Source organism: Quercus lobata, chromosome 9 (assembly GCF_001633185.2).
Source record: "Quercus lobata isolate SW786 chromosome 9, ValleyOak3.0 Primary Assembly, whole genome shotgun sequence".
Classification (NCBI taxonomy): Eukaryota; Viridiplantae; Streptophyta; class Magnoliopsida; order Fagales; family Fagaceae; genus Quercus; species Quercus lobata.
The window spans coordinates 9,063,929-9,136,017 of NC_044912.1; the positions used below are offsets into that span (position 1 = coordinate 9,063,929).

General features: G+C 34.1%; 2 protein-coding genes, 1 non-coding gene and 1 pseudogene across 6 annotated transcripts in view; 3 read left to right on the forward strand and 1 right to left on the reverse strand.

Moving 5' to 3' along the window:
• Positions 1-16,928: 16,928 nt before the first annotated feature.
• On the forward strand, positions 16,929-38,301 carry LOC115960026 (annotated as a pseudogene).
• A 7,635-nt stretch (positions 38,302-45,936) lies between these two features.
• Positions 45,937-49,778, forward strand: LOC115959314. Of its 2 annotated transcripts, none has more exons than XM_031077667.1 (2): positions 45,937-46,066; positions 49,068-49,778. In XM_031077667.1, exon 2 carries the CDS (start codon positions 49,089-49,091, stop codon positions 49,470-49,472), a length of 384 nt encoding a protein of 127 aa, XP_030933527.1. In that variant the 5' UTR covers positions 45,937-46,066; positions 49,068-49,088; the 3' UTR covers positions 49,473-49,778. The 2 variants fall into 2 exon arrangements, with proteins under 2 accessions (XP_030933527.1, XP_030933526.1); XM_031077666.1 differs by having other exon boundaries at positions 45,938-46,066; positions 49,071-49,778.
• Positions 49,779-62,097: 12,319 nt separating this feature from the next.
• TRNAQ-CUG lies at positions 62,098-62,169 on the reverse strand. The gene has a single exon. It is a non-coding gene; the product is annotated as a tRNA-Gln (tRNA).
• A 2,915-nt stretch (positions 62,170-65,084) lies between these two features.
• Positions 65,085-72,089, forward strand: part of LOC115959555 — a 12,759-nt gene continuing 5,754 nt past the window's right edge. For 2 of the 3 annotated variants that reach the window (XR_004084918.1, XM_031077995.1), the window contains exons 1-6: positions 65,085-68,153; positions 68,854-68,981; positions 69,191-69,290; positions 69,378-69,516; positions 69,607-69,670; positions 70,766-71,531. Coding sequence is in view for 1 of the 3 variants with exons in the window: in XM_031077995.1 (XP_030933855.1) it covers positions 65,334-68,153; positions 68,854-68,981; positions 69,191-69,290; positions 69,378-69,516; positions 69,607-69,670; positions 70,766-71,531 (4,017 nt within the window). In the remaining 2 variants the exon portion in view is untranslated. The remainder of the gene's footprint in view (positions 68,154-68,853; positions 68,982-69,190; positions 69,291-69,377; positions 69,517-69,606; positions 69,671-70,765; positions 71,532-72,089) is intronic. The other variant, XR_004084919.1, reaches the window with a different exon arrangement.

Here is a 72,089-nt window from a genome sequence, read left to right on the forward strand (position 1 = left end):
GTAAGACTCTTCCCAACTTCTGAATATCTTTACAATAGCCTTTTCTTTCGCACCCCATATCTTGTAGTAAGAAAGCTTATGTCCATAATACTTCGCTTTAATGAAGTCTCTGAGGTGATCAATTGTGGCCGTGTGATTTTCTTGCAACATTGGCACAAATTCTACTGCAAGAAAATTACAATCCATCATTCTACCATCAAGGGTCGTGCCAAGGGGCATACAACTGTGAGGACCCCCATAAGATATGACCATCCATAGTCCAAGTTTAGTCTTCACGACTACCCCAATGTACTACTTGCATGACTCATGCACGCATTTCACAGAGAGTCTATTTCTGGTCAACCTACTAGTCATACAGTTTCTGTTATGTTTTGCGGCGTAAATTGTTAGTGCACGTTTTACTGCCTCTTTATTCGTAAAAATCAACCATGTACTAAAAGACATGTCTTCTTTCCAAGGAGAAGCAAATGCTTGCTGAAAAACTTCAGGATCGACCATATTTTTCCAAGTATTTGCAGAAAATGATGAGGCAGGAAATTCATAAACAGGGGGAGTATTTGTAACATGTTGAACTCTAATAGTAGCATCCGCATCATCTTCATCACATTTAGCCACATCATCAACATGAGGATTGAGAGTAATTTCATGGTCATCAACACCCCTGTCAAAGTCGTCTTGCTCAATCCTTTCTTCATACTCATCTCTATGATCAAGATATTCACCATTAATGGTAGCATGATCGACATAGTTTTCATCTTAATCTTCAACTACTAGAAGTGTAAAGGATTCACCTCGATGTATACAAAATTGATCTTCATATTTATTACCAAGTTCGCTCTCAATTGTTGTTGGTGTCTCTTGAAAAGGGGGTGTATAGCCTCCCAATGTGGTGCATCGATCATCTAGGACTGCAAACTATAGAGATGTAGTTGTTTGTACAATTTCCTCTACGCCAACTTATACACGTGACTCCAAAGTGACATACAACTCAAAATCTGCTACTTGTTCCCATTTCTGCATCTTGCTAAACATAATCTTCACATGTTTGTCTTCTGTTATCACCATATATCTGTAATTAGTGCATTGATTGAGGATTTCGTGTGGAGAACAGAAAGTAATATGTATGTCATGCAAAGCAGGGTTCACTTGCAACTCTTCCGTAATTTTTACTTTCAAATCATTCAAAATCTTTAGCTTACGACGTATCATCATATAGTAGCACTGGATACCCGGACCTTGAAATGGGAATCCGTCATAAGGGTTGGCATTGCTAAGGGGTCAACCGTAGTATATATTTATATGAATCATTGTCAACCTATAAATCATCAAGTGTAATTGTGTTAGTGACAAATTTATAACTCTCAATCAACATCAATCACAAAACTTTGCGTATGAAATGCCAACATTACTAATTTCAACCAAATTTGCATATACTCACCTTAAGTCACATACAAAAATAGTCATTACCAATTTCATATTCTTTCAAAATTCCAAATCATTCTAGGGGCATGACTTTCAAAACCCATTCAAATAAGTTATGATGAACAAAAATATTATACCAACCAATTATCCGTTGAAGTCTCTGTTACAAATCTTAAACAAATATATCTTGAAATAATTTATACTAAAAAGACTACAAATACTATCTTAGGTATCAAACTCATAATCCATTTCATACCCATGATAAAGACCTAAAAGTACTAAATATTCCCAATAATTAATCACAATATTAATTTTTCTTTAAAAACCTAGCATATTATTAATCACAATATTTACACTAAAAAAAAAAAAAAAAAAGAGAATATTCCCAATATGTTGTAATAACATAATTAAAACTACATAAGTTATAGACAGGCTATATGGGCCATTTTAAAGATATATATTTTTTAAAACAAAAATAAAAGAAAAAGAAATTATAAGGACTCACAAAGCACAAAAAGGTGAGTATAATGGTAGACAACAGAAAAAGCATCAACTATCCTTTCTACTGATATGCTTGAGACTTATTATTTTTGGACAGTACAGATAAACTTGAGACCAGCATCTAATCTAAGTTCCTTAATATTTATACGTAATTACAAGCTCTAATTAAAGATACACAACTCATGTACATTATCTAAAGTGAGAACCTGGTTAGCAGTTACCAAAACAAAGAAATAAAATCCAAGCATCATAATATGGACGTTTAAGCTTAAAGCCATACTCTCTTTTTTTTTTTTTTTTAAATACACTTAAAAAATAAACTAATCACAATATACTAACAAATAAACTAATCACAATATATAAACAAATAAATTAATCACAATATTTATACTAAAACAAAAAAAAAACAAAACAAACAAAACAAAAAAAAACAAAAAAAAAAAAAATTCCTAATATGTTCTAATTTTTTCTTTAAAAAAATAAAAAATTTAAAAAAAAAAAAAAAAAAAACCTAGCACCACAATATTAATTAACAAAAAATATTACCAATATTGTAAAAACATTACCTGTGAGAGAGTGTTGTTAAGATTATTGTGTGAGAGTTGAGGAAGGTTGTGAGTGAGAGTGAAGAGAGGGTGTGAGCTGAAGAGAGGTTGTGAGAGCTAAGCTGAGACTGAGTAAGACGGGTAAGGGGAAAAAAAGGTCCCAACTGGGACCCACATGCGACACGTGGAGGGGTGGTGGCCATTAGTAGAAAATCGAGTCCAGAAAAGTCGATTTCCTTTAGTAGAAATCGAGTCTAACTTACTTGATTTACATCCACGTGCTGGTAGATTGTGGTGGAACCACAGGGGTAGCGTTATGTGTTGGCCAGGGGGTTCATTTGAACCCCCTAGCCTGGCAATTTTTTATTTTTTTATATATAAAATTTAAAAAGTAAAAATAAAAATTGTTTTGACTCCCCTAAAATAAACATTCGAACTCACCCTCACCTTAAATTTTTTTTAAATTCAGCTAAAATAAACTAGAATATAATCATTTTAATACTACTTTCACAATATTTTCATAATAATTAATTTCATAATGGAGGTTAAGCGACAAGTTGTAACTAGTTTTTACTTTGACCGACAATTGACATCACTTTTTTACCTTTCTTTTTTTGCTAATATATCACTTTTTTTTACCTACCTTTAACAACTTGTTACCTATATTTTGTTGTGAAATTTTGTGTAAGTGTCAACAACACTTTTCTTAAAATATTTAATTTTATAATAAAAAAATGTTTCAAATTTTTGTTCATTCGTTAAAAAATAAATAAACCTCCTATTTGGGACTTTGGCTTACTTTTCCATTGATAGCAAAATAAAGCTGTTTTTCCCTAAACTTTTCTTTCTCATCAGCAAAAAATTACACTATCGTTCCAACCATCATATCTATATTTATATCTGTGATTATTTCCTCATTTTCTCTATCTCTCTTTCTCCGTTCTATGTTTTCTTAGCTTTTATCTTTGTTTGATCATCTCTGTTTGCTCCAATTCCAAGAGAGTGACCACATATATGGTTAAAAAGTCATACACTTCAAAAGCAAAAATTTATATCAGTTTTTTTTTCTTAGTTTCACATACTCCTAGTCCTACTCCTAGGTTTGTTATTATTCTTCTTTATCCACACACATATACACTTACATTAAATTAAAGTATAATTTCTATTTTGTATTAAAAAAAAAAATATTCTTCTTTATCATATATTTTTATTTAATTAATATTACATATAAATTTAATAAGTTATTATGCATTTAATGGTTGTTGTCTTACTAATCTTTAAACTATTAATAAATTTTTTAGACTATTACACTATATAGTTGTATCGTATATTAAATTGTATTTATTTTATATTATTGTATGTAATATGGAAGTTGTATATATATATATAAAAAAAAATTAATCATTTTATTTTTTAATCGTCCTATGACAAATTCCTAACTCCACCACTACTGACTCCCCTAGAAAAAAATCCTGGAGATGCCATTGTGGAACCACACAGGAAATTGAGTCCAATGGACTTGATTTCCATACTAGAAAATCGAGTCCAGTAGACTCGATTTCCATACGAGTACTACGTGGACAGTCCACATCAGCTACAGAAAACAATAGATAAATAGCCCAAAATCGACCCTAACATGCTCGAATTGTTAGATAGCAAAATTGTATCAAAATTTTGCTAACTAACAAAATAGTTTGCCTCTCATGGTTATTTCTGAAAAAAAATTTCCAAAAAAAAAACATTGAAACACAAACGAAATCAAAACTGAGCACCTAAACAAAAACTTTGAAATATAGACATTGAAATTTAGAGGAACACAAAACAGAGCAAGGTGAGTTTACGGAGGGAGAGAGAGAAAATGTGGTCACCTAGGCAGAGGTCGAAGCTGATGAACTAACTGATGTTAGCGCAGGTGAGAGATGAGGGTGTCGATGGTGCTAGGTCTTTGCTTGGATGGGTTCTTCTCTCAACTGTGCCCCACGCGTGAGATTATGAGATGAATAACACCACTGGAGTTTGATATAAAGGTTGGGTCTCAAAAAAAGTCAAGGAAGTGATTTTATGTTGGTTCAGAGAGGTGGGTGAGATGAGTGAATAGGGAGGTTGGGTTATGAGTAATGTCATCTAAAGGAAAAGAGCAAAAAATGAGGGAAAAGGTAGTGTAAAACTCTTGCTTAAGCCAGAGAGAAGCCAAAAAAAAAAAAAAAAATAGAGAGAGTTGGGTTGGAAATTTGATGTGACTATACACTGGACCGGGTCCCACATAGTTGAATGTAATAACCAAAATGCCATCAAACTTTGTTTTTGAAAACTGAAAACACCAAGAAACCTGTTCTTAGTTTTCATTCCTATATATATCTCAAATTTTTGAGAAACAAGTTTTGGAAACAATCACTGAAAACAACACCAAACAAAATGCAACTCAGTGGGGCCCACAAAATTTGAGTTTTGAGTTATATAACTCAAAACAACCCAATCCAAACACCCTCCAAGGGCTGTTAATCCTGTATTAGGAGTATCCAATCCCTGTAATCGAATGGCATTTTTTTTTTTTTCTTTTTTCAATGTAATCATATGGTCTCAGTGGGCTTAGTTATTTCGCATAATATATATATATATATATATATATATTTATTTATTTAGAATCCCCTTATGTTTATATTAGTAGTGAAATATTCTAAATTTTTATAAGAATCACTTTATAAGTTTAACCATGGTTAGTAAAAAAATAACTAATTAATTTTTTTAAAATATATATAAAATATATCATGTACCAAAACACTTGCAATGACAAATCTCTTCATAACTTGTTGAAAAAAGAAAAAGGAAAGATTCAAACTAATATTTTAAAATACATTTTATTTAATAGTTTAAAACAATTAATTTTAATTATGAAATAATATAATTTTGGAAACCTGCACTTAAGCAAAAGGCAGGTTAGTACGCAACATTTTTAATATTAAATTCATAAAGTTTGGTCAAAAATGAGAAATTATTTTTTCTCTTTAAATTTGGAGTGGAGTGTCATTTCCTTAAACTTCAAGGGAGAGAAATGTAATTATCCCTAACAATATTATTAATTTTTGGATAAATTACGTATTTGGTCTCTATCCTTAACACAATATTTCAATTTGATCCATAACCTTTCAATTGTGTCAATTTGGTCTCTATCCTTTCAATGCTATGTCAATTTATCTCTGCCATCATTTCTTGGATGGAAATTGTTGATGTGGTAAACAACCAACATAAAAAATTAGCTTATTATTATATCAACGGAAACTAATTTTTTATTTTGGCTGTTAGCTACGTCAACAATTTTCATCTAAGAAATAATAGTAGGGACTAAATTTACACAACACTGAAAGGTTAGGGACTAAATTTACTCAACACTGAAAGGTTAGGGACCAAATTGACACAATTGAAAGGTTATGGATCAAATTGAAATATGATGTAAAAATATAGGGATCAAATACATAGCTTATCCTTAAATTTTATAATTCAAGAATTATATGATGAGGTCTCAACCATGATTTTGAAACCCGAACCATTCAAAGATCCGTAAAAGGGACACGTTCAAAATTTTTAAAGTCGGAACGAGGTTTAACCAATGTCAAACTATAATGTGTTATTTAATTTGTTAGTAAATTTAATTCATTAGTTGTGTGTATATATGATAATTATCCATATCTTAGCCTAATGGTTAACATGCATGGAAATTCATGTCAGCCTAGAGAAGCAAGGTTTGAATCCTGTCTGGTTTGGTCTGAGTCTAACAAACTGGTCTCAACTATAAACGTCACGAACTACAGGTTTTAACAAACTGGTCTTAACTATAAACATCATGAACTACAATTCTACAAATTATATATATGCTTTGTTTGATTTGATATTGACGTTCCATTTGTTTCAGTGAAAAACGTTATGTGAATCTAATTTTATGCATTTTCTTATATTTGGTACTTTCATAAAAAAATAAAAGTTAAAAGATAACTATTTCTTAACTTCCTTTATTTCTTAACTTTTACTAATTTTTTTTGGAAAAAGTCAATAGATAGTTTTTCAATTTATTTTAAGGTTTCTACCAAGCATATGAAAATGAAATATTTTTTTAGAAAATGCTTTTTGGAATATAATTCATTTTCTGTAAAATGTTAATCTCGAAACAAAGAGAAAATGAGTTATTTTCCAAAAAGTATTTTTTGAAAAACAATCTCCTTTTCTTATATTTGGTAATATTTTTTGGAAATTTATCTCATTCTCTTATGTTTAGTAGAATTCTTAAAAATAAGATAGGGTTGTTTTGTGAAAAATTTTAGTAGAAACTGTAGTTGCACGATTTTCCTGACCCAAATCCTATTGATCAGGTCTTGGCCCAAGGCGCAACCCACAATAAATATTTGTAGAGGATGGGTCAAAGAACTTAGCCTCAGTGAGCTTACTCGGTCTGATGCATGGACAATATTGTTGCAGGAACAAGAACACAAGGATGGATATCTAACAGAAGATTTTATTACTTCAGTTTTTCATACATTTCTCCGTCCCTCTCTTTGAGGGACTCCACTACATTATATAGCTCTCTCCTTCTTATTTGAACCTTACACTTGTTGATCATCTAAGCCTCCACTTGAGTATCTGTCCCATCAGACACCCCCATCACTTCCTTGTGAGTTGCAGTGGCCAAGGTAGTACTGTTCAGGGGTCTTTTCCTCATTAATGCGGCCAAGAGGGTGGTTGTGGCACATTTAATGTGGTGGTGGCAGCTTTCCATGAGATATTCTGGGTTTTATTCTTTTTATATGCTGGGAGGATGAACTGCAATGGTTGGGGCGAGGTCTTTGACCAGACTTCGTAATGTCCGAGGAGGAGTTACTCCTCGGACAAGTTTCTTTTATTGCAATTGGGCTTGAATAATGCTTTATCTGTGACTTCTCCTCGGACAGGATGCTCCTCGGACGGGCTTGAAGTTAGACTAGCCCATTATTTTAGGCCGGGTCCCACAGAAACCATTTCTGAAAAATAAGTTATATTTTAATAAAAAATTTCATTGACCATTTTTTTTGGGACATTTTTTTTCCCATTAGATATATATATATATATATAGAGAGAGAGAGAGAGAGAGAGAGAGAGAGAGAGAGAGAGAGAGAGAGAGAGAGAGAGAGAGAGAGAGAGAGAGATGAGTTCAAATTATACCTGATGTAATTCTATAAGAGTTACACATTTTTTGTACCGTAGATTTCTTATAGATCCAACGGTTGGAAAAATAGCATTAAATGATTATTTTGTTTTTTTCCTTATTTATGACAAATTAATTCTATCCTTTTTTCTCTCTCTTTCTCACCCAATATAAAATGAAATTCTCTTCTTCTTTCTCTCACCTATTTTCCCTCCCTTGCTTACCCAATAAAAAACAAAATTCTCTGCTTCTCTCAATGTGATCTAGGTAGAGGAAGAAAAGATAAAAACAAAATGATTTTTTTATGAATTATAAAAAAAAAAAATTACAGAATTAAGAAGCTTGACCAAAGCTTTGCAAGAAAATAAATCACATGAGGTTTTTTAATCTTTAATTTTGAGAATTTTTTTTCCCCGTTTAGGAGACTTGGTTAATTGGTTTTGAAGTAGAAATGTAAGTATGGTTTTTGAGTTATGTTTTGTACAAGGCTTTGCTTTGTCTCTGTGGCTGACACCTTTATCCATAAAGTTTTCTATTATTTTTTTTTGCTTGCGTAAATGCTCTTTTCATCCCTATATTTTGGGATCATTTCTATTTTAGTCCCTACATTTTCATTTTACCACTTTTAGTCTCTAAACCAATTAACACGTGTCATATCGGCCCTTGATTACTCACATTCAACAAGTTACTTGAGGTGTGGGTTGACTGATTTGAAAAAGTACCCCATTCTGTGTTTTTTTTTTTTTTAGTACTGCCATATTATGTTAAGTGTTTTTTCTTAGCATTGTGAGTTGTTTTTGCGTTGCTGGTTTGAGTGGGTGCAGCTTGCTGCCTTGTCCCGTGTTCTGTTTGCAGGTCTCGTCTGCTTTGAATAGAATTCTAATTCATTAAAAAAAAAAACAAAAAAAAACAAAACAAAACTTATTAGCCATCACAAAACTTATTAGCCATCAGTCAGTTTTTGTCCCCATCAACAATTATCTCTCTCTCTCTCTCTCTCTCACGAGAAAACATTACAAGATTTATGTGGCCTTAATGATGGTTAATCTTTGCAGAAACAGTGGCAAGGTTGTTCATACAAAATGAAGCCGAAAAATTCTAACAATAATAACTGTCATTCAGGAACTACTCCTTGCGATGCCAATGGGGATCGAGTCAAGTCAGCTTACGCGAGTAGACAAGGAGTGATGTTGGTTCTATATAGGCATCAAAAGCAAAAAGCTACCATCTTGGATGGGTTCAAGAAATGACTCAGGTTTTATGACTGATGTAACATGAATAATTTTGTTAATTCGTAAATTTTACTTTATATTTTCTATTTTCTAGGATGAATGTAGTTTCTATATAGAATGCATGTCCTTATTAAGATCTAAACATAAGTATAATTTGATATCTGAAGAACCACAAAAGCTGAGTCAATTTTAAATCAGTTGCTAATTTGATATCCAAATTTTTTGTTTGTCAACCACCTAAACAAGATTATTGTTTAGCCTAATTGCATATAAATCTAACAGTTCAAAGTTGAATTGATCAGTTTCAAACTGAACCAAATTCCTTATTTTCCAAACGTTAAACATCTAAATAGGTTTAAAACTGGTGAGATCTCATTCTTCATTGGTGTGGGGGGTTGAGGTGTTTGATAATTGAGTTTTAATTGGAGTAGTGAAATTATGTGGTACAATTTGTAATAGTTGTACTAAGTCACACAGTGCACTACGATTTACAATCAAACTTCTATTATTAAGAAAAAAGAATTATAGATTATTAAAATAACTTTAAAAAATTTTAATAGTAAAATTATAATTGGATTTTTTTTTTTTTTTTTTTTTTAAGTTTTGAAACCTTGGCAACAGTCAATTGTGTTACTTATTCTAATCAGGGGCATAGCCAGAAATTTTTGATTGGGGGGGCCGAGGTAATATTATCATATTGATTTGCAATTCAAGAAAAATACAAAATATAACATATATACATGTCTTCCTGCATTAGTTTTTAAAAAAAACATTAAATCTAACCAAAATTAGACTACATTTACAAGAAATAATATTTATAGAAATTAATTATAACAAAGTCACTATAAGCAACTATAAAATAAATAGCAGTTAAGTTCAACCAAATTAGACTACTATGGTCAAAAATAAATTCAAAATCAATTTCATTCATCTCAACTAAATTCAAAATCAATTTCATTGCTACTAATAGTCTAACACTGTACCCTCATAGTCTCTCTACTCTCTAATGATAATTCCCACACCAGTACAACATAGGTCTTTGAATAGCTATGGGATATGGCCTCACTCAAGAAAAAAAAATGTGGGATATGGCTGACATGTCTTAGAGAATGAAAGGAAAAGTCAAAAAGATGAAAAGTAAGAATTTGGGGTGGGGCATTTTTATGGCTACGTATTGGAGGAGAGGCCAAGTTTTTCTCATGGGGGGCCAGCTCTTAAATGAGAAAGTGTGAGACCTATTTCTTTCTACTATTATAGAGGTTTTAAAAAATTTTGGGGGGGGGGAACGGGGGGAACGTACCTCCGGCCCTGATTCTAATGTAGTTATGATACATCCATGGAGGGGTCTGAATTTTGATTTTTCTCATAAAGGAAAGCTAGTAATATTACTGGATTATGAGTTTGGATTTTGATTCTTCTCATAAGGGAAAGTTACCAATATTCTTGGATTATAAGGCTCATGATTGATGACACCCAATTTTTTAATTAAGGGTAACCAATTAAATTAATATGACCCTTAGTTATATTACACTTCGTTTTTTTTGAGAAGATTTTATTACACAATATTATTTAAGGAAAACATAAAGACTATTAACAATTTTACTTTAAAAAATTAATAAAAAAAAACTTAGAAAGTTATAAATTTTTTTTTTGAGGGGGACAAAGTTATAATCTAATACATTAAACTATTTAATTATTTTATTTGTTTCATGTTTGAATTTTTTTTTTTTTTTTTTTGAGAATGTCATGTTTGAAAATTAATAATAATCATGAAGGAACAAATTGATAATTAAGAATTAATAGATTCTCCCTTAAAAATGATAATTAACATAAGGATAAATTATGTATTTAGTCCATAATCTTGTGTATCAGTTTGATCCTTGACATTTTGAATGTGTCAAAATGGCGCTTAATCCATTTAGTACAGTATCAAAATGGTCCACATCGTTAAGTAATAAATAAAAAATGTTGATACAACAACTAACCATCTATGATTTGTTGTGAAAATGTTGTGGATGTAGCAGCTTTCAAAATGAGTTTCATAACTTTTATTATAACTCAGCATGAGGCGAGTTGTGGGTGATAAAGATATGGGCATAGATGGACCCACCACCACATATCGTGGTAAAAATTGAACATTTTTCAAAAAAATACCTATTGAGTTGACTTAGGATCATAAGAGCACATTAGCATTAGGGGTGTAAAACCCCCCAAGTGGCTATTTTACATCCTTTTTGCCTCAAAACATGCCATATCCGGGGTTGTATATCTAAAAAATATACAATCTAGCTACAGGTAGTTGCTTAATTTACAACCTACTATTCACTTGAATGTAAACTTAAAAGACATTATTTAATTCACTCAGCTCTCTGTCTTCTGGTTGCTAATAAAGCATTATTTTATAATATTTGATGGTGTAGTTATATTATTTCATTGTGTTGACTTATATTAATTTTTTGTGTTGTATGGAAAAAAAAAAAAAAAAAAAACTGGGATGTTGGGTGTATTGTAAAGTGGGATGGTATAATAGATAAAGTAACTTTTTAGGTTGTAAAATATCAACTTTTATACAACCCCGGATGCTAGTGCGGGTTTTTTTTCAAGATAACACTGACTTTCAAACAATTTTGTTAGTTAGCACGTTTTTAAAACTATTTAGGAAACAAATATCTCAAGTGCAATAAACTCGCTTGGAATGGAACTCGAGCCTATTGGACTTGAGTTCTGTCGTATAAAAATTAGGACTCAATTTTGTTTAAATTTCAGAATTCAACTTTAGTTCTTACCTTTAACAAACTCTAGCAAAACTCAACTCCAACAACTTAACTCCAGCAAAATCGGAACAGGTTCGATCCAATCTGAGCAACTCCAGCAAAACCCAGGTCCGAACCGAGCAACTTCAGCAAAACCTAGGTTCGATCCGATCTAAGCATAGCCCTAGGTGGGTCTTTGGGTTTGCTTAGGTTTGTTGATTTCGTTATTTCTCTCTGGTTGTTATGTTTGATTGTTGGAGAAGAAGAGTTTTTGGAAATGGGTTGTTGTGTTTGATTGTTGGAGAAAAAGAGTTTTTGGAAATGGGTTTGTTATAGCAACTCATTTGTCGTTATTTTTGGGTTCTCCAGGTTCGATGTTATTTTTGAGGATTTTTTTTTCAAAATAACACTAAAACTCAAACAATTTCGTTAGTTAGCACATTTTCAAAACTATTTAGCAATCTAACAACTTGAGAGTAAGAGACTCGATTTTGGAGTCATAAATCGAGTATAATTAACTTGATTTTCCCATCGTGGTAGTAGCTGAGGTGGACATTTCGTCCATGTAGGCATAGAACTCGAGTTCTTTGGACTCAATTTTGTTGAGATGAACTTGAGTCCTCTAGATTCTATTTAACGGTCTGTGTTGGATAAACTGTTTTAAAAAGTGCATTTTCTAAAAATAGTGTTTTTAAAACGCGCGTCTTGAAAACACTATTTATCAAATCACACTTAACTGTTTGGTAAAACCATGAAAAAGTGTGGTTTCTATAAACTGAACATTTGGATAAAATTGGTGTAAAATGTATGTGGTAGGTGTAATTCACCAAAATGGACATAACTATGTTGTTAAGGTTCCTTTCTCATCTTGTAACTTGTAAGACATATAATAATAGAATAAATTTTTTATAGGTTTTTTTTTTTTTTGGTTTCTCACAGTATTTTCTCAAGGCTTTCAACCAAAGACTAATCACTGTTCGTGCCAGGTGGGCCCACAAATAGGTAAGGCACTGGCACAGGAAATTCTTTTCAAAGTGCAGGTAGCAGGTTTTGAACTACGGAGTACACCTAGTCGAGCCCAGTACAAGCACTTTGAGACCAAGAGCCCAACCAACTTGACCAACCCCTGGGTTAATTTTTTATAGGTTAATGACTTGTTAAAAAATAAGAAAAAATTTTCTTAAAAATTAAAAAATTTATAATAAAAGAAGAAAGAAAAGAAAATGACACCCACTTTAATGTTTTATATTTAATTGTAATTTTTTTTTTGGCCAAAAGAATCAATTCCTTAGACTCCTACCACAATTTTTGCCTACTTGCTTGTCTTCCTTTTCTCATCCCTACAGTGCCGCTACCCATTAATCTTCTTTAGCTCCAATTTTTACCCTTGCCCTTAAGATTCTTGTCAAGTAAAACAGTGAGGACAACTAATCCTTGCAATGAAAACGAAGCAACAAGCTAAGAGAGACAAGGGATCAAAAAGTGAACAACTGAGGCAGACAGGAGATAGACACAAGCAACTGGGCAAAAGCACCGAGGAGATTGAGTGAGCATTTGGATTCAGTGTTTTCGCTGAATCCCGCGTCTCACGTTTTCCTTTTTTTGTTTTTTTGCTTTCACGCGTTTAAGGGAGCAAAAGTTACTGTTCATGAGACAAATTTTACTATTCACGCACTGTTTCGTCACTGGAGCAATACTGTTCATCAATGTAGCAGCACTGTTCATACATTAAAAAATATTAAAAATGGGTCCCACGACACTATTCACACATTTAAAAATTATTTTGCTACAGTGTTTTCAGTTTTTAGTTTCAGCAACAATAAGTTCAATCCAAACGGACCCTAATAGTGTGAAGGCGACAAATTTTTCTAAGTATTTTGGTCATTATGCAATGTTGTGAGGATATTTTAAGAATTTCACACTTAAAAAGAACATTGATGGTAAACCAATAATCGTGCTCATTGTGTTTTGAAAACTCTGGTTTTTGGCAATTCTGAAAACATTGATTTCTTTATAAACGCAATGCCAACTTCTAGCAATTTCATACGTAAACGCGCATTTTGATTATGATTATCAACAAAACGCTTATCCAAACGGCTCTAAAAGAGAATAGTAAATAACAAACTCATTGAGGGACATTTTCGTAAACTAACTAAAGAACTCCACACCGATCGTAGCTGTCCATCTCTAATTAGGCTGCGTTTGAATCGGCAAAAAACCAATTTCAGAAATCAATTTCCGAAAAATGCATGCGTTTGACTATCACGGAAAACATTATTTTCCGGAAAATGATTTCCAGTTGACCACAAATTTCCCCTTTGACCCGGAAATGAATTTCTCCCTTCATTTTCACTTCAATTCACTTCCGGGTCTTGCAAAACGCAAAGAGAGGGAGAGAAAAAACAGAAAACACAACACGAGAGCGAGAGAGAAAGAACAAAAAAAAAAACAATCGAATAACACAACAGCCAATGAGCGAGATCAAGTGCGGAATAGATCAAGCCAACGAACGAGATCAAGCTAACGAACGAGATCGAAGCCAACGAGCGAGATCAAGTACGAGAGCTCCGATCGATCCAGCCACCCAGAGCTCCGATCCGGCCAACGAGCGAGAGAAAGAATGAGAGCCAACGATCCACAAACCCCGATCGATCCAGCCACCCAGAGCTTCGATCCGGCCAACGAGCGAGAGAAAGAACGAGAGCCAACGATCCACAAACCCTGATCGATCTAGTCACCCAGAGCTCTGATCCGGCCAACCAAACACAGAAAGAACGAGAGCCAACGATCCACGAACCGACACCGATCTACCTCACACCGGTCACGCCGAGCTCTGCCAGACGACCACCGCGCCAAACGCCGCAGACCCACGGTAAGTGACAGCTCAAACTCACACCGATCCGCCACACACTCACCTCACCTCCGTGTAATGTGGGTCCCAGTTCCCCTAGTTCTCCGTCACTCTCCCTTTTCAAAAAAAAAAAAAAGTTCTCCGTCTCTTTCACTCAGTCTCACTCACTGACTCTCTCCGTCACTACGTCGCTTTCTCCCTCTTCAAATGCAGTTCTTAATGCCTCCATGTCTATCACAAGTATGGCTCTCTCCCTCTCTCTCTCTCTCTCTCTCCATAGTATTTGACTGATTTAGGGTTTTGATTGTGATTTGGTTTGTATCTGTGGGATAGGGTTTCATGTTGGATTTGATTTGTATCTGTCTATTTTATTATTATTATTATTTTTTTTTTTTTTGTGTTTGTGGGATAGGGTTTCATTTGTGATTTGATTTAGGGTGTCAAAATTTCTCAGTGTAGTTGTATTTGAGACAGTTGTCCTTGACTACATAAAATTATGATTAATCAAACATATATATGTTCTACACGACACTTTCAGGTCATGTTTGTTTTTTCTGGTATATGAAAAAAGTAATTTTATTATCATCAATGAAGATACATCTATAAGCACGGTTACACTTGATTTTGAGAAGTCTTGAGGATTATCACAAAGAAACTTAGGCTGGGTTTGGGAAGTGCATTTTGCGTTTCCCAGACTCAGCGTTTTTGTTTTTAATGGATCCGTGCATTGTTCACGGACCCACAAACTATTTTTTTTTTAAAAAAACAACTTTAAAACTGGGTTCCATGGGTAGGGGTGAGCAAAACGTTATCGTAGCCAACCCAACCGACTGGCACCGACGACACCGTCTCGACACCAGCACCAACCGACTGAGCCAAGGCCGGTGTTTGGAGGGCGATGCCCATTTCGTTGTCAGTGCGGTGCAATCACCAGATTGAGAAATCTGAAATCGCTAAGCCGAACTGAACCAAAATGAAGAAACCAAAACGATGCGTTTTAGGCTAGATTTTCAGATTCTCAGGGTATAAATTCAATATTTTCTCTCAGAAATCAGAATCGTTTAACTCTCTCTCTTGCTCTCACCTTTCGCCTGACATAGCAACACCTTGCCTGAGCTCTCGCCGTCTCTCACCAATCACGGCAAAACAACAATAAGCCTCTCGGGTTGGATAGGTATTTCATATTTGTCTTCGTGTTGGATAGGTGTTTGTCTTTGTGTTGGTCTTGTTGGATACTGGATAGGTGTTTGTCTTCATGTTGGATACTGGATAGGTGTTTGTAGTTGTGTTTTCACTTTTCAGTTTTGTTTTCCTTTTCATTTGTTTTTTGTTTGGGAAAGCATGAATGATTAAGTTTGGCTGTTTGGGAAAGCATGAATGTCTTCGTGTTTGATTAAGGTTGTGATTTTTATATAAAACTTTAAATTGAATACTCCAAAATTGTGTACGGTCATAATGAACGGGCCTTGTTATTATGCTGTTGTGAGCTCTTTCCCAAATGGGTGGGCTTTTCATCCATAAACTTCTTGAATCCATTAGAAGTTTATGGATGAAAAGCTCTGTCCCAACGATAAATTTCTAAAACTTTTTTTGTATTTATTTGTGATAAATCATAGAAACACAGACATGATTGAATTACTTTGAAACTTCCTTTCAACTTCCACTATATAATACACACATGCCCACTCATACCCACACCAGGAACTGTAAAACTTCAGCCTGCCCCCTTGAAACTTAAACTAAAGTTTGTTGCCACCTAAAATAAATTCAGTGTTGTCTTTTCTTTTGGTGGGCAAGGGATGGAGGGGCATACATTGAGTTTAAAAATAAGTACTCACTCTGTCAAAGAGAATGGTAGAAATGACCTGCAACAACTTCTATTCATAAAAAGTGCTCATTATATTCAGATGTCAATATCTTAACATGACCCTTGATGCCGAATTTTGTTGACTGTTCTCTGTTAGAAATTTGAAGGTCCATTAGGGTTCATATCATACATATAAAATAATTTCCTGAGTAATTCTTCTCATTTCCAAAATCTACCCTTTTACTTCCTTGGTGATAAATCCACATTTTTCATTCCAAGCTCTTGGTTCTGTTGGGAATAGAAATATTTTTAACCAAACAAGTTCTGTCTCTTTTTATAATTGTTAACATTCAATTTCTTAAACATCTGTGAGATGAAGGGACATCAACCACTCTGTACAAGAAGATCCATTTCCCTAGTAAACAAGTATAGGGGTGTGCAAAAAACCAACGAACCGGAAAAACCGCTTCAAACCAACCGAACCGTTGCAAAAATTTCATTTCGATTTCGGTTTTATTATATAAAAAACCGAAAATTTCGGTTCAGTTTTCACTGTTTACCTACAGTAAATTTTGGTGAGTCCCTCTATTTTGTCCGTTTGTGGAAGACTAAACGAGCGTTTGGCCATAGGGTGTAGAACTCTCTTTTCTTTCTGGAACTCTCCGTAGTCCGTGTATGTTCTCTCTCTGAAACTCTATGTGTCTCTTCTCTCTCTCTCTTATCTTCTTCTCCTTCTTTCTAATAAACGTATTTTTTTCTTTTTTCTTTTCCTCCCAAACCACCGATCTATACTATGATTCAACTCCTTCACAACCCAGCCTCAACACCGATCTCTCTCTACGAATCCAGATCAACAAAAAAATTTGAAACCCAAGAACATTTGCAGCCGATCTGCATGAGAGAAGAGCCAGAAAAAAAAAATGGAGCTCAAGTCCGTATATGTTCTTTCTCTCTGGAACTCTCTGTATCTCTTCTCTCTCTCTTTTCTCTCTATCATTTCAAGACGACAGGACCAGATCGGCTCAGGAAGAAAGAAAAAAAAAAACATGTGAAGAAACACCGACTAATTTTTACAGTGAGTATCTCTTTTTTATTTTATTTTCTCCGTTTCTTCAAAATCTCCTTTTTTTTTTTTTTTTGGGTTCTCAAGATCTATGTTTGTATTTATTTCCTTGTGGGTTTCAATCTTTGATTTTTTGCTAATACGAGTCTTTTAGGTTTTGATAAAGAAAGGAGATTTGCTTCTCCGTTTCTTCAATTTTTTTTTTTTGGGTTCTCAAGATCTGTGTTTGTATTTATTTCCTTGTGGGTTTCAATCTTTGATTGTTTGCTAATACGGGTCTTTTAGGTTTTGATAAAGAAAGGAGATTTGGTTCCATTTTGGGTATTTTCGGCTTACACAAGAAACAAAGATGGGAGTGGGTGAGAGCGGCAAACAGGGAGGGGTGAAATATGAGAGACCTCATTTTGGCACTAAAGAACTCTGAGTTTCTTCTTTTCAATGGAACCAAATCTCCTTTCTTTATCAAAGCCTAAAAGATCCGTATTAGCTAATATGGGTATTAACCATTCTTTATCAAAACTCTGAGTTACTCCCTCTTTTCTTCTTCTCTCTACACATGATTTTTTTTTTTCCTTCTCTCTTCTTCCTCCCAAATCACCTATCTGTCCTGTGATTTGAACTCCTTCACAGCCCAGCCTCAGTATTGATCAAAGAAAGATTTGGAACTCAAGAACATTTGCCGCCGATTTGCATGAGAGATAAAAAAATTAAAAAAAAAAAAATGGAGCTTAAGAGCTCAAATGCTATTTGTGATCTCTGTGGGTTGGTGGATGTGCTAGAGATAGACGGTTGCAGGTTTGAAACTGTGTTCTATTTACTTTTTTTGGTTTTTGGTACTACAAAATCATGGTTGCTGTGAAAATTGGGTTTTTTACTCAGATGGGTCAGAATATTTAGTGCCATATTTAGATTATATGAATGAAAGTTTGGATATTTTTAGTCTGATTGGTTGAATTTGTGTTGTGTTTGCTATCTGTAGGTGTTCTTCTTCGCAATTATCTTTGCATGTGAAATTGAAAGTTTGGATTTTTACTCAAATTAGATAATTTTTGTGTGTTAATATTTGCTATTAGGTATTCTTTTGTCATATCATGTATGTAATTATGTATGTATGTAGATGAATGAAAGTTTGGGTTTTTTTTTTTTTTTTTACTAATATCCTATGAATTTTGTGTATGCAGGTGTTCTTTCTGTGGAGTAGGATTAGAATGCCTTTTTGGTTGTTGGAGGTAAGGAGATTAGAGGCTCTATCTTTGATTTGAAGGGGCCCTGTGGTTTACCCCGAGCCTTGGTGAGTCGGGGTATTGGCTAAAAATCCACCGAGGTCCTTGAGATGGCACGAGGTAAAAAAGAATTTGTGACCTATTCTCTATATATTTTCATGGTTCTGTTGAATATTATAAGCTTTTGAGGATTTTAGATTTATAGGCTTTTGTTTTTGTTCACACTGACAGTCATCAAGTAGAGGTTTGTGATTCCAAGGCTGTAGAGCAAGAGTGAGTTGTATTTTTCATGTTTGCTTTGATTTCAGGTTTAAATGCTTAAAACTTTTAATATATGAAGAAGGGGCTTGGTTTTTTTGTGTATAACCAATGGATGAATTATTGTCTCTTTGGTTTATTTGAGAAAGTATTTTGTGAAAAAAAATTTATGAAAGAGGTTTTTTTGGTTAGAAATATTTTTAGTGTTTAATGATTTGGATGGATGTGATGCTATAATTTTTAGTTTTTTTTGGAAAATGGATTGTCATAAGGTGTTCCTCTTCCCAACTTTTATATATATATATATATATATATATTAAATATATGTTATGTGGTAATTGATTAAGAACAAGGTATTGAGCAATTTCTTCAATTTTTTAAAATATAAATAAAACCTTAGGAGCAGCGTGTGTTGTCTTTGATTGTTAATTTATTTTAATGTCTAAGTGAGTGTAGTAGATCTGAGTAGTTATTTGAGATTATGTTTGCAGTTTGCACAAATGTGGTGGTGAATTTGTTTTGTAATAGAACAGTTATGTATAGGGATTTTGTTGTGAGAGGTGTTAGTTAGATACTTAATATTTTTGTGATAATTTGTGGTTTTAAATGAGTACTTGGATTGAAAAGGCTTATCATTGAGATAATTTGATAATGTTACAAGCATTTTCACCTAATAGTTGTCAATTATATCATAGAAAATTTAATCTATAATAATTATGCTATAGAAAAAACAGCTTTTTTCATATATATATTTGACTTTATTAGATCCTTCAAATATTGTTGTTTTTATTCCTCTTTTTAACAAAATAAAAAAAATTGTGTGTACTTGATTAGTCAATAATAATATGCCTTCGTCATGATTTACTAAATTGTGAGAGTAATATGATTTTTTTTCTTTTCTTTTTAAGGATTGTTCTTGAGAAGTTCGATGTTTTAAGGGATTGAAGACCAACATTACCAAAGAGCTCAATGCCAGGCACAAAAGGTTTCTAATTTTTCTTTGATTTTTTTTTCCTTGTATTTAAAACTCAACAGACCCCCAAATTCAATGAAACCTAAATTTGCCACACTTCTTTTGCTTAAGCTTTGGATAATACCCTTATTTTGATTGATCAGAAACCTCTACCCTTAATTGTGGCCAAGCAATATGATAATTGTTTGATTGTTTATCTTTATAGCTTTGTTTGTAGTTGTATATTCTTGTTGTTTATACTTTTTACTCCCCATTGACTCAATTTTCTTTTTAATATATATTTTTGTTATATGAGTTAGCAGTTTTCTATGGCTCCCACTAAAGGATATGTCACTTTTGTTAGATAAAGGTAAAATAGCACTGTCATTACAATTTTAGGTTCCTTTAACAGAATATACTTTTCCAATGCAAAAAAATTATTTTGCCTACTTGTTCACTAAATGATATGTGTTATTTCTTATTTTATCAATTTTTGAATGGGTATCAAGTGTTTGCTTGACTTTTGAATTAATCAAACATGCTGTTACTCTTAACTTTTGAATTAATCAAACGTGTTGAATTATGCCATGTAATTGATATTTGACATTTACATGTTATTACCTTTTAACTTTTGCTATTCAGCTAGCGATTATGGACCGTGGCTATGATTTGTTGAGCTTCTTTGAGTTGTGAAACTGAAGCTCTCTCTCTTTCCAAAGAGTACCGATCACACATGCAGCAGGTAAATCTCTTTGTAACCTTTTTTTTCCCACTTTGATTCATTCATTCCTTCTATTTGACTGTGTTTTCTTGATAAACTCTATCCAATTTCCTGTTCTGTTTTTTCTTAATAGAACAACATCCTGATGAGGTCAGATTTTCAAGGTTCGAGGACATGAAAGCAAATGTCCATAAGGTTCTTTTCCTCTCTTTCTTCTTTTGATTTTATGATTTGAGAAGATAATATTGAATTGCATGTGATTGAGTTAGTAAATAGGATTTAGGATGGGCGAATTTTTTGCATTCAAAGTTTCATTTTTTTATAAGAGTGCTTATGCATATACATGTTTGTGAAAATGCCAAAAAGGGCTATTTTATATTTTTTGTTCTCTGTGCATAATTTTTCCTTTCCATACCTTAGTTATGTAATAGGTCATGGTAATGTTTTTGATGTGTTTGGATTTGGTTAGCTTCTTGTCATGGCAATAGCTATGCTTTGCCATGCTTGGCCGAGCTTTGCATTTTGAGGATAATGTCTTAATTCTTCGAGAAAAAAAAAAAGAAAAAAGAAAAAGAAGAAGAAGATAAATTGTTGATATTGGTCTATATGCGTGTTTGTCATGTTTGTGAAGCTTAGGCCGTGTCATTGAGTTCATGACAGCTTGCCCACAATGTGTTGATGGGTTGTTTGTCCAACAATTCTTTTAGTACTTTAGCCTTCTTGCTTAAGCTCCCTTTGTTAGATCATGTCTTCATCCATGATGAACAACATCTTGGCCACTAAAAGTCATAAAATTTTTGAACATATTGAATTGCTAAGTCTTATCAATTTTTTTTTTTCATAAATGATAGATACGTAAATTTTATCAATTTGAAAATAGAATTATTACACTTTAGAACACGCTGCATTTACAATAAAGAATAAACTAACTCTATGCCGCTTTACTAGACCAGAAACATAATGCTTATCAAGTATCAACCAAAAGAAACTTTTGGAGTTTCTATGACAAACCTGACAGAACAAAAGGGCCCAAGAATTATTAGTAAAAAAAAGAAATGCAATGAAATGTAGTGGAAAAGAGCAACAAACCCTTATTTTCCTTAAGCTTGCAAGATTTCGCGTGGTTAGAACATCTAGAGTTGTCCATGAGCGAAATTGAGAGTTACTCATACACAATGGTTAGAACAAGATACAACTAATTTACACTTCGGCAAATAATATAATACATAATAATACAGCTTGTAGAGTTGTCGTGCCTCCCAGTTGTTATGAAGAATCATTAGTTCAAGTTTGTTTTCTTGCTAATCTTCTAGAAAGACTTGTTATATGAATTGGCATTTGGTGGAGTGTTAAATGACAAAGGTGAGTGATTTCTCACTATCTCATGTAATCAGTATTCATGGTCACTACTAATACAGAATGTTCCCTTTTTATATTTTCTTTATCACCTTATTGATATTTTGATGTAATTTTAAGGAAAATTCAAAGCTGGTATTAGTTTTGAGAATATGGACTAATGCATACAACAGATACTCTAAGCCATTGGTAGACATCATAAAAGCAACCGTAGTGATTTCAAAAGTTTATTCTTTGTATTTGCTAACTTATTAAAATGTCCATACTCCTTATCTTCTCTTCTCAAAGGAATTGAGAAAAAGGTAAGAAAAAAGGATTAGGGATATGAATTTTGAAGTTCTTGGATATCTAATCTTTCTCAAATATAAAGAAATTATTCTAATTTGGTCTTTTGTATATATGGAAGCTATTTTGGACTTTGGTTGCTTCAATGATGGTATATATAAAATCTCTCAGTTTTGATTTTCAAAAATGCAAATATGCACAACTTCAAACTTTTTCCTCTAAATCTTCATGCAGGCTGTACTCCAAGTTATGGATTCTACTTCTTTTGCTTGATTGGATTTAATTTTATATGTTTTTTCAATTTAAGTATATCATATCTTTGCAAGTGTTATTTCAGGTTCACCATGTGATTGTGTCAGTTAATTTAGCTTCATTTTGTTATTTCAACATATCTAAACTGGGTGTTTGCTTTTTGTTTCAATTTTTATTTTTATTTAGAATTTTATTTGGTAGTCATGCTTGGAAAGTTGGAATGGTGATATAGGGTGCTTTATTTGCTACCTAACATTGATTTTTTTTTCTTGCTTAAAAGGGTGTTCGCTAAAACTAAGCTAGCTAAAATGTAAGATGATATAGAAGGTAGTATGAATAACAAAAATTTCGTTATGGATGGCTGCAGGCATTTGATAAAGAGCTTCTATTATAGCATATGACAACATTAAATATTGTTACAATGTTGTAGCAAAACTCGGTTGGTTATTGTTGAAGGATGATATTTGTAACTTGTAAGCATTCTTAGAAGTTTTTATTGAATGGATATTGCTTTTAACAAATATGTTCTAAAAGACTATCATAGTATAATAGATATTCTTATTTGAATATTTAATCTAAATTTGTGTAATTAAAATTCTTATATGAATGAGATTAGCATTATATGACATACATTTTTTTTTTTTTTGTACATAGTTTCATATTTCTTTAAATAAAAATTCTATATTGATTTTCTTACTCAAGTCAAGGGGCAAGGCAGCACGTGCCTTGCACGTGCCACCCAACCTAGTATAATATAAAGTTTGTAAAAGTGGGCTTGGCCTTGCCAAAATTACTCAAGCCCACTGCCCATTAGCCCACTGCCCACTGCCCATTAGATAAGTTAGATTAACTAACTAAAATTAAACTAATTAAGTTAAACAGAAACTAATTGAAAATAAAGAAAATAAAAACCCTACCCTTATCCTACCTACCCCACTTTCATTTACACGGCCTCATCTCCCTCACGCTTCACGCCTCCATCACTCTCTCTCATAGACTCACACAAAGCCTCCATCACTCCCTCTCACAAACACCAGCCATTTTTAACGTGAAGATCAATTTAGTAATTCAAATTGATTACAAATATCAAGTATAAGTGTTTTGCTAAACACTTCTTAATACAGAGTCCCTCATCAAATCCATGAATATGTATAAGAAATGCTAGTATTTATAACCTACAAGTATTTTTTATTTGTTATTGAAGTTGCTAATGTAATGCTACTGAATGCCAACAGGAAAAGTTATCATTTCACAGTTGATGAGAGATTTTCTGAGGATGTTTCTCAAGAAGACATTTACAAAGAAATATCCCCGCTGGTGCAGACTGCACATGATGGCTCCAAGGTAAATTTTGTTTTTAGTTGTTGACTTTTTAAACCTTTCATACTGTCGCCATTTATTTAGGTGTTTGTGTTGCTATTTTTTTTGGGCCAAGTATAAACTTTTTGTGTCACTTGGTTCATCCAATTACTACCTTTTATCAACAAATACTTTATATTGATATAGATTATGTTGTGCTTGGGTTTGTCTCAAGCTAAAGTTGCACTGGTCTTGGTGGTGGTTTCTTGTGATTTTTGGATAGGTAATTGCAACTTATTAAATCAAAAAGTGTATACAAGGGAGTATTCAAAACAAAGAAAAAACAGCAAAGCAAAAAAAGACTTGAAAATAAAATGCACGAAACCAGCTGTATATTCAACAGTACAAAAGTGGAGTATCTAGGAAATCCATTAGAGAAAACATGGAGAAAGTGGTGGACTTCCATTCCCATTCATAAAGAGCCTTTAGAAATAAAAACTTGAGGTTTGGTACAATGGATTTTGTGTCCTTGAAAATGTGGTAATTCCTTTCACCCCAAATGTACCACATCAAACATGCGCCCCCCACCCACTGGTCCCATATCTATGAGAACCCAACATACCATTCAAAGATACCAGCATTGAAACAACAGAGTTTGGCATAACCCAAGAAATCCCAACTAGGGAGAGGAAAAATACCACAGATCAGATGCGATTGGGCAAGGCAGCAACAAGTGACTTAACACTTTCTCCTGCTGATCTACACAAACAGCACCATCCCACTATAAGAATACCCTTCCCACACAGATTATCAGTTGTCAGATTTTTACTAGGGTTGCCTCCCACACAAAGAAAGAGACTCTTGGTAGAGAAGGACTTTTCCAAATGAATTTCCAAGGAAACTTGGGCGTATGATCACCTCTTTGTTGAAGCATTCTTTGAAATCCTTTCTTAGGAGAAGTCCAAACCAACTTATCACTAGAAATAGGATTAAGCTGCACTGCATACAAATTATCCAAAAATCGAGCCATAGACTCCAATTCCCAATCTTGTGCCTATTGAATAAAAACAGATTTTCAAATCACCTTACCGTGTTGGCTTGAAAAGTGTCACTACCATCCCAATGGTCTTTCCAAAACAACACTGAGTACCATTTCCCACCTCAAAACGGATATATGATGCAAAAGTATCTCATTCCTTTTGGATAAGTTTCCATAATCCCACTCCATAAGGCCCTCTAACCTCACTTGCGATTAAATCACAACTACTTGTTCCATGTCTGCTGCCAATGACCTTCCTCCATAAAGAATCTTGTTCTAAACCTTATCTTCACAACCACTTGCCCAATAAAACTTGATTGAAATTGGCCAATTTTCTAATACCCAATCCTCCTTGTCGATTCGAGTTGCAGACAGTGGACCAATTGACCAAATAAATCTTCTGTTCCCCCTGATTGCCACCCCATAGTAAATCTCTTTGAATCTACTCCAATTTATTGGCTACACTGGCTGGAATGGGGAAGGGAGACGTAAAATAAGTGGGAAGACTAGAAAGTGTACTCTTAATTAAAGTAGAAGACTCCTCTTTGAGAGATAGAGTTTCTTCCACCCTGCTAGCTGCTTCTCCATCTTTTCTATAATTCCATCCCAAATTGTGTAGGCTTTATATGGAGCCCCTAAAGTAAGATCTAGGTATTTCAGTCAGAGGGCAGAAATCTTACAGCCCAAAGTACCAGCCAGCATCCCCATATCATCCATCGCCCCTATGGGAACCATTTCAGATTTTGATGAATTGATCCGAAGACTTGAAACCACCTTAAAACACAACAAAATACACCTCAAATGGCAGATTTGGTTCACATCTGCACCACATAGGGCCTGTGTATCGTCTGTGAACAACAAGTGGGATATGACCATTAGATTTTCCACTGTGGGGGAAGCCAAGATTTTTGTATGCCAAGAATTTGGTTCACATCTGCACCACAAGAATTTTGTACGCAATCCTGATACTAATCGGCCTGAAATCTTTTAGCTCCACTGCCCCCACTATTTTAGGAATGGGTGAGATAAAAGTGGTATTAAGACTTTTCTCAAACATTCCTCTATTATGGAAGCTGTGAAAAAAATTCATAACATCTCCCTTCACCACTAGACCAACAATGCTAGAAGAAATCTATAGCAAAGCCTTCGGGGATCAGGATCATCCTTTCTTGCCACCTTTGCCAAATTCTGTTTGCATTAATTGTTGTCCCTTTGCATTGGACTCGTTGGCTTTACCAGATTTACGAAGCTGTGAGAGGGATTTTTTTAAAGACATTCAGGGAGGGGGAAACTGCTTTCATCCTACAACTAATGACCAATGCAAAGGGACAACAATTAATGCTAACAGAATTTGGCAAAGGTGGCAAGAAAGGATGATCCTGATCCTTGAAGGCTTTGCTATAGATTTCTTCTAGCATTGTTGGTCTAGTGGTGAAGGGAGATGTTATGAATTTTTTTCACAGCTTCCATAATAAAGGAATGTTTGAGAAAAGTCTTAATACCACTTTTATCTCACCCATTCCTAAAATAGTGGGGGCAGTGGAGCTAAAAGATTTCAGGCCAATTAGTATTAGGAATGTGTACAAAATTCTTGTGGTGCAGATGTGAACCAAATTCTTGGCGTACAAAAATCTTGGTGTCCCCCACAATGGAAAAACTAATGGTCATATCCCACTTGCTGTTCGCAGACGATACACAAGCCCTATGTGGTGCAGATGTGAACCAAATCTGCCAATTGAGGTGTATTTTGTTGTGTTTTGAGGTTGTTTCTGGTCTTCAGATCAATTCATCAAAATCTGAAATGGTTCCCATAGGGGTGGTGGATGATATGGGGGTGCTGGCTGGTACTTTGGACAGTAAGATTTCTGCTCTCCCACTGAAATATAGAAAAGATGGAGAAGCGGCTAGCAGGGTGGAAGAAACTCTATCTCTCAAAGAGGAGTCTTCTACTTCAAGTATAACATAGGATTGTGAATAGTGTGTGTGCAAGGATGATTATATTAAGCATAGCATAGGATTGTGAATAGTCATTAGTCACAATGTCCCTCACCAAAATATCCCATCCCCAGCCCAGTAAGTAAACAGGCCCACTCATTCATTTGAACCTCCTTATCAATGAGCCATTTTGGCAATATTTTATAGCACCTAAATTCATTCTAACCCATTCTAAAGTAGGCACACTAAACCCCAACAAAGAAGCTTTGATGATGAAGCTACTAAAATGTAATAGTCTATTTTTATCCAAAAGAGACCCATAAATGATCAAATGCAGTTGATGATAGATTGAAGATTTTAGACTACAAGTTGAAATAACCATAATTAAGTAGCAACATTAGAACGTACTTTTGGTTACAAAAAACAAAACAAAGCATCACAAACACATAAAAAAACAAAACAAAGTAATACTTTTGGTTACAAAAAATAAAACAAAGCATCACAAGATTAAAGTTCACCTTTTCCAAATACTTTTGGTTGATTTATAAGCAGACTCCAATGATTGAAAACTTGGTGAAATTAGAAAATTCGAAACTTTACAACCATCTCAAAGACATGATTTTTTTTTTTTTTTTTAAATTACCAACAAAATTACCTCCAATGTCTGCTTCATTTCAAGAGCTTGCCCCTCGAGCTTTGCTATCTGCATTGCGTGTGAAAAATGAACGTTAGTGTAAGATTAACATTATCATGTATGTGTGTGTGACATTTCAATATTACCTTTTTCTTCGCAAAATTAACTAGTTCCCGTGCCAAATTAGTTGCTTCTCACAGATTCTGCATGCGCACACACACATACACATATTTATCAAGATGAAAAATGAACAATTTTGACGCAACACACGCATATATAATACCAGACTATCAACCGAGTGTACCTGATTAGTGTTGGAGTCTGTGGCTGTTGAATGGATCTTACGAACTTGTTCAAACAGCGTTCAAAGAGGAAGGTGCTCCATTTTCGTTTGCATTCACTCACTGATAAGATTGGAGAAACCCTAGAAATAGAAAGAGATTGAGATTGAGATCGGCAACTTTTTCAAATTCTCATAATTTTTTTTAAAATTGATAATTAATATATGCTCTTAGAGTATAAATTAATTGGACTTTTAATTTAATTTCAATATGATTTACCTTAATACAAGATATTGCAGTCCGTAACACACCATTCCAATTCCTTTTTCGGGATAAGCACATTACTGATATAGAACTTGAAACTAGAATATAACTACAGTTCTTTTTTTTTTTTTTTGGCTGAATAACCACCATTCTTATTGAACAATATATATATATATATATATATATATATATTATCCATGCTTTTCAAATAAGTGTCAGCCCGGCCTACACGTGGGGTAAGGACTAAAAGAATACAAAGTCCAACATGAAGGCTACGTTTTTTAGAGTTGGTTCGGTAAGAGATTTTTAGTAACGTTGTTATTTTGTTGTTATTTTGTGAAAATACATGTGAAAAAATGTGTAGAAATACGTGTAATATTGTTTAAATACTAAAAATTGTTATTTAAACAACAATACCAAATACCCCCTTACTTTTTATAACTTTGCAAGCTATAAAGTTTCTTTCTTGAAGGCCTGTTTGGTAATGTTGTTAGAGTAACTTTGTTTGTATTTTTAAAAAATATGTGTGAATAAAAAAATGTGTAAAAGTACATATAACGTTGTTTAAAAACTAAAAATATGTGTTTAAACACATGTACCTAACGTCCCTAAAGCTTCGTTTGGGAATTTATAAGGGAATGAAAATGAATAAAATGTATTTAAGGGAAATGAATTGAATGGAATAGAATTAAGTAACCTTGATTGGATGTTTTAAAATAAATGAATGGATTATAAGTAATCTTGTTTGGGAGCAACATGGAGGGAATGAAATGAAATCATTTTATGACAACATTACTATTAGACTCCTATTTTAAAATAAAGGGTTGAATATATAGGGGTATTTTGGGAGTTTTAGTAAAAAACTTATTAAATCTAATTTCATTCCCTTCCATTCCTTCCAATTTCGAGGAGAATGAAAATTCGAGGTTTTAAGGGAACAAAGAGGAATGAGTGTTCCCTCTTACCCATTCCATTCCCTTCCACTTAAACTCTCAAATAAGTGAATGAGTTTTTCATTCCCTCCATTAAAACTCTCAAACAAATAAAGGAAATAATATTCTAAAATTATTATTTTTATTCATTTCCATTTCATTCCATTCCCTCCTCCCAAACAAAGAAACGAGCTTTTCATTTACTCCATTAAAACTCCCAAACAAGGAAAATGAAGAATATTTTAAAATTATTTTTTTTCATTCCATTCCCTCCTCTCAAACGAGGCCTAGCGTAAAATTAGCTTTAAATTTACGCACCAGAAGGAGAGAGGATAGAAAAATCCATTAACTAGAGTATTGCACGATGTGTAATAGCACAAATCTCAGCCTTTCATTTAATCCAATGACTCATTATTTTGACACCTCACTAATCCAACTGGCAATCCGTGTGCTCACTTCTATTTATATTTCAGCTTCCCAAATTTGAATTTCACTATCTCGCTCTCCACTCTCAACCTCGACTGTGCCTCCACCATTCTCTCAACCTCCACGCTTGTTCTCTGCCTCTCCCTCTCCCTCAGCCCTGTCATCATCGCTTCCCACATACCAAACTCAGACCCATAAGCAAAACAAAGTAAAAAACAGTAAACAGTAACTCACCATCTGAGATCCCAATCCCCAAACACTCGCACCCTTTTTAGACCTAGATCAGAGAGAACAAGGGTTGGGGTTTGGAGAGAATCGGGTGTTTTAAGTGAGAATTTGAAGCTTTTTAGACCCAGATCAGAGAAAGTAAGGGTTAGGGTTTGGAGAGAATCGGGTAAGAGAGAAGTTGATGGTTCCGGGTAACAGCTAGCAGCCACTGTGTTCTGCTCCACCAATTCTGGTGGTGGTTCCAGTAAAGTTTCTCTGTCTCTCTCTTTGATTTTTTGTTCTTTTAATATTCCCAACCAAAAAAAAAAAAAAAATTGTTCTTTAAAGCTCACACTTGGCCGAGCTTCTTGCATCCACACTACCGCCTGCTGCGGTGGATATAGACGATGTTTACTGCTGCGGTGGATATAGACGATGTTTAAATCATTGGTGGCTGCCGATACCCCTCTTTTTCTCTTTATTGTCTCTTCACTTTTTATTTGCTTTTTAGAAATGACCGAAACCCCAAATTTGTTTCAGTTTTTATTAGTGACTAGGTTTCCTTGCACATAAAACTTGATGATTTGTTTGGGTTTGAAAAAAGGGAGGTTTTTGGGTACAACCAAATGTGCTGCGATTGAAGGGAAAGTGGCCTACTTGTAGTTGTGTGTTGTTGTCTTTGACATCAGTAAAGTAATTTTGTTGCTTGGTCTATGCTAAAAAACTCATTATGAAATTTTACGTGTTATTTTCCTAAATTGCATATGGGTATTTTGCGTGTTGCAGTTCATTTTAAAGGTATAAACTATGGCTCTTGATAGGCTAACTTGAGGGGAAAATTTTTGCTTGCTTGAATTGTTACCAACCATACTTAACAAGTGTAGCCCAAAGTTTAAGTAGTCAATTTAGATTCTTATATGTTAAGGCATTCCTCAAATATTCACATCAGAAACTTTAGGAAAGAAACTAAATGGTCAAAACTAGCATTTGTAATAGGATTGAGAAGTTCAGTTACAGTGCCCATGGGGCTACCTTGGCCTTTGCAGCATGCATGCCTTGGCTGCGTGCCCATGAGGCTGCCTCGACCTTGGCAACATGCCCATGGCGTAGCCAAGGCCAAGGCAGCCCCCATGGGCATGCTGTTGGACCAAGGCAGCCCCCATGGGCACGCAGCCAAGGCAAGGGCAGCCCCATGGGCACGCAGCCAAGGCCAAGGTATGCAGCCCCCAAGGCCAAGGCACATCGCCATGGGCACGCTGGCAAGGCCAAGGCAGTACCATGGGCAGGCAGCCCCTATGGGCACGCTGCTAAGGCCAAGGCACGTTGCCATGGGCACACTTCCAAGGCCAGGGCACGTCGCCATGGGCACACTGCCAAGGCCAAGGTAACCCCATGGGCACGCAACCAAGTCCAAGGTATGCAGCTAAGGCCAAGGCATGTATGCTGCCAAGGCCAAGGCAGCCCCTATGGGCATGCTACCAAGGCCAAGGCATGCATGCTGCTAAGGCCAAGGCGGCAGCCCCATGGGCATGCAGCCAAGGCCAAGGCCAAAGCAGCCCCATGGGCATGCAACCCAGTCCAAGGCAACCCCCATGGGCATGTTGCCAAGGCCAAGGCAAAGGCAACCCCATGGGCACGCAACCAAGGCCAAGGCATGTAGCAACCAAGGAGTTCAGTTACAGTGCGAGCATATAGAAACCTTACAAAACATATTTATAAAGGCAAAAACTGCCAAACAGTTAAAAGTTATACAAGCTAGCTTTTCAAAATTAAGTCAAAGAAATACAAACTAAGAAGAGTTTATTCCTCGAATTGAAAATTATCTAACATACTGCGAATTAGTGACCAGTTATTTCTAATTTTCTCTTCAGTAAAAACTAATTCAAGAGTCCGGTTATTCATTTCTAGAAAGAGACTCAAACTGTCTTCACACTTCTTCATTCTGTTGGAGTAGTCCATCCACAAAAGCCTTAGCCTCATTCTTTTTATGAACACATCTATTGACTTTGGCTTGAGCCTCACAAAGTTCTTGTTCTGCTTGCATCAATTCATTTGATGCAGTGGTCAAATCTTGCATAGCATCAGCTACTTGAATTTTGAATGCTGCTCTAGGATCTGGAGTGTGAGAGATGATATGATTAAGAGCTTCAATTCTATCTCTTTTATCTCTGATCTAAGAAAGGTCTTTGATAGAGTTCTCATATTGGTCCATGAACATAGAAAGAATTGGATCTTCAATCCTATCTTCTTTATGCATGTAGGGGAGTATGGATTGACAGAGTTCATAGAAACGACCTTGAGCAACATCATCTAGGAGAACTTCATCTACAAAATTGACCAAATAAGAGCGAATGCACAGTAAGGTCTCACTCAGCTTGATGAAATCCATATTTGATGATGCTGAAGGTATGCTTATTTCAAGATTATCAAGTACAGCATGTGCCTTGGCAAATATGTCTTCATCATCCCCTTGTTCTTCAGTTTCTTGCACTCTTTTTCCTTCATCTTTTTCTATCAAATTCATTGAGAGCAAATTTGTAGCTGTTTAGGAGGTTATTGGGTTTGGGCATTAGTGCTTGTGAACTATGAGAATGCCAATTCTCAATCTTTTTGTTTCTTTGTGTCACTTGCTCCTTGTAAGTTGTATCTGTAAGGGTTAGGATTTGGAGAGGCGCATACACTTCTACAAATTACAAGGAGCAAGTGACACAAAGAAACAAAGAGATTGAGAATTGCCATTCTCATAGTTCACAAGCACTAATAGTCTAATATCCAAATACCCGAACCCAATAACCTCCTAAACAGCTACAAATTTGCTCTCAATGAATCTAACGAAAAAAGAGGAAGGAAAAAGAGTGCAAGAAACTGAAGAACAAGGGGATGATGAAGACATATTTGCCAAGGCTCATGCTGTACTTGATAATCTTGACATAAGCATACCTTCAGCATCATCAAATATGGATTTCATCAAGCTGAGTGAGACCTTACTGTGCATTCGCTCTTATTTGGTCAATTTTGTAGATGAAGTTCTCCTAGATGATGTTGCTCAAGGTCGTTTCTATGAACTCTGTCAATCCATACTCCCCTACATGCATAAAGAAGATAGGATTGAAGATGCAATTCTTTCTATGTTCATGGACCAATATGAGAACTCTATCAAAGACCTTTCTTAGATCAGGGATAAAAGAGACAGAATTGAAGCTATTAATCATATCATCTCTCACACTCCAGATCCTAGAGTCGCATTCAAAATTCAAGTAGCTGATGCTATGCAAGATTTGACCACTGCATCAAATGAATTGATGCAAGCAGAACAAGAACTTTGTGAGGCTCAAGCCAAAGTCAATAGATGTGTTCATAAAAAGAATGAGGCTAAGGATTTTGTGGATGGACTACTCCAACAGAATGAAGAAGTGTGAAGACAGTTTGAGTCTCTTTCTAGAAATGAATTACCTGACTATTGAATTAGTTTTTACTGAAGAGAAAATTAGAAATAACTGGTCACTAATTCGCAGTATGTTAGATAATTTTCAATTCAAGGAATAAACTCTTCTTAGTTTGTATTTTTTTGACTTAATTTTGAAAAGCTAGCTTGTATAACTGTTTGGCAGTTTTTGCCTTTATAAATATGTTTTGTAAGGTTTCTATATGCTCACACTATAACTGAACTCCTTGGCTGCTACATGCCTTGGCCTTGGCTATGGGACTGCCTTGGCCTTGGCGGCGTGCCCATGGGGCTGCCGCCTTAGCCTTAGCCTTAGCAGCATGCATGCCTTGGCCTTGGCAGCATGCCCATAGGGCTGCCTTGGCCTTGGCCTTAGCAGCATGCATGCCTTGGCCTTGGCAGCGTGCCCATGGCGATGTGCCTTGGCCTTGGCTGCATGCCTAGGGGCTGCCTTCGCCTTGGCTGCATACCTTGGACTTGGTTGCGTGCGCATGGGGCTGCCTTGCCCTTGGCAGCATGCCCATGGCGACGTGCCTTGGCCTTGGTTGCTGCATGCCTTGGCCTTGGCTGCTACATGCCTTGGCCTTGGTTGCGTGCCCATGGGGTTGCCTTGGCCTTGGCAAATGCTAGTTTTGACCATTTAGTTTCTCTCCTAAAGTTTCTGATGTGAATATTTGAGGAATTCCTTAACATATAAAAATCTAAATTGACTACTTAAAATTTGGGCTAAACTTGTTAAGTATGGTTGGTAACAATTCAAGCAAGCAAAAATTTTCCCCTCAAGTTAGCCTATCAAGAGCCACAGTTTATACCTTTAAAATGAACTACAACACGCAAAATACCCATCTGCAATTTAGGAAAATAACATGTAAAATTTCATAATGAGTTTTTTAGCATAGACCAAGCAACAGAATTACTTTACTGATATCAAAGACAACACACAACTACAAGCAGGCCACTTTCCCTTCAATCGCAGCACATTCAGCTGTACCCAAAACCCTCCATTTTTTCAAATTCAAACAAATCATCAAGTTTTATGCACAAGGAAACCTAGTCACTAATAAAAACTGAAACAAATTGGGGGTTTCGATCATTTCTAAAAAGCAAATAAAAAGTGAAGAGACAATAAAGAGAAAGAGAGGGGTACCGGAAGCCACCAATGGTTTAAACATTGTCTATATGCACAACAGCAGGCAGTAGTGTGGATGCAAGAAACTCGGCCAAGTGTGAGCTTTAAAGAACAAGTTTTTTTTTTTTTTTTGGTTGGGAATATTAAAAGAACAAAAAATCAAAGAGAGAGACAGAGGAACTTTATCGGAACCACCATCGGAATTGGTGGAGCGGAACACGGTGGCTACTAGCTGTTACTCGGAACCATCAACTTCTCTCTTTCCCGATTCTCTCCAAACCCTAACCCTTACTTTCTCTGATCTGGGTCTGAAAAGCTTCAAATTCTCACTTAAACACCCGATTCTCTCCAAACTCCAACCCTTGTTCTCTTTGATCTGGGTCTAAAAAGGGTGCGAGTGTTTGGGGATTGGGATCTCAGATGGTGAGTTACTGTTTACTGTTTTTGCTTATGGGTCTGTGTTTGGTATGCGGGAAGCAATGACGACGGGGTTGAGGGAGAGGCAGAGAACAAGCATGGATGTTGAGAGAATGGTGGAGGCGTAGTCGAGGTTGAGAGTGGAGAGCGAGATAGTGAAATTCAAATTTGGGAAGCTGAAATAAAAATAGAAGTGAGCACATGGATTGCCAGTTGGATTAGTGAGGTGTCAAAATAATGAGTCATTGGATTAAATGAAAGGCTTAGATTTGTGCTATTACACATTGTGCAATACCCTAATTAATGGATTATTCTATCCTCTCTCCTTCTGGTGCGTAAATTTAAAGCTAATTTTACACTAGGCCTCGTTTGAGAGGAGGGAATGGAATGAAAAAAATAATTTTAGAATATTCTTCACTTTTCTTGTTTGGGAGTTTTAATGGAGTGAATGGAAAGCTCATTTTCTTGTTTGGGAGGAGGGAATGGAATGAAAAAAATAATTTTAGAATATTCTTTCCTTTCTTTGTTTGGGAGTTTTAATGGAGGGAATGAAAAACTCATTCTCTTATTTGAGAGTTTAAGTGGAAGGGAATGAAATGAGTAAGAGGGAACACTCATTCCTCTCTATTCCCTTAAAACCTCAAATTTTCATTCTCCCTGAAATTAAGAGGAATGGAAGGGAATGAAATTAGATTTAATAAGTTTTTTACTAAAACTCCCAAAATATCCATATATATTCAACCCTTTATTTTAAAATAGGAGTCTAATAGTAATGTTGTCATAAAATGATTCAATTTCATTCCCTCCATGTTGCTCCCAAATACTATTACTTACAATCCATTCATATATTTTAAAACATCCAATCAAGGTTACTTAATTCTATTCCATTCCTTTCCCTTAAATACATTCTATTCCTTATCATTCCCTTAAACATCAATTCAGTTGTACGCCAAGAATTTGGTTCACATCTGCACCACAAGAATTTTGTACACATTCCTGATACTAATTGGCCTGATCCTAATTTGGTTCAAATGTCAAAGACTTTGACTCTTTGATTCCATATTTGTGTTAACTTACAAGTTTCATCTCTGTTACCTTGGGCAAGCATCATGGTTTGAGCACTCCAAAGATTGAAATTGAGAACCATACCCAACTTCAGACTGAGGACCAAACAACTGAATTGATTCTACAGCATGAAAAATCTACTGCTGGTATTTTGTGTCAATTGAAAGCTCGACATGGTCCTCACTCCTCAGGCTTTCCATCTTCAATTGATCAAGGGTGTGCTGGGTATTGTTGCTACACTTGGTAAAGTGGATGATGACAATCTTAGCAGGTTTGATTGACTTTGCACTTTATTTGCTCTCAATTTATGGTATTCTGTTTAAGTTATGGTCTTGTCATCAACTATATTTGATCATTTATGGTTCTCTTTTGGATAAAAATAGACTACCGCATTTTAGTAGCTTCATCATCAAAGCTTCTTTGTTGGGGTTTAGTGTGTGCGCTTTAGAATGGATTAGAATGAATTCAGGTGCTATAAAATATTGCCAAAATGGCTCATTGATTAGGAGGTTCAAATGAATGAGTGGAATGAGTGGGCCTGTTTGCTTGCTAGGCTGGGGATGGGATATTTTGGCTGAGGGACATTGTGACTAATGACTATTAAATATCCTATGCTATGCTTAATATAATCGTCCTTTTATTTATTTGTAATGAGGGCTTTTTTCAGAGTACTTAGGGTTGGAGACTATGCTGGCCATTGTCTGTAAGACTTATGAAGGTGTTAAAGCCCTAGAAACATATGACAAGCAAGGCTGCATAAATAAAAGTTCTGGTCTTCACACACTTGGTACTACTATTGGAAGGAATATGGCTGGCAGATTTCTCGTCATTTGTCTTGAAAATATAATGCATGAGTCTCATATGCTGTCTTTGTTTGACAACTTGGACTTGTAGTTTGTAAACCTTCTAAAAGAATTCTTTTCCCCCTTTCACAGACCATATGCAGGTGAGTTTGTAGCAGATGACCCACAAAGGAGGCTTGATCTTGCAAAGCCAAAATTACCTAATGGGGAGTGTCCTCCTGGCTTTCTTGGGTTTGCTGTGAAAATGATCAATGTGGACATGGCCTCTTATTTTGTGCCACAGCTAGTGGACATGGCCTCAGGGAGACTCTATTTTATAATCTCTTCTCTCATCTTCAAGAATATAGAACAAGGCAAGACATGGTAACTGCTCTTCCTTGTATAAGTGATGGAGCCGTTTCTTTGAATGGAGGGATGATTAGGAGTACCAGTGTGTTTTCCCTAGGGGATCGGTAAGAAGCTCTGCTATCACAAATGAATTTCACATTATCTCCATATACATATTTTGTTAACTTCTTTTCTCTTCTTCAAAACTTAATCTTGTGTTTGCACTTAGTCAGATGCTTGCAGTAGTTTTAATTATTTAAAAAATAGAAAATAAAAAAAAATTGAACCTTGTGGATTTCAATTTCATTGTTTAATAGAATTGGAATTTTAATTGTTGCTTCATCTTAGTTTTGGAACCTCTTGAATCCTCGATGATGTTAGGGAAGATGTAGATGTGAAATTCCCAAAACCCTTGGTGATATGAACCCTACCTGAAAAACACATTGAGGCTGAGAGGCAGGTCGAGGAGGTGAGATGGAAAAAAGAAAAAATGCAGGATGATATTCAAAGAGAACAAGCATTATTGAATCATGCAAAGTTCAATTTTGATAGAAAGAAGCAAGAGTTTCTGAAGTTCCTTGCTGAAAGCTCATCATACGCAACTCAGGTAATGCCTTGAACTGATCCCTAACTAACAGCAATTTGTGGTTTGCTTATGGAAGCAATTTTTGGTTTGCAAATGGAAGCAACTTTTGTAAGTTTAATTAGTAGACATGAAGTAGAAATTAAAATTTTAAATTGATGGATGTTGTATGCTATTTACTTGTTTTTTGGGTGAGGGGGTTGGCAATTAACTTGATCTTTGTGAACAATTTATTGAAATTCCCTCTGTTTTGAGCATGACCAGAAAATATTTTATTGAAAAAGATAAATTTTTATGTCCTCTTTGAGCTTTCAGCCTCTTTTAAATTATGGTGTCAATTAAGTGCTGTGTTGGAGACTTACTGATCAGCGATAGTTTTGATCAATGATAATGATGCTGTTATGACTGCCAAAGTATGTGAACCCATCTATGAAAGCAGCAATATTTCAACCATGTTGATATTGTATATGATGGATTTACTCTCTAGGGTCAAATCTTATTTGTTTTCCAAGCCTTGTGATGACCCCACGTTTGGAAAAGCCAGAAATGCAAAGCATTTTGTTGTTATTCCTTTCTTTCGATCCTCTCTCTAGTTGTCTCATATAATCTACGTTTGTGGATGACTTATAAATTTTATAAATGCAACTTTGCAGGCAGCACCAGTGACCCCAAGATGATGCGTATGTTGAACAAACCAAGCCTAAAATTAGTACAGTTGGAGGGAATGGAGGAGCCATTACAGTCTGCTTGTCAGCATGAGCTATGGCTGAGATCCATGCTTCGTTTCCAGTTGTGGATGCAAGAAAAAGGTGGTGGTGAAGGAAAGGCATAGGTTTTGGGTCCAGTGACAGGATTTTTTCCCTTCAAATTCTGAAGCTGCAGAAGCGGCATTAAATTAGGAATCCCTTGGTACTCAGTATGCTCATGATTACATTGTAATGCAAGATTAGATTATTGAAGATGCAACTTCATTTCCTTCTCATCTGTCTCTGGATATATTTATGCATAATGTTTACCATTGTGCATAATCTGGTCAATTTGCATAATTAAGGGCTGTTAATATTGCATAGTAGTGTCTACATGCATTTGATTGTTTTCATAATGATCCAAGGTTTTCTTAATATTGCTGGCTCTCTAATAATTTATTTTTAATAATATTTAATACTTTGTAATTTTTTAAACTCCCATTGAGTATTATGTTGGATGCTTAAAATTTTATTATCTCAAAATTGATAATTATATGAACTACTCCTTGTGATGCCAGTGGATTGAGTCGAGTCAAGTCAGCTTATGCGAGTAGACAAGGAGCGATGTTGGTTCTATATAGGCATCAAAAGCAAAAAGGTACCATCTTGGATGGGTTAAAGAAATGACTCGGGTTTTTTAACTGATGTAACTTGAATAATTTTGTTATTCATAAATTTTGCTTTATATTTATTATTTTTCTTGGATGATTGTTGTTTCTATATAGCATGCATATCCCTTTTAAGAAATAAACATGAGTATAATTCTATAGTCGGGTGTGGGGGCCATATAGCGATATCTGATGAACCACAAAAGTTGAATCAATTGTAAAAATAGTTGCTAACTTGATATCTAGTGCAAGTACGATTCACAATCAAACTTCTATTATTAACAAAAAAAAGTATGATAGATTATTAAAATTAGTTTTTAAATTTCTAAAAATTCTTAATGGTAAAATTATAGCTAGATTTTTTTTTTTTTTTTAAATTGAAACTTTGGGACGAGCAATAAAACTATGATATCTTGGGTTTAAGTAGCTATACATGCATTCACTTCCTTGGGGCCATCGAACGGGGGGATTTAATTGTCCCTTGAATTACGCGAGGTGCACTTACGGTAAATTCCTTGCCAATAGCCTGTGCACACCCAAGATTAGTCAGGACAAAGTCCTAGACACCTGGTGCCAATCAAAAAAACAAAAGAGGGGAATTTGAAATTTGATTCTTCTTGTAAAGGAAAGCCATTTGAATTTTGATTCTTCTCATAAAGGAAAGTCGACAATGCTAAGAAGGCTCATGACACCCAATTTTTTAATTAAGGGTAACCAATTAAAACACACGCACACAACTTCTAAAAGTTTTATTTTATTTTATAGATCATGTTAACGGGCGCCTTTAGGGCAATTGTTAAAAAACCATTTTAGGAAAGATTTTATAAGAAATTAAAAAAGCTACGAGAACATTACCTTTTTTTTCTCCCCATAAAAACTTTCTTAAAATGGTTTACTAACAAATGCTTATAGGTCATTTATTAACTTTTCCCTTATTTTATTATTTACTACTGTTTGAGGGAAATGTAAAGACTATTAACAATTTTATTTTATTTTAAATTAAATATCTAATACATATATATATATGAACAAAGTTTCTCTCCAAACTAGTTTGGAGAGAAACCCTACAAACTCATCACATATATTTATATTGAGTGTGAATTTTGAAAATCTAACCGTTGGATTTCATGTTCATTATGTTCTTAACATGCATATCAAATTTCGTTTAAATTGGATATTATTTACTATTTGATCAATTAACTTATTTTTTATATACAATTTTAGATTACAAAAACTTGAAATTATAACATTTATTTGATGACATAGCAATTGATCTTTGATTTTCTTGAAATTTTGCAAGCATTAAGGATGTAATAAGAACATGTAATCCAACGGTTAGATTTTCAAAATTCACATTCAATATAAATATACATGATGAGTTTGTAGGGTTTCTCTTCAAACTAGTTTGAAGAGAAACTTTGTTCTATATATATATATATATATATATTGGTCAAAGGAAGAAAATGCATTGAAACTAACTAGCCAAAACAGGCAAAGTAATGGCTAATAGCCTTACGGAGTATGGACTAGAAGCATCTGAGTCCAAAATAATACATAAATCAGTAGAAAGTGGATTATCTAACACAACAAAATCAACTTAACATGCGTCCTTTGCGAGCAAATCTGTGCATCTATTAGCCTCCTAGTATACATGGTTGATCTTGACACGCTGGAAGTGGTTGAGTAGGAACCTACAATCATTTAGGAGTGAAGCATAAGCTCTGTTAGAGGCATTTATGGAGAGAACAAGATCAACAATAACTTTAGCATCAAGTTCCACAATTAGTTGGGTAATACCCAACTGAGAAGCCAAAATGAGGCCATCTCTTAAAGCCCAAAATTCAGCAATGATGCTAGTAGCCACCCCAATATTCCTCACATAACCTTTCACCCAGTTTCCGTTACAGTCATGGATCAATCCACCGCCTCCTGCCCTCCCTGGGTTTCCTAGAGAAGCACCATTTGAATTTTGTTTGAACCATCCTTCTGTTGTTTTATGCCAGCATACTGGGGTAGCTGAATATTGCCTGGTTTGGTGTGGCTTCCCGATACAAAATAAATATTTCGTAACTTGTTGGATGTAGGATTTGTGGAGGTTAGGATTTAGGGGGGTGTTTTCAAACACCACTCTATTCCTATGCTTTCAAAGTCCCCACACAACAAAGAGGAATTGAGTATTCCAAGGGAGCCTGTTGTCTTGAAATTGGCTGTTGCACAAGTATTTTTGTTTCAGCAGCTCAGGTAGGTCCAAATAGCCAAGATTGGAAAGAGGTTGAGGAATTTTGATTGATCTCCAAAAGGTGACAGCAAATGGACAGTCTCTTAGCAAATGGAGGATTGATTCCTCTTGATTTTTACATAGTGGGCATGTTGTGTTACAATTAATTCCTCTTGCTGCAATGACTTGTCTAAGTGGGACATTATTGTGGTGACATAGCCAAAGAAAGGACCTAACCTTAGGCCATATGTCAAGCTTCCAAACCCAGCTTCCCATAAAAGCTTAAGGATTAAGTTCTTCAAAATTGATCAGAGCATAAGCCAAGGCCATGTTAAATTTTCCATCTTGGGAAAATTTCCACATCAGGGAGTCCTTTTCCTCACCATACAGTTGCATGGGTTTTGCACAAACCTTATCTTTGATTTGTCTTGGGAGGTCCAAGGAAATGGTGTCCCAGTTCCAATTCCCATTTTGGAATATTTCACCAATTGTGAGATTTGCCTCTCTTAGGAGGAGAGGACCTTTAATCATGCCTCTCAACGAGTTTCCCTTAACTCAGTTGTCCTCTTAGAATTTGAGACTTGAGTTTTTTCCCACACTCCAACACACCCATTTAGCAAATATAAGAAATCCCTTTTTTACAGCAATCTAGCAAGGGGAGCACAACAATTTATCTGGATCTTTGGAGTTCCTCCGTGATTGGGAGCAGTATTTTTTCAAGATCACTTTCATCCACAAGGAGTCTTTTTCTTGGTAGAGCCTCTAGTTAAGTTTTGCTAGGAGAGCAATATTCTTTGCTCTTGCCGCTTGTATACCCAAGCCTCCCTCCTCCTTAGATTTAATAATTTTGCTCCAGCTCACCAAATGAATCTTCCTTTTTTCCGGAGATGAGCCCCAAAGAAAGTCCCAATTCCAGTTCCCATTTTGGAATATTTCACCAATTGTGAGATTTGCCTCTCTTAAGAGGAGAGGACCTTTAATCATGTCTCTCAACGAGTTTCCCTTAACTTAGTTGTCCTCTTAGAATTTGAGACTTGAGTTTTTTTCCCACACTCCAACACACCCCTTTAGCAAAGATAGGAAATCCCTTTTTTACAACAGTCCAGCAAGGGGAGCACGACAATTTATCTGGATCTTTGGAGTTCCTCCGTAATTGGGAGCAGTATTTCGTCCACAAGGAGTCTTTTTCTTGGTAGAGCCTCCAACTAAGTTTTGCTAGGAGAGCAATATTCTTTGCTCTTGCCGCTTGTATACCCAAGCCTCCCCCCTCCTTAGATTTAATAATTTTGCTCCACCTCACTAGATTCATCTTCCTTTTTTCCGGAGATGAGCCCCAAAGCAAGTCCCTCTTAATTTTATCTAGTTTTTCACATACGTGTGTAGGGAGTGGTGCCCCTTGCATCACATAATTTGGAATAGCAACCATCACCAATTTAACTAGGACAATACTTCCAGCAAAAGACAAAAACTTGGCTTTCTAGCCAACTAGTTTGGAGATTACTCTTTCCACAACAAAGTTGAATCGGTTTCTAGGTGCCCCTCTATGCCTTATAGGGAATCCCAAGTATTTTCCCGTGTTGGTTGTTGCTTGAATACCTAGGTTTTCACAAACTTTTTCTTTAAGAGAGTTTGGAACATTCGGAGAAAAATAAATGCGAGATTTCTAATAGCTAACCTTTTGCCCCGATTCCTCAAAGAAAAGGTCCAATACATCTTTGATGGCTTCACTACCTTCCTCACTCACTTTGGCAAATAGCATTAAGACATCCGCGAAAAATAAGTTTGAGGTTTCAACTTTCTCTCTAGAAGCTTTCATTGGGGTCCGCCTTTTGTCAATGCATTCTTTCTTAATGAGGGACCTAAAATATTCCAATTAAAGGATGAATACGTATGGGGAAAGGGGGTCCCCTTGGCAGATTCCTCTTAAAGGCTTAAAAGAATTCATCTTGCCCCCATTGAAAATAATAGATACACTTGTGGTGGAGACACAACTCATTATCAAATCAATCATCATTTGAGGAAAGTGAAAAGTTTTATGGATGAAGTTCCATTCAAGACGATCGTAATCCTTCGCAAGATCCACTTTAGTCACCATGAATCCATCTATCCCTTTTTTATTGTCCAAGGAATGAATTAGTTCTTGGGCAATGATAATGTTATCCAATCCTCTCCTCCCCGGGACGGATGCAGACTGCACATGAGAGATAATTCTATCAAGAAGAGGTCTGATACGGCCTATTATAATCTTGGTAACCACTTTATAAATGGAATTACAAAGAATAATGGGCATGTAATTATTGAGGCTTTTTGGGCTTTGGCATTTTGGAATCAGTAAAATCAAAGTTTCATTCAAGTATTCTGGCATCACCCTTGTTTCAAAGATATTTTTTTGACCTCTTGGCATACCAAATCCTTAACATCAACCTAAAGTATTGGAAGAAGCTTGCGTGAAGCCCATCTGCTCCTAGTGCTTTGAACAGCTTCAAGGCCAAGAGCCCATGTTTAATTTCTTCCTCCGTAACTTGGACAGAGAGATTTTCCTTTTCTTCTTTAGATAGAAAGCAGCAGGAGAAATTCTCAATATCAAAGGAACAGGTGGAGAACAAGAGATTTGTCTGGAATAGCTCTTTGAACCCCAAAAGGATAAGGTTTTTTACTTCCTCCTCTCTCTCTCTCTCATAACTGTTTGGTTCCCAAGAAAATATGGAAAAGGGTTATATAACCCTGATTTAACTACTTATCTTTACTAAAGCTTGTTTTTTTGTACCCCTTCTTTTGCATTACTTTCTCATCAACCAAAGGGAGGTTTAGGGTTTATGGTTCTAAGTTTTTTTTCTATTATAAAATCTGCATACTCTTGATAGTCCCCCCCTCAAAATCCTTGCCTTATAAAGTCTTAATCTTGGAAGATATACCCTCAAGAAAATTGGATTTTAAGGCTATAGCTTTACTTGTGTATCAGTTAGGGTTTATCTAGTTAAGTACTTGAAATGACTAATACCCAATTGAATTTTGAACTATTACTTGAATTGAAAATGCATACAATTATTTTATTTTATTTTATTATTTGTTTATTGGCCCTTTGGATTGGAGCCATTGATTGCACTTATAGTCCAATTTTTTTTAAGGTTTAAAATTGGTATTGCAGAGATTTAGAGTTGTGCGCTGTATTATTAACTACATTTTGTTGATCTTGAACCCAATTAGCTTACATTCGGTTTGATTACTTAATTGGGGTATGAACTGGATTGAGGTTATCTTGTTTATTTTTTGAGAAAACTTACACATGCACCCAATGGGTCTTGAACCCGCAATCTCGCCCTTTATCCCGTTATTATGGGAGGAGGAAGTGTTAGCTGAATTTTAGCTCATTGGCAAGGTTATCTAGTCTGAATTATGCATGAAGACAATACTATGCAATATTAACAGCCTCTAATTATGCAAATTGACCAGATTATGCACAGTAGTCCACATAATGCATGAATATATCTAGAGGTAGATGAGAAGGAAATGAAGTTGCATCTTCAATAATCTAATGTTGCATTAAAATGTAATCATCACTGGATATATTCATGCATTATGTCAATTTGCATAATTAGAGACTGTTAATATTGCATAGTGTCTTCATGCATAACTGATATAATGAATAATTTTGGTTTTTTTTTTAGAGTTTCAAACTATGGGGTCTGCTTTTGGTGATAGATCTTTATTATCAGACAAAGACACCAATCGATTTCTGGTATAGACGAGGATTGAACCCCAAATCTCTTATTCAACTATTAGAGACTTTACCAGTTGAGTTAACTGGAACCCACATGAATAATTTTGTTAATTCATTAATTTTGCTTTATATTTTTTATTTTCTAGGATGAATGTTGTTTCTATATAGAATGCACGTCCCTATTAAGAATTAAACATAAGTATAATTTGATATCTGATGAACCACAAAAGCTGAGTCAATTGTAAATCAGTTGCTAGTTTGATATCCAAATTTTTTGTTTGTCAACCACCTAAACAAGATTATTGTTTAGCCTAATTGCATATAAATCTAACAGTTCAAAGTTGAATTGATCAGTTTCAAACTGAACCAAATTCCTTATTTTCCAAACTTTAAACATCTAAATAGGTTTAAAGCTGGTGAGATCTCATTCTTCATTGGTGTGGGGGGTTGAGGTTTTTGATAATTGAGTTTTAATTGGAGTAGTGAAATTATGTGGTACAATTTGTAATAGTTAGTAAGTCACACAGTGCAACTACTATTTACAATAAAACTTCTATTAGTATTAAGCAATAAGAATTAAATATTAATAAAATAACTTTTAAAATTTCTAAAAAAATTTAATAGTAAAATTATAATTGGATTTGTATTTGTATTTGTATTTTTTTTTAATTTGAAACCTTGGCAACAATCAATTGTGTTACTTATTTTAATGTAGTTATAATAAGTCCATGGAGGGGTTTGAATTTGAATTCTCTCATAAAGGAAAGCTAGTAATATTACTAGATTATGAGTTTGAATTTTGATTCTTCTCATAAAGGAAAGCTATCAATATTTAAATTAATACTTTCTCAAAAAAAATTAAATTAATATACACACAACTTCCAAAGAATAACTATTAGCTATATTACCAATTTTTTTTTTTTGAGAATATTTTATTACAAAATATTGTTTAAGGAAAACGTAAAGACTATTAACAATTTTACTTTAAAAAATTAATTAAAAAAAACTTACAAAGTTATAATTTTTTTTTTTTTGAGAGGGACAAAGTTATAATCTAATACGTAAAACTATTTAATTATTTATTTGTTTCATGTTTGAAAATTAATAATACTCATGAAGGAATCAATTGATAATTGATAATTAAGAATTAATAGGTTCTCTCTAAAAAATGATAATTAATATAAGGATAAATTACATATTTAATCTGTAATTTTGTAATCTTGTGTATCAATTTAATCTTTGACATTTTAAATGTGTCAAATTAGCATTTAAACCTTTTAGCATAATATCAAAATGGCCTACATTGTTAAGTAATAGATAAAAAATATTGATTTTTTTTTTTTGGCACGAAACTAGTCGTGACTGCATAGAGATTCGAGCGTACATAGACCTACCATCAAAAATCTACCGCTAAAAGTCCGTATGTGACAGTCGCGGTAAAAGTTAACATTTTTCAGAAAAAAAAAAAAAAACCTCATAAGTGGGTACTGAGCTGATTTCAGTGGACAGAGTTGGGTGAGTGAGGAAGGAACGGCAGTGACGCCTGAAGGTGAAGACCGGCGGTGGCGAGTCCCGACGGTGAAGCTGATTTAGGTATAATCTCTCTCTCTCTCTCTCGTAATTGTTTGGTTGCCGAGAAAATGTGGAAAGCTTTTGACTTTCTCATAAACCTAAAGGGAGGTTTAGGGTTTATGGTTTCAAAGTTCGTAATTCTATAAGTTTTCCATACTCTTGCTACTTCCCCCATGAAAAATCTCTGCCCGATGGAATCTTAATCTTTGAAGATAAGATATACCCTTAAGAAAATTGGGTTTTTGATTAGGTTACAGAATCAGTGTGATTGCTTTGCTTGTGTATCAGTTAGGGTTTATTTAGTTAAGTACCTGAAATGACTAATACCCAATTGATTTCTGAACTGTTACTTGAATTGGTAATGAATAAAATCACTTATAGTCCAAATTTTTTATATTTAAAATTGGTATTGCTGAGATTCAGAGTTGTATGCTGTATTATTAACTACATTTTGTTGATCTTGAACCCAATAAGCTTACATTCAGTTTGATTACTTAACTGGGGTATGAACTGGATTATCTTTTTTTTTTTTTGGGGGGGGGGGGAACTTACACTTGCACCCAATGGGTCTTGAACCCACAATCTCGCCCTTTATTCCGTTATTATGGGAGGAGAAAGTGCCAAGCTGAGCTATAGCTCATTGGCAAGGTTGTCTAGTTTTACATACATGATACAAAAGATCTCATACGGGTGTTACTTGCATGAATTGGAAATGGTATTGATGATATTTGTTGGATGATTTGGATTCAAAATACTCATTTCTGCTTATACTTTAGTATTTTTTGACTTTCTACGCTTTTTTGACAATGTTATAGTTCTAACTTTTAAACTGAATATGGTATATAGAATGTCTGTTTGGCCTTTCAAATTTGTTGTGCATAACATTGTTGATATTCAAAAATGTGCTGCTTAGAAATTGCATCCTTTCCAACCTTACAAAGCTACCTTTCTCTATTCGGATATAATCCAAATTGAAGATTATCGGGTGTTAGTTTGTATCTTACAAAACTTCAGTTGGCTTTGTTTGCTTGCACTTGAAATGGGTGTGCTTCATTTACTCCTACCATTGGGCATTCAATTGTGTATCTCTGCAATGATACTTATCTCAGCAATTGCATTGGAACAGTGTCTTTTTTTTTATTATTATTATTATTTGATATTGAGTACTATAATTCAGAACCCTAGATGGAAGATGTGAAGCTCTTTTACTTAGTAAAAACATCATCTCCTAGCTGAAATTTCTCTTCTAGTCTTCCCTAGGGTTTAGCTTACAATATAAAAGCCAATTCATGACTTAATTTCCCATAATATGTCCATGATTCCCTCAGGGGAAAGTTTCTATTAAATAGTAGTCAGTACTTCACTATAATAGTATAATGTGTACAACATGGGTGGAGCAATTTTATAATTGTAGTTGTTGCTTTTGCTATCTAATATTGCCATCATCTAAAGTTAGTTCTTCTGTATGCATAAGCCCAACAAAAGTGAAGCACTTCAATAATTTTTGTTTATTTTATTATCAAATTATTGTGCTCACCTACATTGCTTATATTCATTGAAATTTCGTATTAATATTCCAATTCAAAATATCCACTTCCAATCCACATTTCGAAACCTATAAATGCCAGTAACTCAACAAGTTTTATGCACTGACACCTAACAGTGTCAGAATCCCTGCAAGATGCATCTGATGTGCAGCACACATTTCATTTATGTAAAAAAAAAAAAAAAAAATCAATGTTATTTTTCCTGTCCAAGTTGGTAGGAAATGCTCCAAATGTGTTGGTTTAAGTGTACTTTTTGATATTCTGAACGTGTACATTTCCTAATCTTAAAAGTGCTGTGTGGTGACCAAAAAAAATGTTTTCTGTGTTAATAAAAAATGGATTTCCTAAATTTTAAGACGAGTGAGAGGACCCGTGCTCATCCTAGAATCAGAGAGACAGAAACACCCCACAGACACAGACACAGAGCAGTTGCACTCCTCCAAAAAACTTCTTTTTAAAAGAATAATATCTGCTGAATTAGGCTAAACTTTGTATTTGTTTGATCAGATTTCAAGTTATGGACCCCAAGTCATGTGTAATTTAGCGCTTTTGTAACTTTGTTACTTAGAAATCTTGTGTGAGTCATTTAGTTAATCTTTTATATTGATTTATGATTTAAATGTAAAGTATGACTTTATCTCTGTTTGTTTTACATACTTTTTTGGAATTTGGGCTATATGTGTAATTCATTTACATATAAAGGTATTATAAAATAAATATAATTATATTTGTGCCCTCATTTTTCTTGATCTACCATGTCAACATTTGGAACTTTATCTGACCCATATAACGTATCTGGTGCTTTCTTATTCAATGGCATTAAACATATCAAAATATATGGTGTATTGTGACACTGATCCCTATTTGCTCTGTTTGAAAATTAAATAGAACAAGGTTTGATGGAAACCATAGTATACTTTTTAAAAGATACATATGGAAAAGTGTTTATAAGTTTCGGTGAATATTTTTATTAAATGGGTATCATTTAATCGCTTATAGTTTACACATATTGAACATGGTATTTGTTTTTAAGTTGTTCCTTTTTAAGTTGAGTCAAATACCTGCTTTAAACTAGTTTATGCAGTCCATCTTAATTTTATGCTTCTCTAATCTGCAGTGTGATGACAGTGATACTATAAACAATGCCAAATTTCTCATCTGAGCCCATGTGATTTAAAAATAAAAAAAAATAAAAAAATTATTGTTGCCTCAATCTAATTTGTTGAATGCTTATGGAAAGCTTAATGCAATCCATTATAGGCTCCTGGAATGCTGAAGAAGTAATATCAATTTTTATTATTATTGATTTATGGAAAAAGAGTGACTTCTATTCTGTTATATGGATGTTGCCTTAATTGTTTCTCAATCAAGTTTTCTTTTCAGACCACTTGTTCTTCTTTTCCGCTTCCCCATTTTTCTTACTTAGATTTATTAACATGTTGTGCACCTTGTCACTTTGTTGGTCTGTTGTCTAGCAGAGAACCTTTGGGAGGTTGATGGCAGGCAAAGCGGCAAAATCTGTGGTGAAGGCAGTTGGGGACTACCAGTACCCATGGCGGGAGAAGTTGGTTAAGTACAAGAATGAGCTATCCAAGGGTGTATGGGGTTACTGGGAGCTAGGGGCCTGGAAACCCCTTGGCATTAGTGCTCGTCATAGAGCTAGACTTCGCAAAGAAGTCCTACTTGCTGGGGAAGACTGGTCATATGATCCAGAGAGGAAAGAGATGAGAACCAAGAGGAAAGGGCACAAATGTGATAGGATTGCTGCAGAAAAACGGGCAAACACTGCAAGGTTGATGCAAGAGATGCCACAAATGTTGCTGGATTACAAGAAGCGCAAGTGGGAGAAGAAGATGAAGGAAGAAGACAAGAGCAAGTGAATGGTTCCCTCTTGATCTTTCCTTTTCTTATGACGTTTCTTTTTGATAAGATCTTTCTTCTTTTTTCCTTTTTCTTTTTCATGAATAAACGGTAGAAATGTGTTCTTATTAAAGCTTAATGGACTTGGCTTAATATGCATACACTCTACATCATTTTTGTGTATGTTCTTGAAAGAATTTCCTGGAGAAATATCTTATGCACTAGAGTGCACAAATGCACATTATGTTTCCTCCAGAAAATTGATTAGCTGCTTGAAATTGTTATTCCTCAAGAAATTCAAAATGTCATGGGATACTCTTTTTCTATGTGTTTTTTTAATATTGAATCTTGCAAAATATCAAAGAGATAAGCTAAAGGACCTTGGTAAATCAAAGCTTGCGTCGGTACACTGTACACCTGACTGAGTCATGCAAATGGATCAGTGGCTCACTCTTTTTTTACCTTTTTCTTTTAGTTTGTTTATGTATAACTTTTTAAGCCTTACTATTTTTTTTTTCAAGTACAATTGTACTTTTACTGATTTTTCAGAAAAATCAGCAAATTAGCAAATCAACAAAACGTTAATCCAAACCCAAAACCCTGGGAAGCAGTAGCCACACCTGCCTTCATCCATCGTATCAAAGACTGCCTTGCCTTACCAAAAGCTCCCCCACTTGAAAGCCCAGCATTTTTCCGCCACCCAAAATGTTTTGTTGATCAGTCACAGTGGCCTCATGATAAGGTATTACTCTCAACCATCACAACTTTAGGGGTCGCGCTTTTAGAGGGATGAAATCATAAAATCAAGCTCTACTTGAGATTGCTTTAAGACCTTAAAAGGATGAAATTATATGTACCAATTACTTAAAAGGAGGTTGTACTATTCATAACCATCTGGTCTATTTTTGGGCTTACTGCTACTCCTAGTTGTGTGCCCTGTCGAGCCCAAATACTTCACCTCTCGATATGTTCTGCTTTGCCAAGTCCTAAGTATTTTTCTAATAAGAGAGGGAGGGTTTTTGATATCCCCAAACCTTGATTTAAAGATCTAAAGTTTGTCTTCCATGGTGTTCAATTTCAATTAATAATATATTTTAGAACTTTGAAACTTACAAAGGAATTTTATAAATATTTTTTGAATAACAATGATCATAGATGTGAGTAATTCTTAAGTATACTGAAGTATAATGAATGATGTTCTCTCCTCTCATATTCATGGTAAATCAACTTATTAAATTCATGGTGGGATCCACCATGGATATGAGATGAGAGAGCACCTACGAATTTTATTTTAGATGTTAATTGATTAATTCATTTATATATGAAGGAAGTATAAAATGTATTTAGATGCCCTAGACTAGACATATTTTTCTAGACCATAAATTTGACGGATGAAAAGAATATATTTAAAGTTTAATTGAGGTATTCAATATAAACGACGCCATTTAAAATTTGCAAGTTTTAAAACTTTTATTTTATATTTAAAATAATTTACACATATAAAAAATCTTCATAAAAATGTGGCTATATTTTGCATGAAAGACATTTAACATGCTAATAACATAGTTAATATTTCATGATTTTGGCATGATCATAGTTGTATTAGTACAAAGAAACCAATTCAATCGAGTATGAAGTTGTTTTAAAAAAAAAAAAATCAAACTGATAACTTTTTGCAAAAAGCGTTCAATAAGTAACATTATTGGCATATTGGAAGAAACTAATAACTCTTCATAAAAGGCCTCACTTTAAGTTGTTGCCTAAGGACATAAAATGTGTTGAACCGGCCAACATGCTCCCAAGTATACCCACATTGAGAATTTCAAAGTCATAAGATTCACAAGATATTCATCAAGAAGCATAGAAACTAAAAAGAAAAACAAGGCATGGTACAACTATCAATTAAATTATATTCAACAAGAATTCGATTCAACCATAGTCAATAATATACTAGCCAATGTAGATTGTTGTTATAGCAGAAAGATGTATAAACATACCTGATCATCATATCTACATGAGAATCTAAAAAGAAGGTCGATCGATATTTAGTGGCAGAAGGCTAGGGTGTGACGAACATTTCCTCATTATTGGATTTAAAGAACAAGCCAAAGAAAATTAAACCATCAAATTACATGTTCTTTAGATTCTTAACATGTATATTAAATTTTGTGCTGATTGGATATTATTTACTATTTGATTTATAAAATTATTTTTTATGCATAATTTTAAACTACAAAAATTTGAAATTTAAATATTTGATTGATAACATAGTTATTAACTTTTGATATTATGGAAATTTTGTAAGTAATGAGGATATAAAAAGAAAATGTAATCCAATGGTGGATTTGTCAAAATTCAAATCCACTAATATATATATATATATATATCGAGTAGAGTTATAATTTAAGTTTCAACAAAATTTGTCGTCAAACTTTGTCCAAAAGTATTATTGTTCTTAGATAATGCGCAAATAGTTGAGATATGGAATACAGAGCATTTGCATGAGCTCGTACAAAGTCTTGTTTATTCTAACCTAAGAACCTATTTTTTCTATTTTACATAATCATTTTTCAAAAACACTAATATCAGATTATCTATTTTACACTACATTTTATTGAAATATTATTTATTTTTCAAAATTATAACTCTCTCTCTCTCTCTCTCTCTCTCTCTCAATGCATAGTTTTAATTAACTTAGTCAAGTTGAATATTGAAGGGCTTAGTTTTAATTAACTTAGTCAAGTTGAATATTGAAGGTTTGAATTCAGTTAGGCAAGATTAATACGGTGATCAAGCTTGACTTGGGCCTATTTCTAGCTTAATTATAATTTTTTGAACTCAAATGTATTAAAAATTCAAGTAATTTTGAGCTCGGATTATGTTTTTAATCAAGCCAAATTTAACCTAAATACTGGCTCAAAACAAGTTAAGCTCAATCTTGCAAACAAGCCTATATTTGTTTTAAAAAAATTTAAGTTGGTACAAAAAATGTCAAAAATAAATTGATCTAAAATATATAAAAATGTAAAAATAATAATTTCTATGTAATTTTATGGTGGGGTCTACCATGAATGTAAGAGGAATGACTACCTAAGAATTTTCCTTTAGATGTTATATTGATTAATTATTGATAAGGTTACTTAGTTGACTTTGTTATAGTGTAAAATTGAAAATTCACATTATCACTTCAAGAAGCGAGTATGGATCCATATTTTGAAGGCATTATTGATTATTTTTATAGCATTAAATAATTCACTAATACTATGTTATTTCATTGGATAAGTTACCATATAAAGAGTATGCATTTTCTGTATGTGGTCTAGAAATCTTAATAAATTTATAATAAAAAAAACATTTTTTTAATTATTTGCTACTCTTAATTGTGGTCTCCAAAACAAAATACCACTTTCTATATTACTATTATCCAAATTCCTTTCCATCTATCTTCTTCTCTTTTCCCATCCCTTGTTGTAAGGTTGAGAGAGAGAGAGAGAGAGAGAAAAGGCTATATTTATTTATTTCATTGTTTGACAAAAAATGAGTACATGTTTGTAGTGTGTATTGACTGGGATATTTATATTAAATATTATAATAGTTAAATTCAAAATATTTTTCATCTCATAATTTGTTTAGATCAAATTCAATTAATAATTTATTTATATATAATTAAATTGATTAAGGACTCTTGTTAATATATTGTGAGTACCGAAGATCTTAGATATTATATTGGTTAAACCATTGAAAAGTTCAATTGACTTGATTAATTAGAGTGAAATTCATGTTAGGTTGTTCCTTAAGTGTGGATCCATATTTTTCTAGGGAAATTATTCATTAATTTTGTATGTAGCATTAACAATAATAAGGTGATCATACCATGCGTTCATAATAAACAAAAAGAAGAAGCTCATAAAAAAATAATACTAATCCCCCTCAAAAAAAAAAATAATAATAATACTAACACTTAATAATTTTTATTTGTTGATAGATTAAATTCTATACACCAAAAAAACTACTACTTCTCACCCAAACCGTTCTTCATCATCCCCTCTTTCCTTCTTGTTGACTGTTAGGTTGAGAGAGAGTTTATACGGATTATGGGTTATATTTATTTGATCGTTTGACTTCTTCTTTTTTGATGAAAAAAAAAAAAATATATATATATATATACATATATATGTGTGTATATATTAAGGCTAAATTATATATTAATTTTGATGCTCTCTAATTCTGGTTTTTTTTTTTTTTTCCCAAACTTTACTTCTTATTCTCTTTTTCTTTAAAAAAAAAAAAAAATCTTTTTCATTTGTTCTCGATTCAGTTATTCCTTCTACTTTCATTAGGTAGGTTGCCATTAAGTATCTAAAAAACCCGATGTGATTTTGGTGTTTAATTTTTTTTAATTTTTTAAAAAAAAGTTAATAAAAAAATTCAAAGAATGATACGTAATATTATACCATTCAATATTTTTTAATTGGATGAGAATATTGACAAATTCACTGTTGGATTACATTATATTTTTTTTTGGTAAAAGGATTATATTATCTTCGTATATTCTACGTGCTTGCAAAATTTTAAGGTGGTCAAAGATCAATAGTTATGACATCATTCAATTATTTAAATTCAAACTTTTGTAGTTTAAAATAATACATAAAATATGAGTTTATGGATCGAATTGTAAATTATATCTGATTAACATAAAAATTGACATGCATGTTAGGAATATATAGAATATGTAATCCAATAGTGAGATTTTAAACAAATTCAATAATAAGTTATTAGGTGATGTAATATTGTTTAGAGTTACATCATGTGTAATTTGAACCCAACCCTATATATATAGGTGTTAAGGTACTTTTTTTACACCTAACTTTATTTGAGTACCACCTATTTATATCACTATAAGTTATTGGGTTTTCCCAATAACTTTTTGGCTCTATTATTATGTTAATCACAAATATTTTATATCTCATTATCTAAATTGGGTCATGATATAAACTATCACAAAAAACTCAAAAAACTCCTATTTTATCCAATTCTATTATCATTATTTAGCTAAGCCCAAAACCGGCCTTATGAATTCAATACACACATCTTATTCTATTTAAAGCCTAATAATACTTATGTTTGACAATATTTGAAGAGTCCATGATTCAAATCCATGGCAAAACAATTTTATCAATGGGATTCAAATCCCTGATCAAATCCTATGGTCTGAACCCATGGCGATTTATTTATCCAAAGCCCAATTCACATTGGCAATATCAAAACCCAATTCACATTGGCAACATCAAAGCCCAATTCTTATCGGCAATATCAAAACTCAATTCTTATTGGCACTATTTATCAAAAGCCCAAGGTCATCAATACTTGGCAAAATACTATATCATAATTATTTAACTTAAAAGTCCAATAATGAACAATACTTTAGATCCTTAAACCTATTACCATAATATTACAAGCTCATGGAATTTATGAATTATCTACTCTCAAAACTCATGGCGATCATCTTATAAAAGCCCGTGGAAAGATATGATTATTAGACCCATGACATTTATTTATTTCATATTATAAACTCATGTTCAATATCCATCTTACATCACAACATTCATAATATTTATCCTACATGTCTATTATGATTATCTATAGAGAAACTCATGAAAATATCACATTATTTCATTATAGTGATTGTTACCATATTTATTTAAAACCCATGATAAATATTATTCTCAAGAAAAATATTGGAGGCCATTATTTAAAAAAGCCCCAAGGAAAATATCATTTACAAAATAATGCAGAGTAAAAATTATGAGAAGTTATTTAAAACCCATGAGGAGTAAAAAACCCATGGCAAAGCATGTCTTTAATGCCCATTTTGTAGGTCCAAGAATCTTGTGGAGAAGGAAGCAAGCCCAAGCAAAGAAAGGGCCATGTGGCCCAACTAAAGGTGCTGAAATGAAGCAAAGTTCCAACCCAAAAAAGTCCCAGCAAGAGGGTTGAAAGTGGGCAACCAACCCTTGTTCATCCCTAACCAAAGAAACAATTAGAGCCCCTTACAAGAGGACCAAGCCTTTGAGGATGAACTAGGGGCTGTCCCATCAGTTTTCTGCCACCTTTTACCTGACGTGAACAGTACACAAGGGCTGTCATATCAGCTGAAGTCAAAAGGATGAAGGGATTCCATCATCTTCCTTAAGACCGCACCTCTAGCGGAAGGGGAGCTAAAACCAGATTATCCAAACTTCAACAAATTGATGCTATAAATGTTAAAAAAAGTTCAAGACGTGATTCATATGCCAAGCCCATGAATCCTAAAGGGGAAAAAATTTGGAACATGTGGTTTGGAGAGCATAAAGGGATTTCCAGCGGAACCCTCTGAAGTGGGCTTAAACTTTGACACATGGCTTAGGGTGTTTAATCCTACTTCCTAGGATCCAAATTTTAGTTGCAGCATTAGGATTTTTCCTTAATACTTGCCTTAATCCCATTGGCTGAACACAATCTCAGCAACCTTAGCATTTAATGCAAGATTACTCCAAATACTACCTTGTCCAAAGAAGCAAAATAGCCCCAAAAGCAAATCTCCAACTTTTAGGCCAAATCCAGGTTATTAATTCAGCTGACCTGCTCCCATGAATCAGACCTACATTTTTTTGGATGCTTATTAATTAATGCTTCTCTAAACTCCATTATAAAAGCATAGGACCTTAGCCCACAAAGGAACAGCTACCCCCTTCTGAGACTTTGGGGTTCATTTGCCATTTTTGCTGGTGGTTTAGCTCTCCTTAAGCTCACTACTCATCATCTTTAACCTACACTCATCTAATCTCAGATATTCTTCTCCCCCTTTTTACACAATCACAGCTCAAAAATGTCCTCCAATTAGTCACAAACAGCCCATTACTCACAAAAAGATTCAATCTCAGTATTAATCTTATCCCACTCACTCAAAACAGCCTACATTCACCTCATTCATGCCTTATGCACACATACTCACCCAAAATCTTAGTTTAATACTTGTTACACTAAGCTAGGGATCTTTCTCTCCCTTCATTCTATTATATTTTTCCTCTTTTATTTGTAACTATGGAGTCTTTAATCCTTGTTTATTATTATTATGATGAAGGCTATAATGTTTTGGAAACTATTGAAGTTCTCCCTCATGTTGACTTAATAATAATAGAAAAAAATATGATTTTTTACCATGTAAACACACATATTAACTGGAAATTACCCTACTGCTGGAGATAATACCATACCATTAGAGGATTGATTTGAACTATCGGACCAGAACCATTAATGTACTAATTAAGCATTGTAACGTGTTTTTCATTGGGCTTTTGTTGCTGTTTTGTCATGTGCAGCCTTTGTTTCTTGCTTGGATAGGCTTTGTCATCACATCGAAAGCCTTTGGGTACCATCTTAAGAGCCCATAGTCGAGTTTCGGCTTGGCTTCCCAACATCTTAGATAGAGGCATCAATTCCCCCTCGACAATAGGTAAGAAGAAAAGAAACAAAAATGAGTATGACTCTTGTCCAAAATTTCAAAGATCTTCCCCTCTTAAAATATATGAACTTTTGTTGAATCTATTTGATTTTCTTTTGGAACTTTGAGATTGAAGAAATAAAGGACCCACAACAAGATGGAACCTAATTTATGAGCACAGTATTATAATGGAGTCCAAATCTTCTGTCCTACTCTTCTTACTCTAGTATATACTCCACAAATAAAAACATGCTACATGTCTATCTAATTTATTAAATGCTAAATTTATGCCTTTTATTATTTCAATTACCTAAATATGATGGGTTATTTATTTATTTATTTTAGGAAATTGAAATAATAGAAGGCATAAATTTAGCATGTAATAAATTAGATGGACATATGACATGTTTTTATTTGTGGAGTATATAGTGGAGCAGGAAGAGTGGGATAGAAGATTTGGACTCATTATAATGAAGATTGTTTTTTTTTTTTTTTTTTTTTTACAAGATAGAAATTCTACTCTAACCTAATCTAAATGTATATGTGTGTGAAACTCCCTTCTAGAGACTTGAACTCTAGCCCTTACCCCTCACACCCCACACCACAAGCACTTATACTTGTAGAGTGACCAACACACCAAAGGTCTGCGGTGGTATAATGAAGATTGTTAACAACCTAAGTAACTGGTGCATTCTTTATTTTTCTAGAACTTCCTATAAAGTTTCCATAGGAAAACGATTTTACACATAAACAAATTTAATACACAACATTCTTCACTCTTTTATTCTGGAAGGAAAAAAATTTGCTTTATACACGCACATTTATATATTGCTAAATAGCAATGTACTGTTAATAAAATATAAAAGAAACGAAAGTTAGTACTTAGTACTTAGTAGGACTGTCCTCACTCACATCACACAAATCCAATCAACCTTTGGAAAGTAACTGGGCCAAATTAAGATAATTATTTTATTACAATAGCCCCCCTTTGCTAACATTTATTATCTCATATGGCATTGGATTGGCATTCTTGGATTTACATTCATCTTTCCTAATTAGTAACATGAATAATGCTAGAGATCCTAATAGGAGTGGCAAAATTGGACACAATCCACAAATTCGATACGACACGACATGAAATTAGTAGGTTATAGGTTGAGGCTTAATGGGTTCATGTCATATTCGGGTTGACAAGATTGACCTGTTTAATAAACAGGTTAGGTTATAGTCCATCACATGGAACCCGTTTGACCTGTCTGATCTGTTTAATTAAATGACATTTTACTAATATACCTTCAAACTCTAGGTATATAAAATTATTAGTTGTTGTGGTCTATTTTCTTTGACATATTATGATTGATTATTTATGATATTGAAATATGTTTTAATTTTGAATAATTATTTATGATGTAGTTACTTGTTAGCTCTGAATTTTATATTAAAAATATTTATTTGTTTGGTTTTTCATAATTCATATCAATTTGGTTAATACTAATTTTTTTTTTATAAAATATAATAAATAGGTCAACACAACTGACCTGTTTAATAAATGGATTGTGTTAGGGTTGAGGAATCCTAACCTGTTTAATAAACATGTTGGATTAGAGTTGACCTATGTAGTCGAATACTCATGAGTAGACACGACACGAATCTGACACGCGAACATGAATTGCCACCCCTAAATATAGACTATTTTACAAAAAAAATTTACAAATTGCTGATATGATAACTGATTGTTGGTAAATGAAAAAATGATATTAATGGTGGGTCTAGATGAAAACCAATAAGAGGTTGGTCACATCAACATATTGTAAAATAGTTTGTACCTGTAATAAGGAGGGAAGGCATGTAAAACCTTAGGGGAGCCATGGCCCCCACCCCCTCCAAAATTTTAAAATCTCTTTATAATATTATATAAAAATAAGTTGAGCTCATGTACATATAATGATGACCACCCCCCCCCCAAATAAATGATTTTACATGCCCAGTTCCTATTAGTTTTTATGCCTTTTCCCTTTGAAATCTCACACTGGCTTTACAATTCCAATATATTAGTTTCTCAAGTGTGCTTCCCCCCCCCCCCCCCAAAAAAAAAAACAAACAAACAAACAGAAACTTAGTAAAGGCTAATAAATCCAAAACTGTCAAGTTCCCTTCCTTTTTTATTTTTCCTAAGAAAGCAAAAGTGCATTGTGTCTATGTGTTAAATTTTGAAAGTCCATTGTATAATTATCCAAAAACTATTGAGTTCCTTTTTGTGTTTTCACGATCTTAATCTTTAAACTTCATCTCTTTATTTCCCTCTTCTATTATCATCATTTTTTTTATAACAAAATTGATATTTTTCTCAACATCCCCATTTTCCCCTCAAAGTTACATATTTTTCTAAACTTTATCACTATCAGCTTTTTTTTTTTTTGAAGAGAATTTGATTTGTTTCAAGAAAGAGAGATTGGGTTGCAACGGATTTATGGTACATTTTTCTTCAAAGATTTGAAAAATGAAATTGCTAAGAAATTCAATGTGGAAATGATAATAGATAAATTTTATTATATGAAGAATCACCGTTGAGCATAAGTTTGATAAGAGATGCTAAATTCTTTCTGTGGGGGCCAGTTAGTCAGGAGGTATTATTAAGGCTACGACTCAATCCGATGACATTAACTAATCCGAGAATGGCCAAATGAGGATATAATGGGAATGGTATAAAGAGAGAAATAAAAATAGTACGAGATAAGTCCAACACACGTCCGAGAAGAAAAGCCATCTCGCGAATAAGGATCCGAGGTCAGTAAGAGTGTCATATCACCTTAGATCTTCTTTAAAGTTACATCACAACTAGGAGTTAGAAGTTGGACGTTGGACAAGGGGTAAGTAAAGGGAGGCAACAAATATCTTCAAAGGCTGCTACCTCCACATTAAATGCCTTCCAACTAACTCTTTGGCCACATTAATGTGGAGGTGATACCTGAACAGTGACCAAGCAGCCTTACAGCTACTATTTGATGGTTTTGGGAGGTGTTGGATGGGACAAGAAGGAGCTCCTAGAATCCAACCGACACGTGTATGGTAGGGATAACACCAAGATTGCAATATATAGCATGGGAAGGTGACCTAAAAGAGGGATCAAAAAAAAAAAATCAAGAAATCTTTGTAGGAATACAGTGAACTCTTGTAGCTTTGTCAAAATACTAGATATTATAACATAAGCTCCTCAAGCCGTGCCAAGGATAGATTTTCTCATCTACTGTTGTTCAATAATCTTAGTTCAGCAACTTTTATTGTCCATCTTTTGGAGTAGAATTAGTTCTTTCACCCACGCTCTATAAATTCATTGTTTGAGTTTGTTGGGCTAAACCCAATCCTACACTGGGTCCAGTCCAAATTCAGTCCTTACACTTTCTTTTATATTTTGTTACATATTTATAGCAAATTAGGCAATTTTATATACTCTTCTAAAAAAAAGACAATTTTATATATTTCTTTGAGTTTATAATATGTTAAATTTATATATATTACTTATGATGTGTAATTAACCTAAAAATACATAATTTGGCCCCCCAAGTTAAAAATTCTAGCTACGCCCCTGCCTGTAGCTTTACTCAACGTAATATTATAACAAAATGAAATTAAGATAACAAATAGAGAAGTATTATGTCCATGATATTTTCACAACAAATTACATGTGAAACATTTTTATTGGTTTTAATTTAAATTCACAACTTAAATTACTTTTTTATCCTCTCGTAACAGCCAATAACAACTTATCACTTAAAATTTATTGTGAAATTGATGTGGACAATGCATTTCTTTAACAATTATGACTTATGATTGTTTTCCTTTAAAGCATTGGCAAATTTTATTGTGAAAAAAGAAATGGTTAATATCATCTTTGAAAATTGATTTTTCTTCAAATTTTTACATTAAAAAAATTCCAAATGATGATTGAAAAATATTTTCCATAAAACTGACCGAGAGACCTTAATTAAATAAACTGAAACTTAGATGACTTAAATAAATGAAAGCAAAATTAGAAGATTTGAATGAATTATGGTGAAACTTAGGCTCCGATTGGGAGGAGGGAATAGAATGGAATGGAAAGAAATAAAAAGAATAATTTTAGAATATTTTTTCATTCTCTTGTTTGGGAGTTTTAATGTAGGGAATGGAAAATCCATTCCCTTGTTTGGGAGTTTAAGTGAGAGAGAATGAAATGGGTAGGAGGGAACACTTATTCCTCTCTATTCCCTTAAAACCTCAAATTTTCATTCCCCCCAAAATTGGGAGGAGTGGGAGGGAATGAAATTAGATTTAATGATTTTTTTACTAAAACTCTCAAAATAGCCCTATATATTCAACCATTTATTTTAAAATAGGGGTCTAATAGTAATATTGTTATAAAATGATTCCATTACATTCTTTCCATGTTGCTCCCAAATAGGATTACTTACATTCCATTCATTTTCATTCATTTCCATTCCTTTATTTTAAAACATTCAATCAAGGTTACTTAATTTCATTCAATTCCATTCTTTTCCATTCATTTCCCTTATTTATATACATTTCATTTCATTCCATTCCTTTCCATTCTCTTATAACCATCTCATTCCATTTCATTCCCTTATGAACTCCCAAGCGGAGCCTTAGAGGTGAAGTTTTACATTTTAGCTTCTAATGGCCTTAATATCCTTGTATCTCTTATCCAAACAAAAAATTCCTTGGATCTACTTTCATCTTTCATGATTTATATAGTAACAAAATAAAATTAAGGGAACATTTATTATCTCTAATGGCATTAATATCCTTGGATCTATTATTCAAAAAAAAAAAAAAAAACCTTTTATTTTTTATACAAGATAGAATTTTTACTCTAGTTTAATGTAAGTATATATGTGTATTAAACTCCTTCCTGAAGATTTGAATCTTGACTCTTATCCTCTAAACCCCACAAGCATTTATACTTGTGGAGTGACCACCACACCAAGAATGCACGGTAGTTAGAAATAATTCATGACTTATATAGGAATAGAATAAAATGACTTTTATGATTGTTTCCCTTAAAAGGATTGGCAAATTGTCTATCTTCTTTCGTCAAAAAAAAAGAAAAAAAAAGGGATTGGCAAATTGTATTGTGAAAAAACAAAAAAGAAATGGCTAATATTAGGTTCCACCGAGATTTGAACTCGGGTTACTGGATTCAGAGTCCAATGTCCTGACCACTAGACCATGGAACCCTCTTGTTGGTTGTCATTAATTTAAATTATATATAAAGCATCCCACACGGAGATAAATTTAGAATATTCTCCTCTGACAAATGAAATCATTGTCACGTTCGATTTTTTTTGGTGGGCCACAAAAATCATAGTGACCTCGATTATTGTTTATCAAATTTTTACCCAAAAAAAAAGAAGAAAAGAAACAACAATCAAACTTTCCACATTTGAATTTGTGCCCCTTTTGGAGTATTATATTAATAATTACTACGTATAGGTGATGACGTGACAGATGAGACGTTATCATTCAATATACTAAAAATAAAAATAAAAATGTTTTTACTTTATACTTTTATACATTGATGTGATTGAGCACACGTGGAGACAACTCCACGTGTTGATGTGGCATCAATTTAAGGAAATTCCATAACAATCTTTTTGATTTTGCTTTTGTTTTTTGTTAGAAACAAACATGGGAAAGTTCGGATAGGGATGAGATTATAACACAAAAGTTACACAAGGGACCTTACTCAAAAGTTATTACGACTTTTAAAGGTGCATGTGACAAATTATACTTTGTATGATGAGGCACATGAAGCTATTATCTTACTTATAGATGAGCCCTATATTTGAAAGATTTTTTTCATATATAATATATTTTCTTAAATAATATGATTTGAGAAGTAGTAAGAGGTCATGTTATTGAGTGTGTGTTTGGCGATTGCTTATTTGTATAGTGTTTATTAAAAGATATAATTTTTGGTAACTTTTATATTAAATTTGTGAGAAAAATTTAAAACTAGTTTATTTAAAAATAAATAAAAAATGAGATTATTTGTAAAATTGTCCTATTAATAGATGGACATTTATTAATAAATTATTTTAAGAAAATTTATATACCATTTTTATAAGAAATATAAAAATTTATTAAAAATTTTAATTTATTAAAAATTTTAATTTATAAAAATTTATTAAAAATTTTAATTTTTCTCATAAAAATAATTCATTAATAAATACTCTAAAAAGATATCAATTAACATTTTACTTTATAACAAAATCAAGGTAAAAAGCAAAAAGTAAAAACTTTTTGCCTTTTAACCAAAAGCACTTTTGAGAATCCAAGGGCAAATAATTTGTAATGCATCAAATAATTTTTTCCTAAGTAGTCGAACCATTTTCGAAAAAATAAAAAATCCAATCTGTTAATAACTTTTCATACTTCACTCTTTAACATAAACTTTCTTGCTTGATTTCCTTTTAAAAAGAAATTAAAAAAAATTCATAAATATCAGTTACTTTTTTATTTTTCAATAAAAAAAGTTTCCTAAGATGATTTATCAATTGATGTCTTAAGGGTAGTGAAATCCAAAAAGAAAAAGTTGATTGACTATAATAGAAAGGTTTTTGGTAATAGGTGCATTCGGGTATCCGGAGAAATTTAGTGCGTTGCGTTGGAAATTTCCAACGTGTCAATTCATTTTTCCTAGGCAGTCAAATAACTTTTCAATAAAAAAAAATCCAATCTGTTACTAACTTTGCTGCTATTCATGCTTCACCCTTTAATAGAAAACTAGCATGTGTAACCCATGTAAATGCATTGATGCATTTAAAATTAAACAAAATTTTTATTATAAAATTATAAATAATTAGTCAAATTATTTTTAAAAAAAGCATGCAACAAATGCATATATATGAATACATTTAAAATTAAGCATAATTTTTATCATAAAATTATAAATAATAAAAAAGTAAACGTAATTAGTCACATATTAAAATTTTTACCTAAATTCAATACTAATTATGATCATTTTTTTCCCAATTTTTAATAAGATAGAATATGTGGTGGTATTTGTTGTGTGGTAATTTTTATTGAGTATATGTGATTGGTTTTTTTTTTTAATTTTATTTTATAGTTCATTAATATTAGTCTTTTAGTATTTTGCACTTATTAACTTACTTGGCATAAAGATTAAAAAACTTAAGTGGACAAATGACACAAACTTAAGTGGATAATTATGATGTGATATCCACGTAAATCTAAACACACGGTGCAAAATTAAATTTCAATTTCAAACTCTAATTGAACTTTCTCTGAGTTTTGCCTATTAATTATATAGATTGCTTACTTGACTTCCTTAAAAAAGGTTAATGGATTATAATAAAAATGATTTAGGTAATAGCTATATTCGCATATCCGTTATGGAAAAATTTAATGCACTTCATTAAAAAGTAACAAAAATAAATAAATAAATATTTTTTATGGGATGATGTGAAACTCTCAAATATATTTATAATATGTTTTTTTAAAATTGTATTAAAAATTGAAAAAAGTAATTAATTAATTTAATAATTTTTCATATTCTTCATAAAAGTAACATTAAAACTTTTTGAAAGTAATTTATTACCGAATCTTAAGGGCAGCCGTACTAATCCATTAATCATCGCAATAAAAAATTCAAACTGTTTTTTAATTTTTGGCCAGAAGAATTAAAAAAAGTCTTAATAAAAAACTCTCAACATTAAACTGATGCTATATACATACTCGTGCCATAAATATGATTCCTTTTCTAGTCCAATGTATGTAACGCTTCATACGAGGATTTGGACCACATAAAACGGCAACAGCCCACAGTGTCAACTAGCAATCAGTCCTAACAATACTAGGTACCCGATTTTTACTGTTATTTGATTGAATTGGCATCTTTCACACCTTTGGTCTAAGGCAGGTTCTAGTCATGTAGACTCGGTTCTAACAGGTCTGGAACCGTAAGCCAGTGATGTCTCAGATTAGTGACTAGGAGGGACTCCATGTGTGTCACAATCACCAGCCCCAAGAAAGTGGTCCCTCTCTCTATTATGTTGAAAAAAAAGTGCACGTACAGAGACTTGTCCTGTCCCTTCGCTTTTGAATTAAAACCCCCAACAGACTAGACCAGACATACATTTATGTTGCTTGCTTATTATTGCCTTTCCAAATTACTGAACTTTCTGTGTGTTGTGTACTGATTTAACATCAAAAATCAAATGAACCATCACAGGGTTTTTTCTTTCTGTCACAGTTAATGTTTGTATTAAGAGTGACTGAGAGGGTGTTTTAGTTGTCAATCAAAGGCGTTGTTGAATTTTGGGTTTTTTTTTTTTTTTGGTTGTTTGTTTTTGGGATATATGAAATGAGATATTGAGAAATGGAGCAGGGCCCATCTGGCGGTGAGGACCATAGGTGTAGGAGAAGAGGGACTCCAAATTGGAGGTGTAGTGAGAGAGCCTTGGATGGTAAGGCTTTCTGTGAGAAGCATCATCTTTATGTGGTGCTGAGGAACAAGAAGAAGAAGATGGAGAAGGTTGCTCGTGAAATTGGTGGTGGAGGGGAAATGGGTTCTGAGAGAAAGAAGAGAAAAAGACAAAAACTTGAAGATATTTTGGGGAACCAAGAAGTGGGTCTTGGAGATGATAGTGTGCAAGAGTGGTTTGCTGGTGGTAGTGGTACTGCTGTGAGCGTTGGGGAAGAAATTGCAAGGCTGTTTGGTGAGGTCAGTGATGGAAATGGTGGTCTGGGTGGTCTTGAGGGTGAAAGTTTACAGCTTTGGCCTGGTGGGGATGGTCAAGCATTTGGTCAAGGTGTATGTGGAAATGGCGGTCAAGTTCTTGGTGGCGGTGGTGTTAGTGAAGGAATTCAAGGTGGGTATGGTGGTCTGGGACTTGATGGTGAAGCAATTCAGTTATGGGGTAGTGATGATGCTTGTAAAAATGGTGGTGGGGTCCCTGGTGGGCAGGGAATTCAGGTGGAGGGGTTTGGTGGGACTGCATGTGACATTGAAGGCCTGATTCTTGGTGGTGGTGGAGGAATTCAAGAGAGTTATGGTGGGAATATGAGTGGAATTGGTGGTCTTGAGGATTTTAATGGTAAAAAGGTTCAGCTTTGGAGCAGTGCAAATGTTTGTGAAAATAGTAGTGGGCTTTTTGGTGGTCAAGGAATTCATGGGGGTGGGTCTATGGAGAATGCTGGTGAAAATGATGGTCTGGGTTTTGGTACTGGAAGATTTCAAGACCTGTTTAGCAAGGTTACTGGTGAAACTCTTGTTGATGGAAGAATTCAAGCCCTTTTTGGTGAAACTAGCTGTGGAAATGATGGTCTGAGTTTTAGCGGTGAAGGCATCCAGTTTTGGTGTGAGGAAGCTGCATGTGCAAATCTTGATGGTAAAGGAGTCCAAGGTCTCTTTGGTGATAATGTATGTGTAAATGGAGGTGAAGTTGGAGTTGGAAATGGTGACAGACAAGAGGTGGTAGAGTCAAAAGGAAAGCGTGGCCGTCCGAAGGGATCAAAGAATAAGAAGAAAAGTTTGGGTACAGAAGAATGTATTGAAGGGTTGAGTGGAGTTACTGGTGAAAATGGAGTTAGAGATGAGGTTAAGTCGGAGGCTAAGCAGGGTAGGCCAAAGGGTCCAAAGAATAAGAGGAAAAGTCTTGAGATGGACAAAAATGAGAGAATGCCTGGTCAAGAAACTGCTTGTATGACAGCTTTGGATAATGAGAGGCTGTTTCAAGAGGTTGAGAAGGATAAAGAATTGGCTGAAGAAGGAGCAATTTCTGTTAATGAAGTTAGGAATGAGATTGTTGAACCAAAGCCAAAGCGCGGCCGACCAAAGGGTTCAACGAACAAGTTAAAGAATCTTTCAGGTCAACAAAATCAGGGAGTGCCTAGTGAAATTATGAATAATAATTTCAGTGATATAGTTGTTTGGCCTACTGGTTTGGAGAATGAGATGCTGACTCCTGTTGGTGAAAAAGAGTGGAAATTGCCCATTGAAGCCACTCGTGATGGTGAAGATGGGGATGAGAATACCCAGCCAAAGTATAAGCTTGGTCGACCAAAGGGTTCAAAGAACAAGAAGAAAAAATCAGAAGCTCAAGAAAATCAAGGAACCCCCGGCAATATTGTGGTTGTTAATGATGGTGGTGATAAAACTCTTTGCCCAGTTGGTGGGGGGAATGAAGGTGGAACTGAGGTTGTTCAGCAAAAGAAGAAGCTTGGTCGTCCAAAGGGTGCAAAGAATAAGAAGAAAAATACAGCAGGTCAAGAAAATGAAGAAATAGCTAGCAAAATGGTGGTTGCTAATAATGGCTTTGATGAAACTGTTTGGCCATTAGAATTGGAGTATGAGAGGCAAACTTTTATAGGTAAGGAAGATAGGGGATTGCATTTGGAAGCCACTAATGATAATGAAGGAGGAGATGAGATTGTGAGGCCAAATGATAAGCCTGGTCAACCAAAGGGTTTAAAGAATATGCAGAACATTCTTGCTGATAAAGAAAATCAGGGAATGCTCTGCAAAGGCAGTAATGATGGTAGTTGGGTTGAAACTCTTGGGCCAATTACAGTGAGTTATGAGAATGAGAGGCCTATTCTTGTAAGTGAAGAAGATAGGGGGATGCCAGTTGAAGCCACTGGTGGTAATGGAGGTGGAGGGACTGTCCAGCCAAAGAAAAGGCTAGGCCGACCAAAGGGTTCAAAGAATAAGAAGAAAATTGTTGCAGATCAAGAAAATGAGGGAGTGACTGGTGAAACCATGCACAGTAAAGATGGTGGCAGAGCTGAGACTATTTTGTCAATGGATTCTCAATATGAGAGGCCTACTTTTGTAGGTGAAGAAGATCAAGGGATGCTGTTTGAATCCACTGTTGGTGATGGAACTGCAAATGAGGTGATCCAGCCAAACGATAAGCTTAAAGGTTTAGAGAACATGAAGAAGCGAGGCCGACCGAAGGGTTCAAAGAAGAAGAGAACTATTATCATTGGTGAAGCTTTGAAAATAGCAAAGACGCGTCAAGCATTGAGGGATTCTGGTGATGTAGAGATAAAGTCTAATGAGTTAATATCAGAACCCAGCAGTGTTCTGAAAAGGCCTAGAGGGAGGCCCAGAAAATTCAAGAATAAAAAAAGAAACCCTGATGGCATTAGGGAGGGAAGATCAACTGAGGATGGATTGGAAAATTCAGGATTTTCAGTGAGTTACTCTGCATCCATCTCTTCTCTTTATTCTAAATATTTCTATTTAGCTTGTTGATGGTAAACAAATTAGAGGAAGCAAGAAAGTTAGCGCTGTTACCATAATATTGAACTGTTGTTCTAGAATGTTACTGCCAAACTACTGTGACTTTCATGCTACGTTTTTATGATAAATTGGCATTCATAGAATTTTTTTTTTTTTTTTTTTTTTTGGGTGATGGTAATGGTTAACATGTGAGCTGTTTTGGTTGCTTTCATGGTCTCCAGTAGCTCTGCAAGCTATAAGCTGATTGGCTCTGGAAGCAACCAATTTATATGGTAGTAGAAGTTCACTGGTGTTCAGCACTGGTAGAAGTGCACTGATGTTACTTATTCAACACTCTAATTATACTGGCTCCACTATTATAAGCACACGTGAACTGCCAATTGTGAAAAGTATCAATGAGTTTAGAAGGTAGAGATCCAAGAGTTGTACATCATCAAACAGTCTATCCAATGCTCTGGCATATAAGTCTTCCCCCTTCCCCACCCACACCCCCTTCTTTGCTTGCCGCGCCATATTGTATCTGCAATATACAAGCCAAATGTATTGTGTACTGTTCTAATTGTTGCATCAATTGATTGTTGTTAAGAAACTAGTGTTAAATGTTTAACCAAATTCTCAATTGCATGCTGTTCTAACTAGGTTTTTGTTTTAGGATGATTCTAGTAAGAAAAATCAAAGGAGTTTACCGTGCCACCAGTGCTGGAGAAATAATACATGTGATATTGTTGTTTGTTCCAATTGCAAGAAGAGACGCTATTGCCACAAGTGCCTTGCAAAGTGGTAATAAGAACTTTCAAAGCTTTTTTAACACCCCTAGCTTTTAGATTCCAGTAGCCATATTGAAACTGATTCAGCTTCTTATGTTTAGCAAAGGAGTAAATGGTTCATTTAGTTATGCAACAAAAAAAAGGATTTTTATAAGCTTACTATTTTTTAATGAACCTTGTTTGTATTTTGTTTCTGATGGTACTGTAAAATGAATGAAACAGGTATCCAGATAAATCAAGAGAAGATGTGGAGATTGCATGCCCTTTTTGTTGTGGTAATTGCAATTGTAGAGTATGCCTCAAGGAGGAATTAAATGTGATGGTTTGTGCCTTTCCGGTCTTTTCTGTTCCCTTTGCTGTGGTTCTGCAGGTCACATTTTATATGCAAATAAGTATTTGGTTTTGGCAGGTTGGACATGAACAAGAAGATATGGATACCAATGCCAAATTGCAAAAATTTCTTTATTTGCTATACAAAACTCTGCCTCTTCTCAGGCATATTCAACAGGAGCAGAGCTCTGAATTAGATATTGAAGCCAGCATACATGGTATTGCACTTTGATACAATAATTGGTCTGTATTTCTTCAATAGATAGATGACTCAGGAAGCCCAAAATTTTGTTTCTCCTTGTTCATAGGTGTCAAAATTATGGAGGAGGATATTTCAAGATCTGTACTTGATGATGATGATCGAGTGTATTGGTACCATCTCATGCTCCTTGATGACTGAAACTAAATAGTTTGTTATTCATGAGTTCAACTTCTGGTATCTCCAGTTGCATATTTATTTTGACTTTGGTATGTTTATGTATTGAAAGAGTTGGAATACCTGGGAAAATAATAGTTTTATATTTAGTAATTTGAAGTTCCACACTTCCACTTACTGTACAGGGGCAGATATTGCTTGAGCCTGACTGGTGACAAGTTCTATTGGAATTCTTTGGCTTTCAAGCTCAGTACTAAAGGAACTAACTGAAAAGAGTGTTTGCCTATATATATATATATATATATATATATTCTTTTTTGGATAAGTATATATATAGATTTTCAATATTTGGAATTTACATATTGGATATAGATAGATTATATCTTACAGAAAAGTAAATCAAACCCTTACAAAAGTTCTACCATGAACAGATTGTATCTACTGAGCAAATATAGGTTCGATCAAGATGTGTTTCTCCAATCAATGCTTCTGTGCCCTATATGAATTAAATGATAAATAAAATGGTGGTATCAAGATAGAGGCCATCTTCAAGAGCCATTTTATTTAGGATTTTTCTTATTTCATATTAATTAGAGGATTAATTTTAAACTTATTTTCGTCCTTCCCTGTGCTTTGTTTAACTTGTCTATGCATGAGTTTTGCCAAGTTGTTTGCATGCACAGTCTGTGCATTAGTTGCACCCCCTTGTTTGGCACCTTCTTACTTATCCTTTTCAATGTATCCAAATTAGTGTTGTTTATTGGAATTCTGATATGTCAGATGTCAAGCATGAATTTGCTAAGAAACATATCAAACAAGTAGTTTTTCACTGTCAAGAAATCACATCACTTGTTATAATTCCTCTCTTTGTGGTCAAGATTTGGAGGTTACAAGTTATTTTATCCATCATCATTGATTATTCTCTCTATACTGACATTGGCAACTGTGCCTTCTGTATTCGGAGTCTCAAGGCCAATGTCTATCAATTTTAGTTGGATCTGCATTCAAAATGCATTGAAACTTCTGCATCTATGATTTCTCTGTTCATAGTGATACAAATTTGTAATTGTGCACGTACACTTGTTTAACAGTGACAACTGCAATACATCTATTGTCAATATCCACCGAAGCTGCTCCAATCCTGATTGCTCTTATGATCTCTGTCTCACTTGTTGCCAAGAACTAAGAAAAGGATTTCAGCATGGAGGTGATGAAACAGAATCTTCCCACCAACAAGGACTGTGTGATCAAAATACAGAATTGAATGGTCAGACTGCAAATGGAAAGATATTTGGTTGGGACAGCCATATGGACCTTCCCATAAATGAGAGCATGGCTGACATGTCTTTTAATGTTCCTGATTGGAATGCAGAGGTTGACGGTAGGATTCCTTGCCCCCCAAAAGTGCGAGGAGGTTGTGGTAGGGAGATGCTTGTACTGAAACGCATATTTGAAGCAGATTGGGTTGACAATTTGATTAAGAGTGCAGAGGACCTAATTGTCAAGTATCAGCCACCAGATAATGATTTTTCTCAAGGATGTTCTTTGTGCGATCCTATGAATATTGCTCAAAATGGAGCAAGAGATTCTGAAGTAAGGTGGGCAGCTTATAGGGAGAGTAGTCATGATAACTTTCTCTATTGCCCAAATGCGGTTCATTTGGAGGATAATGACTTTGAACATTTTCAAATGCATTGGATGCAAGGTGAACCTGTCATAGTTAGAAATGTACTTGAAAAGGGTTCTGGTCTTAGTTGGGAACCAATGGTCATGTGGAGGGCATTTATTGGGGCAAAAAAGATATTAAAAGAGGAGGTAGCAAAGTTTAAAGCTATTGATTGCTTAGATTGGTGTGAGGTATGTGTTCACTCATTAATGTTGAAATTTCATTTCACTACTTTTCTAATTACTTGATTTTCTCCCCCTCCCCACCTCTTCTCTTGTATGATATTTAGATTTCTTCAATTTTTCTTTGTAATGTGATCATCTCAAATTGTGTTTATTTTCTCTAGTGAATGCACCTTTACAAGGATGATAGCTTCTAATCTAGATATTGGGCTCCATTTGTTTCGGCGTAAATTGTAAAATGTCAAAGACTATATCTGATATTTTTGTTTCAGAACCCAAGTAAAATTGTCAAATAACGTCAAATATAATATGGTTGTGGTATGTACCTATTCTGACCAATTTAATTACTCACTTGACCATATGAAATACTTAGCATACTAAAAGGGTTAATTGTTTAAGTTGCAACTGCGGGGCCTGTTATAAACTTGAAAAATTAATTTTTGTTGTTGTTGTGATGCAATTTAAATTCAACTGAAATCAATTGCTGATAAGCTCAAGGTCAACTAACTCCTCCTCCCCTTATAAGTGCTAGCTGGAGGGCAAGGTTGTGGGTCCAAGACCCATCAG

What these genes read in the sequence shown, in the direction of transcription:
- LOC115959314 (XM_031077667.1), top strand. Translation starts at nt 49,089, where the DNA reads ATGGCAGGCAAAGCGGCAAAATCTGTGGTGAAGGCAGTTGGGGACTAC.